Source organism: Somniosus microcephalus, chromosome 6 (genome assembly GCF_052327205.1).
Source record: "Somniosus microcephalus isolate GS21.2 chromosome 6, FLI_Smic_1.0, whole genome shotgun sequence".
Lineage (NCBI taxonomy): Eukaryota > Metazoa > Chordata > Chondrichthyes > Squaliformes > Somniosidae > Somniosus > Somniosus microcephalus.
In genome coordinates, this window is record NC_140992.1 from 40,945,116 (window position 1) to 41,017,204 (window position 72,089).

The 72,089-nt window shown below is 48.4% G+C and overlaps 1 long non-coding RNA gene across 1 annotated transcript; it reads right to left on the reverse strand.

Moving 5' to 3' along the window:
• Positions 1–15,140: 15,140 nt before the first annotated feature.
• LOC147115640 (uncharacterized) lies at positions 15,141–59,764 on the reverse strand. The gene is made up of 4 exons (XR_015078582.1): positions 59,615–59,764; positions 50,577–50,702; positions 38,753–38,875; positions 15,141–15,273 (listed from the first exon to the last, which is right to left on the reverse strand). It is a non-coding gene; the product is annotated as an uncharacterized LOC147115640 (long non-coding RNA).
• Between the last annotated feature and the right edge of the window lie 12,325 nt (positions 59,765–72,089).

Here is a 72,089-nt window from a genome sequence, read left to right on the forward strand (position 1 = left end):
ATTTGGTTCACTCTCCCCCAGAACTCACTGAGCACAGGAGAACTCAATGTCACGTGAACAATATTCACGACATCATTTTTCATGTCCAACCTTTGTCCATTTATTTTCAGAATCAGGAATAACTATTTATACATATCTAATATGGGATAATTTTCTGACAGTGCTCACAGCAGGGAACCTTGCATGCCAGGAGTACATATTGAAAATTAGGGCGTTTACCACACAATCGAATTTCCATATGCTCTGGGAGCGTGAATTCAGAAAATTATCACTGTAATGTCAACAAATTGACTGCAATCATTGATTACATAGGATTGCACAGGATATACAGCACAGAAACAGGCCATTCGGCCCAACCAGTCCATGCCGGCATTTATGCTCCACACGAACCTCCTCCTGTCTTTCCTCATCTAAATCTATCAGCATAACCCTCTATTTACTTTGCCCTCATATACTTGTCTAGCCTCCCCTTAAATGCATCTATACTATTCGCTTCAACCACTCCCTGTGGTAACGAGTTCCACATTCTCACCACTCTTTGGGTAAAGGAGTTTCTTCTGAATTCCCTATTGGATTTCTTGATGATTATCTTATATTGATGGTCTCTAGTTATGCTCTTCCCCACAAGTGGAAACATTCTCTCTGTATCCACTCTATCAAAACCTTTCATAATTATAAAGACCTCTATTAGGTCACCCCTCAGCCTTTTTTCAAGCCTGTTCATCCTTTCCTGATATGTATACCCTCGCATCCTTGTAAATCTTCTCTGCACCCTCTCCAGTGCCTCTATATTCTTTTTATAATATGGTGACCTGAACTGTACGCAGGACTCTTAGTGTGGCCTAACCAAGGTTCGATACAGGTTTAGCATAACTTCCCTACTTTTCAATTCTATACCTCTAGAAATAAACCCTAGTGCTGTGTTTGCTTTTTTTATGGCCTTGCTAACCTGTGTCGCAACTTTTAGTGATTTGTGTATTTGTACTCGGATCCCTTTGTTCCTCTACCCCACCCAGACTCGCACCCTCCAAGTGATAAGTGATCTCCCTATTCTCCCTACCAAAATGTAATACCTCACATTTACCTGTGTTGAACTTCATTTGCCAATTATATTACAGCCTTTATGAATGGATGTAGCAATGTTATAGAAAATACTTTTTAAAATACAATTTGCATAGACAATCAGAAACATTTACTTAGGCCTTGAATTTAAACTGTGCAAATATTTGCAGGCGAATGCTTAATGCCTTTGTCCACTTTTCTAGCAGAGGCCACAGCACCTTCAACAAGATAGTAGAGAAAAAGAAATAACCACAGAAAAAGCTGGAAAAACTCAGCAGGCCAGGGCAGCATCCGTGGAGAGAGAAACAGAGTTAACGTTTCAGGTCGATGACCTTTCGTCAAAACTGGAAAAAAGCAGGAAATGGAAAGCAGGTTTAGGGGCTGGGAAAAGGGGGAGGGGATGAAAGAACAAAAGGGAAAGTCAGTGCTAGGATAGAAAGCAGGAGAGATTAAGAGACATTGAGAGACATTAAGAGATATTCAAGGCAAGAGGAGGTGGTAATGGGACAGGTTAAGGAACAAAGGATGGCTCTAGATGGGGTGTGAATTGCGCTGGCAGAATGAGGGACAGCTGCCATGTGGGAGGGTAGAAGAGAAAAAAAAGGGCCAAACAAAAATTGTGGATAAAAAAAGAAGAAAATATATCTTATATATATAAAGCGATGCTTCTGTCTGTCTGTCCTTCTGTCCTTCTGCCTGTCTATCCTCACGTGTGCGTCTGTCGGGCTATGCGCTCGAAAGTTACAGAGCGTACCTACGCGTGCGTTACGTCGAAAGAAAGCTTACCTTTCCAAAACGGTCTTAAGCGTATTTACGTTTCGGCCGGGCTAAAATCGCGCCCGCGGTATCCGAAAAACCTTCAACATTCCGCTCTTTAGCATCTCATTATCTGCTCATTAGCAACAGAGTGACCTCGAGGTCGACCAGCGTGCGGCCGGGCCCTCCTACGGTCGAGTGACGGGACGATTGACCAATCCTACGCTTTGGTCACCTGACGGTCGACCAATCGGTGCGTGTGTGGGCGGGCCTTATCGTTCTGAACTGAGGTGAGTCGCCGCCATCTTGATTCCAAACTTTTCCTTTCTTTTTCCCGCTTTCTGCGTCTTTAAAAAAAACGTTGCTTTTAAAACACATATTGTTTTCAAAAAAAAAGATTTACAAAGTAATTAACTTATCTAATCTCATTAATTTTCCTACCTTTCCCCATTTTTCCAGGTAGGCTGGCGGGGCTGCGCTCTCGGGAGTGCTGATCTCGGGCGGGGCTTGGAGAGCGGGAAGGGTTACCCCGGCAACCGGGCCCGCCGGCTGTCTCTCAGCCGCAATTGGCGCTCTTCAAGCCAGCTCGGGAGGGCGGGGCCATGTCAGTGCGTGGGGGGGGGCACGGAGCTCCGTGGAGACATCGCGGGCGCTGGGCTCGGGTGCTTTGTGGGCTGCGGATGAACAGCGGCTGCGGACCTCCAGCTGACCGGGGCGCTGGACTCGGCTGGGCCATGTCTTTGCCTCACGGCCAACGGCATCAGGGTGACGGCCGAGGGAACGCGTTCATCCAGGTGCCGAGGCCCGGGCCCCGGGGCGGAAAGAGGGATTGGAGCGGGGGATGAGGGCTCGGGCAGGGGAGGGGGAGGAAGGGGGTAGGGGGGGGAGGAGAGGGAGGAGGAGGGGGTAGGGAGGTGGTGAGAGGGAGGAGAGGAGGGGAGAGGGAGGAGAGGAGGGGAGGGGGAGGAGAGAGAGGAGGGGAGGGGGAGGAGCAAGAGAGGGTGGGGGGAGCGAGAGAGGGTGGGGGGAGTGAGAGAGGGTGGGGGGGAGCGAGAGAGGGTGGGGGGAGCGAGAGAGGGTGGGGGGAGCGAGAGAGGGTGGGGAGAGGGGGGGACCGAGAGAGGGTGGGGAGAGGGGGGGAGCGAGAGAGGGTGGGGAGAGGGGGGGAGTGAGAGAGGGTGGGGAGAGGGGGGAGGAGAGGGAGAGGGAGAGAAGGGAGGGGAGAGGGAGAGAGCGTAAAGCAGGGAGAGACAGGGGGGAGGGAGAGAGAGAGGGTGAGGGAGAGAGTGAAGGGGTGGGACAGGGAGGGAAAGAGTGAGGGGGTGGGAGAGCTTACCTTCTTCCTTCCTTCGCAGGGGTCCATCGGGCCACCTTCCACCCCCGTCGCGCTCTCTCTCTTTCCCCCCCCCCCAGTCGCGCTCTCTCTCTTTCCCCCCCCAGTCGCGCTCTCTTCCCTCCCCCCCAGTCGCGCTCTCTCTTCCCCCCCCAGTCGCGCTCTCTCTTCCCCTCACCCAGTCGCGCTCTCTCTTCCCCCCCCACCAGTCGCTCTCTCTCTTCCCCCCCCGCCAGTCGCTCTCTCTCTTCCCCCCCCGCCAGTCGCTCTCTCTCTTCCAACAACAACATGCCCTCGAAAAAGCCTCGGCACCGCCGGGCACTTTAGCTAGTATTATATATATGTGCTGGGGGCTTGAAAGATGAGGTGCTGTTTCTCGAGCTTACGTTGAGCTTCTGTGGAACAATGCAAGAGGCCGAGGACGGTGAGGTCTGAGTGGGAATGGAGCGGAGAATTAAAGTGACAGGCCACCAGGTGCTCGGGGTCCCCCTTACGGACTGAATGGAGGTGTTCTGCTGTGAGGGAATAAACCATATTTCAGAAAGATACACCATAATATGAACAGAATGCTGATATTATTAATACATGATATACTGGGTTTAAAAATCTAAAGCCTCGGAGACACAGGCTGTAAACAGAAAACAGGCTTCTGAGATAACGATCAGTTGATAACACAAGTTGTAAAAACCAAACAAGCTTTGAAATGGGAATTTGTTAAATATACTAAAACTATTACCCTATTGAAATGGCAGTTTGGCAGTTCCGAAAGGTCTGGAGTTTGGGAATAACACAATGAGAAGACCCAGTTTAAGGTGTTATAAGCTAATACGTTGAACAGAAACACAGACATTAAAAGAGGCATGTGCCTTTGAAAAGATGACATCAAGTAAAAGAATCACCTGCTGGTCAAATAGTTTTTATGTTAAACTTGGAAGACAGGAAACACGATTAAATATGCAACCAATTGAGATAGCTAGAAATGCATGAACCACCCTAGTTGAAGTGTCTTTAATTTATACATAATAAATATGATACCAACAAGAACACTTTCAAGATATGACTTCAATAGATACGCCAAGCAATTACATTGGGCTCGAATTTCATAGGGCCGTGGAGGCGGGAATGGAGGCGTGTAAGGTGTTAAAATTGCAAAAAGTGGCGGGCGGGCCCAACCCTGCCTCCATCCCGCCTCCAAGCAATTTTCAAGAAATCGTGTTTACTGCTCCCGTCTCCGTCCCGCCTCCAAGAGGCGGGATAGGCCCTTAAGGCCCTTAACAAGTACTAAATTGCCTCTCTTATCCCATTTTGAAAGGCCTTGGTGATTTTAACCCTTTTCCCATGTGAAGCGCGCCTGCTCTGAAACACGACGGTGAAACCTGGCAGGAGCACAATTGGATTGCTGACTATTAGCTGCAACTCCACCTTTAAATAGGACATTTGATCAGCCATCATTTGCAGGTGGCAGGACTTTGTTGTCTCAGGTCTGGGGGAACTTTTAAAAGGCATAACCAAAGCTGTGGAAGTCTGGAGCCTGACACCCATCTCCAGTGTGACCTCCTGGGAAACCTCTCCACCTTCACTGAGCGCTTCCTCAACTGAGGCATATACCAAGTAATCCTAAGCCCTCAATGTGGAAGCCCCATTAGCGAAATGACACACGCCACAACTGCAGCAGTAGCCATCAGATTTTTTATTTACAGTAACCATCTGAAGGCTTTTTAATATTAAACATCAAATTTCACCCAAGTGACTACCCTTGTGACTATTTGTGCAGTATCTTTCTCTTACGCGTGCTCCTACGTGGTGCTTCCCCTGTGGCTTTAGCAGATGTGGAGGCCCCTTGCTCTCTTTCTTGCTGCTCCTGTCTCGACACCTTTGACGGGCGTCCTCTGGGGTTTCGAAGCTGTGAGGGCTTGCCAACAGTCTGCTGCTGCTGTGCAGGGGTTGAGACGCCGATCTCAGTTGGGTGTGGACTCTGGTGGGGCTCTGACCAAGGGCTCTGCAGTGGCATGGAAGTGTAAGAGCTTGGAGAGGAGACCCCACTTCCTTGATGTCTGCCACCAACTTCCCTCTCATGGGTAAAGTCCCCCTCAGCGCCTGCAAGTGGCTTGAGAGCACCTTGCTGCAAATCAGGGGGGCCAATGGGGACCCGTATCTGCACTGGCAGTCCTACTTAGAAGACATCCATGAAAGTCTGGTTTCCCTGTTCAATAGATGACCATCACTCCTCCAGAGATGTCTTTCGATACAGAACACTCACCATGTTTTCTGCACTCTGGCGACTTATCACCTCCATGGAGGTTGCCATCCTTTCCATGGTGATGTGTTCATGGGCCAATCACTCCACAAAGGCTCTGTTCATGTTCGCAATGCACTCCTCCATTCGCTCCACACTCACAGCGACCCTGGAGACAAAACCTGCCAGAGACTCCTGCATCTGTTCCTGGAGTTCCAGCACCGCTGATCTTGTGGATGGACCCAGAGGCAGAGGGTCGACATGCAGCTGAGCTGAGCTGGCAGAGTCCTGCGCCCTCCGACGAGGACTCTCCACTGCTGTCCCTGTCTCCACAATCTGCTGATGCTCACTTCTGAGCTGTGATACACCAGGTGACAACCCTACTCTATCTCGCGAAGGTCCCACCGAGGTGTGAGTGTCTGCGCTGGTGCTGGGTGCGCTGAATTATGCTGACACTGCGCCCTCAGAGTTTGCAGCTTCCTCTGAGGAGTCTGGATGCTCAGGCTCTTCCTCCTGGCTAGTGGGGATGGGTGCTGTCGATGGTCCTGTGGGGGAGTTAAGGAAAGAGTCAGAGATGTGATGTCAAGGTTACATGCACATTGCATATTGCAGATGATCATAAGTCCATCTGTTAGAGCTTCAGAATCATTATCAGCAACTCATGCAATGTCAATGAGATGGAAAACTATTCTGTCACCTGCTTGCTGTGATGCTCCCGTCTGTCCATCCCCCACTTGCGCATCGTCCTCCACTGCCACGATCTCCAGGACCGCCCCCTCCCAGGGGGTAGGCTGGGCTACTGAGGGTGGCCCTCCTCCTGTCCTCACTCTTTCCCTCTTATTGTGAGCTCTCTTTTCCTGCAATGAGGGAGACAAGTGGAGTTTGAGTGAGAATGAAGGAGTGAGTGTAGAGAATCCATAGCATAGATGATTAGAAGGAGACAAAGAAGGAGTGAGGTGGCAAGACCAAGGGCCCTCCCTGTGTTTTGTAAGTTGCTTTCATAGCATCACAGTGATAGGGAATGTGAGGGCTGCATAGTCGAATAGTTAGGTGAATGTGACCATAGAGAGAGAGGGAATGGGTAAGGGTGCATGGATGTCAGTGTCAAGTGAGATGTGGAGAAATAGATTGCTAAAGCTGAGTGCTGGTGAGGAGAGGCAATGGGGATCAGATTGAGGGTGATGTGAAAGTCATACTCACTTTTCCAGTGCACAGAAGGTCATGAAACCTCTTCCTGCACTGAAGCCAGGTTCTGCGGGTTATCGACAAAGAGTTGACCTCCTGGGCCACCTGGATCCACACAGCCTTGGTCTGCTGGGGAGGCTTCTTCCTCCCTGAAGAAGGGAAGAGCACCTCTTTATTGGCTCTTGCTCCCTCCGCTAAAGCTTGCAGGGCGACGTCATCAAACCTGGGAGCAGACTTAGGTCTCTCGCTGGTCATTCTGCCTCCAGGTCCCTCTAACATGAAAGGGCAAAAGGTTGGCAGTCTGCAGAAGAAGCAAAGCTTGTTGCAGACCTTAAATGCAGCAGCAATGATGACGCCATCGGAGGCGAGTTTCAGACTGAAAAAACTAATTGGGCCATGGGTTCCCACACGCGGGCACTCAATGGCCCACTTAAGTTAAAATCGCTTCATTCTCCCACATCGATTTAGAATCGGGTGGCTAACATGAAAAGCGGATTACACGACCCCAGCCCGCCCCAGTAACAAAATCGAGCCCATTGTGTTTGTATTGAACTTAGAGCAGTAAGGAGACTCAACGTCTGCTAAAAACCAGTTAAGCCAATATTAAGAATTGAATGAAAGAATTTTGTAAGAATGGCATCAAACAGAAACATTGCTGTCATATTTTTATGACAGTTTTTGAAACACCTATAGGTAGAGACATAATTAAGCATGCAATAGTTGAATTGACAGTAAGATAGAAAGCATTCAAAAGAGAGAATGAATATAGACAATTAGCTGACATCAACAGAGAAATTCAAAGAATAAACCACTGCAAAAAGGGTATAAATATAAGAGCTTTTCAAATAGAAAGTCAGAACTTGCTGAACGGGCAAGCGTTTCTCAACTTCACGGGCACGCTCTGTAAGTTTTTAACTTTGAGTCTTGGGTAATCAAAGTAATTGATTTTGGTGGATGTTCTGGTTTTAGAAATAAGTAAGAAATGTAATGTAACAAAGTAAAGATTTGAAAATAAGGATCTCTGAGAAATAAGAAAAGTAAGCTATTTGTATTTTGAATTGTTAATGTTGCGACTGAATGTCGGCTCTTAAATAAAACTACATATTTTTAGAATTGTCTCAAAGAGTATTTCTGTATAAACTCGCAAACCCAATTTCTGTACACTCTTTTGTAAGGAGTTGCAGAATTCTGGGAGGTATTCCGGACCCTCATAATATCCGAAAGGTTACAGTCTAGTTAAACTTATTACAAGTGCTATCTGGAGGATGGTAAAATCTTCAGTCGTTCCTTTCCTTTAGGGAGAGATAGCCTGAACCTTTAGACCCATTTAAGCGTCTTATAGAATTCGGCTATCTCTAACTTAAGTTGAAGGTGAACGTCTGGGGAATACGCCTGATCTGGGGTGGCCTGAGACAGGGCTAGGACCTGTAATTATCCCTTCACCACAAAGCGGTCACCCAATCTGCGTTTGGTCTCCCCATTGTAGTAGAGAATAGGAATTTTGTAAGAATTCATTAAGCATTTCTCGCTGTCATTGCCTAAATTAATACCACTTTAAATTCCTATTGTATAATCTCAGCAGGTAGATTTTCAACTTGCTGCCCGTGCGTATATCTGTGTTGCAGATTGGCTGGGTTCAATGGAAATGGAAATGAAGTGGTTTCTCATTAAATGCAGTGGCAGTTTCACACCCAGGCAGCAAGTTAAAAATCTACCTCCAGGTCTTTCTGAGTAACTGCTAAAATTGTTTGGAGTCGCCTTTCAAAAATTCTAGAACTAGTTTTGTGTAATTTGAAAGTGTGCCAGTTTTATATACCTAACTTGTGGAAACATCAATCTACCCATTATAATAAAATTTCCATTCATATTGATAAATTAACGATTATACAATTAGAATATAGGTAGTATAGGTCAGAGGTAAGGAGTCCAACATAAAGTTAATATTAAATTAAACTGTACAACAATGAGGCATTCTTGTTCCACTTTAAGAATAATGAAGGTCACACACTGTTATTCAGGTTAAGACGTAAAGTGCAATGGGCTAGATTTTCAGTATAGACAGTTTTGGGGCGCTAACCTTAGCGCCCGCCCGAAGTTAGCGCCCGCCCCAAAGTAGCGCCCCGTTGCCGGAAATTCAGTGGCTTCGCCCTAAGAGATTGGTGGAGCGCTAAAAGAGGCGTTCCACTCCTATCTTTAGGCGCTAAGCCGGCGGTCCAGAGGGATAGCGCCCAGGCGGGGCGCAGCGCGGGTGCGGTCATTTTTGGACTGACAGCAGACCCCGTGGCGCCGACCAGCTCTTAAAGGGGGAAGGGACGAATTGGTCTGCTGCCACGCCCTGCACACTGCAGCCTTGCAAAGAGGCCTCAACACTGCTGCTCAGCCCCAGGGAGTCATGGCAACGCCAGAGAAGGCCCGTCAGCGTGCCCTGCGCTTCTCAGAGGGTGATCTGGACATAATGGTCACAGCTCTGGAGGTGAGGCGCAAGATCTTGTTCCCAGAGAGTGGGAGGAATCCAACCCACCACGACTACACCAAAGCCTGGAAGCAGATCGCCCAGAGGGTGACGTTCACCGGCGATGCCCCCAGGACCCACAAACAATGTCGTAAAAAATACAACGATCTGACCAGGATTGTGAAGGTGAGTAGCCTTTCCAGACTCCTCCTCATTCTTGCATGTACACCTGACATGATGGGCAAAGGGAGCTGAAAGTCCTATTGGCCAGCCCTCAGCCAGCAGCATTGGGACAGTCATGAGCATCACATGGCCATTCGGCACTCTACACTTTGTCCAAGCTATTCCACCATGGGAGGCAGTGCACACTACATCAGGGCTTCACTCTGTCCACGCTATTCCACCATGGGAGGCAGTGCACACTACATCAGGGCTTCACTGCGCACTTACAGCCCGTCCTTTCTCTTGCAGGCTAAAGTAGCGTTTAATCGCCAGGCGCGTGCCAGGGGTGGCCGCGCCAAGCTGCAGAAGCTCACTCGGCTGGAGGAGCGCGTGTGTGTGCTCATGGGAGCCCGTGTGATTGTCCCCACAGCGTGCGGAGTATCCGACCCTCCACTGCCCGGCAATGGTAAGGACCTCGCCTTTTGGCCCTCTCGCGTCGCACTGGCCCATCCGAGCTACCTCCTTTGCCACTGTCCCACCAATGCGCTGAATGCCACCAGTCCTAACTCCCTCGCTGACGCCGTCTCCTAACTCTGAAGCTACTCTTGTGCATTCCTGCTTTCAGCTGGTGACGACCAGGACCCTGAAGCTGCCAGTGACAGCACCTCCGACCAGGAGGAGGAGGAGGAGCAAGCCGGACCTTCGGGGGAACAGTCACATCCCGCAGGAGAGGAGGAAATGCTTGACACCTCCTCACTGGACGAGTGCCTGGAGGAACTGTCGCAGGGCAATGCAGCTTCTGGGACCAGAGGCGTCCAGCCACCCAGGAGCCGTGCGCGTGGCCCGCAGCCTTCCCCCCAAAGGGGGGAAGGATCAGAGGGGAGTGCTGCTGTTCGGCACACTCGCCGCCACCAACGCGGCAAGGGTCCCCTAGTTCAGCCCCCTCCTCCCCAGCGGGAGAGTCACGACTCCAGTCCGGACACCTTCGCCTCGGAGGAGGTGAGGAAGCTGGATAAGATGGCCGAGGATTCGGACCGGCGCCACACGGAGCTCATGAGCGTGGTGGGGCGCATGCCTGAGGCCATCGAGTCGCTGGCGACCAGTGTGCGCGAGTTCGGGGCAGCAACTGCCGCGAGTGGCCGCATGCTGACTGATGCCGTCAAGACCCTGGCGGCTGTGATGCGCGCGCACAGCAGGACCACAGGGGCACTCACTGCTGCCACACGCGCTGTCTCAGGCAGGCATCGCCAGGGCAGCCGCCGCGCTGGACCATCCCAGCAAGCCGCTCCTCGGCTGATTGTTGCGGATCCTGCAGTGCGGGCCCGGCCGAGTGCCACCGCGCCACAGCACCAGCCAGCGCATCCCAGACGCCAGCTGGCCCACATTGCGCCATCCGTCGCCGCCATTCCCCCACTGGGGCGTCAAGGGCAAGCGGCTGCAGCTGATGGTGGCCAGGCTCAGGTGCGCCACTCAGCAGACGGCCCCTCGAGGCCCAAACGCCGTGTAGGCCGCCCCCCAGCGGCATCTGGCGGAATGGCATCTGAGCCTCAGGCGCCTTCCCCCAGCCTCGCAGCAGCCACTGGGCAGAGCTTGCGAAGGAGCAGCAGGCCGGGCAGGGGAGGCAAAAGGCTGGGCAAGGTCTCGCTCTCGCGGGCCACTCAGTAGAGGGTGTGGGCAGCTTTCCTTTTATATGGCGGTGGCCATCTTTATTTTGCCCATGGTTGTGTTGTTGGAGGGCTTATTTTTTGCGTTAGGCCGACGTTGAGGCCCGGTTTGAAGAAAGGTGGAGTGACTCCTCCCCAGTTTGTGGGAGTGAGTCGTTTGTTGGGCTTTTTGTGGGGCCCGTTTATTGTTTTTGGGGATTCATGTGGGAAGGGCTTTTCATTTTTGTGTAATAAAAAATTATCTTTATTCATGCAGTCTCCATGGTTGTTCTTCTTAGTGTTTGTTGGCTTCGCCGGCTGAGGGCTTGCGGAGCGGCTGCATTCATCTTCCCTCATGGCCCCTGGCCATTCCCTGACAGGGGGCTTAGAAGTACCGTGTAATAAGGTGGCGTCGTGCGGCCCTTGGCCCTGGTCGCTCCCTCCTGGGAACGTACTCCTGCTCCTCCTCCTCCTCATGCTCCTCCTCCTGAGGTGCTGGTCCAACGTCAGGTGGCAGTGCCTGAGTCCTGCGGATAGCCAGGTTGTGTAGCATGCAGCAAACCACCACAAATTGGGAGACCCGGTCCGGCGAATACTGGAGAGCTCCTCCGGAGTGATCAAGGCAGCGGAACCGCTGCTTGAGGACCCCAATAGTTAGCTCGATGATGTTGCGGGTGGTTTGATGGCTCTCGTTGTAGGCCTCTTCAGCAGCGGTCCTGGGCGCGCGGAGCGGGGTCATGAGCCAGGTGCACAAAGGATAGCCTTTGTCCCCGAGTAGCCATCCTCTTGGGGGAGGCTGTGCCTGGAACATGTCATGCACAGTACTCTGCCGCAGGATAAAGGCATCGTGGCTGCTGCCTGGGAAGCTGGCATTGACTGCCATGATGCGCTGCTTGTGGTCACAGACCAGCTGCACATTCAGAGAATGGTAGCCCTTCCTGTTGCGATACTGCTCGCCATGCTCCAGAGGGGCCCGCAAAGCCACATGCGTACAGTCAATGGCGCCCTGCACCAAGGGGAATTCCCCGAGTCTGGAAAATCCCAATGCGCGCTGATGCTGGCTCTCCAGGGCCATGGGGAAGGAGATGAATTGGCTTCTCCTTCTGAACAGTGCTTCGGTCACCTGGCGGATGCAGCGATGCACGCCGTACTGGGAGATGTTTGCTATGTCCCCAGCAGCGTATTGGAAGGAGCCGGTGGCATAGAAGTTCAATGCCACCGTCACCTTCACTTCCACCGACAGAGACGTCCTGCACCTGAGCTTTGGCCGCAGGTCTCGGCGAAGCAGGTGGCAGATCTCTGCAATCACCTCCTTTCGGAATCGGAGCCTTTTAACACATCGCGCGGCACTCATGTTTAGGTAGGAGCGCTGCTGGCGGTATAGCCTGACTGGGTAAGGCCTACGTGGCCGACGCCTGTAGCCCCCTCTGCCTCTAGCCAGGGCTGCCCCTCTCACAATGCGTCTGCGAGCCCTACGGGCATGGAGCTGCAGCTCCGCGTTGGCACCCCATGCAACCCCCATCAAATCCTGGCAAACACTCTAATTTCCAAAAGGCCACTTGCAGCGCTCTGGCCTGAGTCCAAAAATACCTGGCTCTTGCTGCTTGAAACCAGTTAGCTATCCTCCTTGTTGTGTCTCCAGAAATGCGTTGCACAAGAGTGTTTTCTGAAAAAAGGCTGGCCTTTATACTGGAGAGTACGTCCCCTTTAATTTGCGCCCCCCGGGGCCCGCGCTGGTTGTGTTGCGTTCCTTTTTCCAAACGCTCCGGCCGCCAGCCGCACAATGGGGCGGTCCGACTGAAGTTTGGAATCGGGGCGGCCAAAGGGCGTTGCACGAGGATGTGACGTCATTTTCTGCGCGCGCATCCGGGCGGGCGCTAAACTTTGCGCCGGCGCTAACGGGCAACTTAATTTGGGGCGGGGCGCAAACTGTGCTGCGCCCGGGCGCTACACGCATAGCGCCCGAAAATCACTTCTCTTAAGGCGCTAACTGCTGGCGCAAGCGACTGAAAATCTAGCCCAATATTTATTGTATATATTAGAGATTTCTCTTAGCTGAAATTCTCTCCTTGTCCAATGTTCCTTCTGTTTACAAGATTCAGTATCACAACGTTACTACAATACAGTAGACTGAGTGTAGTTTACAAAAAGTGATGTTTATACTTAAGAACAGATTAAATTTCTATTACGAATATTAACTGAAATATATACCTTTATAGTATTAATTTAGTATCTAGTGGCCCTGCTTCTATAGTTTATACAAAAATGTATAGCAAACAATATTATTTTAATATTCTTCTTCAGAGAGGCAGGGTCTGGTAAATGAAATGATTCAAACAGATTGGGCACGATCTTGCCAGCTCTGGGGAGGCGGGTATGGAGCCAGGACTGCTGGGAAAATGGCAGAATCCGGGGGCAGGTGCCCATCCTGCCCACAACTCGCCTCCGTACCATCTTGCCAGGAGGCGGGTAGCCGACCCGCACCGGGTCCCGTCTCCTGGTGGCGGGAAGGAGATTACAGCCACTTAACTTCCTATTAACTACCTGTTAACAGGCAGTTAAGAGGATTATCCCCATTTTTCCAACAGAGGCGCGGGCTTCCCAACGTTGGGAAACCCCGCCAGGGTCACCGAGGCGAGCAGTGGGTCTGCGGGGTGCAAAAGTGCACTGTGAAGGTAAGTGATGGGTGCAAGTGTGGAGAGGTAAGTATGTGAGGTGAGTGGAAAGTGATAGATAATGCTTACTTACCTTTGTTTCTTCCTGCAGGCTTCAACATTTGGGGATGCGGAGAGTCTCGCATCTTACCGGCAGAGATGACAGATGGCTGCTGCATACTCCGATGCAACAACCATCTAATTTCTGCTAAAGAAAGAGGTTTGATGAGCCTTGAATACAAGGACTCATCAAACAACATAGAATGTCAATGTTTGACAGCTTCACAGAGCTGTCAAATGATGACAATCCATCTGTCAAATATTTTGACAGATGAAACGTCATGATGCTGACGTTCTCTGTAATCGGCTTCCCCTTAATTGGCCTGCTAAGCCCGCTGGGACAAGGTCAATCAAGGGAAAATGGCGTGAGTTGGTCACAAGTTGATGGAGGTGCGACAATGACCCGCCAAGCAGCAGTCTCGCCTCCAACGCGCCCCCATTGGCAAAATCGCCCCATTGTGTCTCGTGAAGTATCATCTCAAGTGTATTGTTGGGACAAACTGTGCCTGCATTTGGGAGTCACTAGCTTCTAGTACAATATTGGGCTAATAATCACCAGCTCAGACACAATTGGCCTAGAAATTCACTTGGGCGCGGGCAGCTCGCTCGCGCCCAAAAGTTAGCGCTGGGCGGGGAGGCATTAGCGCACGCCATATATTCGTCTTCTGCGCCCCAATTCGGAAGTGGGCGCTATACCAGGGTGTGCCCGCCTCCGTTTGGGGCGCTGCAACTGAATATCGACGCGCTAGTTGCCGCAGCGCCACCCGATGCGGTGCGGCAGGCTGTGGTACTGCAGGCCTCCTCCTTCTCTTAAGGGGGAGGTGCCTGCAACGGCCGGAGCCCCGATCGCGAGTGCCGGCAAAAGAGCCCGGCACAACGGAGAAGTGCCGGGCTCCACGGAAACCAGCCGGCAATGCCGCGGGGGGGGGTGGAGGAGGCCGGGGAAGGAGGTGCAGGCAGGCGGCCGCCGAAAAAGCGGCCGGCCGCACCTTCAGCTTTAAAGCGCCCCACTATGGCAGCAGGACGGCCCCGTTTTCTGTTCGCTGTTTGCGCCCGCTTTGGAGGAGGCGGGCGCAAATAAATATGGGGATCGGCGCGGTTTCGGGCCACCGCGCACACCGATGACATCATCGGTCCCGGCGCAGCGCTAACGGCTACCGCCGCCAATACCGCTGCACTCAATTTCCGCGCTACCACCCCGCCGGCGCAAAAGACCTCTTTAGGCGCTAAGTGGGCGCAAGGCCCACTGAATTTCTAGGCCAATAGGTATAATGGAATTTTTCTGTGCCATTTCTATTTTTCTATGATAATTGCTGTTAAATTATATGTAAAGCCAAAAAGGCACTTTCTTCATCTTAATAATTACCCTTTACTAAATCTATATGGTGCCTTTATAATGAAAGTATTCTGCTTGAATGTTGTGGTTGATCTCAGTTGTTCCCAGTACTTAGCATTGAGTTTAGGCAGAAAACCATTCACAAAATAAGGTGAGGTCAAACATTTTTTCACAAAGCACTCAGCCATTCAGTTGTGGGAGGGTCAGTTAATAACATAGCATGTACACATTTGATGGTTATTTTCCACAACATACCTGTCATGAACCAGAAGACTGCTAAGAAGTTGAACTTGATGATTTTGAATAGTTTGCAAAACTTTCTCTCTTATTCGTTGATCAGTCAAATTCAGATCCTCACTTGTGACAGTATACCTTAGGATAACTTTGCGTTGTGCTGCACATAATGTAAAGAAGGGATTAATGATTGAAGCAAGTTGTAGCCAGGATGTTCATTAAATATTTTATTTCTCTGACTATGGATAATTGTATAGATATAGAGACAAGATAACCAAATGCTCTATCAAACATGATGGTAATCTGGTTAATTGACTGGTGAGTGTAAAACTGGAGATCATGCATATAAATGTCAACGGAAAGAAAAAGAATACTGCACATGCTGGAATCCTGTAATAAAAACAGAAAATGCTAGAAATACACAATGCCATCTGTAAAGAGAAATGATAGGTTATTCACATTTGAGGTGTATAACCCTTCATAAAATCATAGAATTATAGAATGATACAGCACAAAAGGAGGTCATTCGGCCCATCGTGCCTGTGCCGGCTCTTTGGTAGAGCTAACCAATTAGTCCCACTCCCCTGCTCTTTCCCCGTAGCCCTGCAAAATTTTCCACTTCAAGTATTTATCTAATTCCCTTCTGAAAATTATTATTACATCTGCTTCCACCACCTTTTCAGGCAGTGCATCCCAGATTACAACAACACGCTGCGTACATTTTTTCCCCTCATGTCACCTCTGTTTTTTTTGCCAATCATTTTAAATCTGTGTCATCTGGTTACCGACCCAAAAGCTGGCTGGGAATGCAAGTTGTGAGGAGGATGCAAGGAGGCTTCAAGGGGATATAGACAGGCTAAGTGAGTGGGCAAGAACATGGCAAATGGAATATAATGTGGAGAAATGTGAAGTTATCCACTTTGGTAGGAAAAATAGAAAAGCAGAGTATTTTTTAAATGGTGAGAGATTGGGAAATGTTGGTGTTCAGAGGGACCTGGGTTGTCCTTGTACACGAATCACTGAAAGTTAACATGCAGGTACAGCAAGCAATTAGGAAAGCAAATGGTATGTTGGCCTTTATTACAAAAGGATTTGAGTATAAGAGTAAAGATGTCTTACTGCAATTATATAGGGCCCTGGTGAGACCACACCTGAAGTATTTTGTACAGTTTTGGTCTCCTTACCTAAGAAAGGATTTACTTGCCATAGAGGGAGTACAACAAAAGTTCATCAGACTGGTTCCTGGGGTGGGGGGATTGTCCCATGAGGAGAGATTGAGCAGACTAGGCCTAAACATTCAGTATCGCCCCGTTTGGGGCGCCATTATCGGCCGTGCACAAAGTTTAGCGCCTGGCACTAATTATCGCCTCCGACAGCAAACTTGGCTTTTATTGCCCCTGGACGTGATTGGAGCGCTAAATCAGGTGCTTCGCACTTGTCTTAAGGTGCAAAGGCTGAGGAGCGAGGCGCTACCTCAGAGCCCTGGCGAAGCAAGGAAGGGCAAATCAAAATGAACCTGCAAAGTGCTGCTCAGTACCCAAAACTCCTTCACACAGCGTTGAATCTCTCCAGAATTCTCTCTCTCTCAGAATGCATGGTGCAAAAATGTCACCAACAAAAAAAGGCAGGAAGCAGTCGCCTTTAAATAGCGCTCCCCCAGTCCCTTTCTGACTGTAAAACACTCCCCTCAACCTGTCGTTGCTAGCGGCAGGCAGTAAGGCAGGGGGCGCCACTCAATATCCAGTCTGGGGTGCTACTGGGGCGTTGCGCACTTGACTGATGTCACAATCTGCCGGCGCAGGGGATCGTGGCGGTAGTATTTAGCGCCGCCGTAAAATATCTAGTTAATTTCGCGAATGGCGCAAACATCGCCGCGCCCGGGCGCTAGTTGCTTTGCGCCCCATTAGCGCCCTCTTAAGGCGCTAACGGGAGGCACAAACAACTGAATTTTTCACCCATATTCTATAAAGTTTAGAAGAATGAGATGTGATCTCATTCAAACACACAAAATTCTTACAGGGCTTGACAGGGTAGAGGCAGGGAGGATGTTTCCCCTGGCTGGGGAATCTAGAACCAGGGGTCACAGTCTCAGAATAAGGGGTCAGCCATTTAGGACTGAGATAAGGAGACATTTCTTCACTCAGAGGGTGGTGAATCTTTGGAATTCTTTGCCCCAGAGGGCTGTGGAGGCTCAGTCGTTGAGTATATTCAAGACAGAGATCGATAGATTACTGAATATTAATGAAATCAAGGGATATGGGGATAGTGCAGGAAAGTGGAGATGAGGTAGAAAATCAGCCATGATCTTATTGAATGGCGGAGCTGGCTCGAAGGGCCAAATGGCCTACTCCTGCTCCTATTTCTTATGTTCTTATGACCCTTCTGCCACTGGAAACAGTTTCTCCTTATTTACTCTATCAAAACCCTTCATGATTTTGAACACCTCTATTAAATCACCCCTTAACCTTCTCTGCTCTAATGAGAACAACCCCAGCTTCTCTAGTCTCTCTACATCACTGAAGTCCCGCATCCCTAATACCATTCTAGTTAGTCTCCTCTGCACCCTCTCTAAGGCCTTAACATCCTTCCTAAAGTGTGGTGCCCAGAATTGGCCACAATACTGAAGTTATTGTCAAGTTTTGCGTTTGCTATCTCTGGCGGCAGGAACATTTTTGAAGAACACTGGTTCCAGTCCCAGAACGAACAGGTTGTACCTGGTTTGTGGAACGAATGTCCTTTAAAGCAAACTACCTTTTCTCATTCCATGCTTTGATAGATTGTTATGGTCCTGGATATTAGGAGAAGTACGGAAATACAGGAATAGCTGACTCGGATATATATTTACTGTTTGCTTGTCATCTGATGCCAATCTTATTACAGGTGTCCTAATTTAAACATACATACTGTAAATAATATAAGCTGTGAAACAGCAATCTCCAAGAGTAGGCAATGTGTGTGAATATTTTATCATAATCTTTTAATGTGTTAGCTGGTGTCAAGTGTTTGCCATGGCTCAGTGCTCTCGCCTATGAGTCAGCAGGTTGTGGGTGCAAGTCCCACTCCAGAGACTTGAGCAAAAAATCTAGGCTGACTTTCCAGTGCAGTGCTGAGGGAGTGCTGAACTGTCAGAGGTGCTGGCTTTCAGAAGAGATGTTAAACCAAGGCCCTGTCTGCTCTCTCAGGTGGACGTAAAAGATCCCATGGCACAATTTCAAAGAGGGGCAAGGAAAATCGCCCTGGTGTCCTGGACAATATTTATCCCTCAACCAACAGCACTGAAAGCAGATTATCTGGTCATTAATACATTGCTGTTTGTGGGACCATGCTGTGTACAAATTGGCTGCCGCACTTCCTACATTACAATACTTCAAAAGTGCTTCATTGGTGCTATATGAATGTGAGTCTTTCTTTTAATTTTATTTTATTAATATTAATATTGTCACTTTTTTGATTATTGAAGAAATTTCCTTTTTATACTGTTGCATGTTACCCAGGCTTAGGCTGTTAAGAAGCAGTTGATCTTACATGAATGGAAGCATGTCATATTATCAGGCAAGATTGTTGAAATAGCAAGTAGAATTTTGCAATAGCTACCTGAGGTGCAGGTGCACGGAAACTAGGAATGTTTGACCATAGAGAGAAAAGTTCAAGTGGACTGGAAACCAGTAAATGAGCAATGGCAGGCCTTCAAGGTGGAGATACTTCGGGTACAAACCAAGCATATTCCTATAAGGAGGAAAGATGGGGCATCCAAAGCTAGAGCTCCTGGATGACAAAGGAAATAGAGGTTAAAATAAAACAGAGAAAAAGTAGCTTAATGACAAATTTCAGATTCAGAATATAATAGAAAACCAGGCAGAATACGGAGAGTGCAGGGGGAAATTGAAAAAGGATACATGAAGGGCAAAGAGAGAGTATGAGAAAAGATTAGTGGGTAACTTAACGATCATTTTGTTTTTTATATGTTTATAAGAGCAATGGCAGGTATTCAAGGCAGAGATACATATAAACATATTCACAGAAATCACAGAAATCACAGAAACCCCACAGTGCAGATAGAGGCCATTTCGGCCCATCGAGCCTGCACCGACACATATCCCACCCGATCCCCGTAACCCCTACACCAACACATATCCCCGTAACCCCACGTATTTAATCCCCCTAACACTAAGGGTCAATTTATCACAGCCAATCAACCTAACCCGCACATCTTTGAAATTCAGGTCGGAGGCTTCCCGCGGGTGCAAGCCCCCGACCTGCACTTACCTTGCGCACCGGCCGTTGTGCGGTGGGCCTGCATGGTATTCCTATCCTGGGCCTCCTCCAACTGCCACCGCGCAGTGCTTGCGTATCCCAGGGGCGCAGTTAGTTCGATGCGTCCTCTGGGATCACGTGGGCCATGGAGAGCCAATGGTAGCAGGGAATGCTTCATTCATAAGTTTGACAGGAAGAGCAGTCAAACCTATAAATACTATAACCCCGAGAACATCACTAAAACATCAAATAAACTTTTAAAAAAATCACATTTTTAAAATAACTATTTTAAAAAATAATTTAAATTTTTGAAAAAATTAATTACATTTTCTAACAGGGCTAAAAATAAACTTACCTTTCTTTAAAGTATTTAAAAATAATAAACCTGTGGAAAAAATGTTTTAATTTTAATTAATTCACCACTTACCTTGTTAAAAGCAGGCCTTGCGCCTGCTTTTTAAAAGTGTAACTGCTGGAGACTTACCCTCCCGGAGAACCCTGCAAAAAAAACGTAAGTTTGATGCGCACGCGCTGCCTCTCCGGCGCACGCATTCCAACTGTCAACCCCTTCTTTCAAGGGAATGGAAGTTCCGGTTTCCCGCGCATGCACAAAACCGGCACTTTTGTTGGGCCTACGCGTGAGTACCCAATGCGTACTCACGCGTGGGGACCCGAATTTCTGGGCCATTATAAACATATAAAAAACAAAATGACAGTTAAAGGAATGGTGGGGCCAATTATGGACAAAAAACAGGAAAACTTGTGGAAACAGAGGGCATGACCGAGGTGCTGAATGAGTACTTTGCATCTGTCTTTGCAAAAGAAGAGAATGAAGTTAATGTTGCAGTAGAGGAGGGGGAATAGAAATATTAGATAAGATAAAAATAGATAGAAAGGAGGTGCTAAATAAGTGGGCATCACTCAAAGTTAACAAGTCACCCGGTCCAACTGGGATGCATCCTTGGTTGGTGAAGGAAGCTCGGGTGGAGATAGCAGAATCTCTAGCCAAAATCTTTCAATCCTCTTTGGATATGGGAGTTATGCTAGAGGATTGGAGGATGGCAAATGTTACCCCTGTTCAAAAAAGGGGAGAAGGATAAACCTGGTAACTACAGGCCAATCAGGCTAGCGTCAGTGGTGGAAAAACTACTAGAGACTTGGAGAAACATGGGTCAATAAGGGATAGCCAGCACGGATTTGTTAAAGGCAAATCGTGTCTGACTAACCTGATTGAGTTTTTTGATGAAATACCAGAGAGGGTTGCTGAAGGTAGTGCAGTAGATGTTGTATATATGGACTTTCAAAAGGCATTTGATAAAGTACCTCACAACAGACTTATTCGGAAAATAGAAGCACATGGGATTAAAGGGACTGTGGTAACTTGGGTATGTAATTAGCTAAGGGATAGGAGGCAGAGAGTAGTGGTGAACGGATGTTTTTCTGACTAAAGAGAAGTATGTAGTGGGGTACCCCAGGGGCTGGTATTACGACGATTGCTTTTCTTGTGTATATATAAGTGACCTGGACTTGGGTACAGGAAGTACAATTTCGAAACTTGCAGATGATATAAAACTTGGTAACGTAATAAATAGTGAGCAGGATAGTAGCAGATTCAGGAGGATCTAGACAGACTGGTGAAATGGGCAGACACATGGCAGATGCAATTTAATGTGGATAAGTGTGAAGTGATGCACTTTGGGAGAAACAACATGAAGAGGGAGTATGATCTAAATGGCGCTATTTTGAGCAGGGTGCAAGAGCAGAGGGAGCTGGGGGTGCATATTCACAAATCCTTGAAGGTGGCAGGGCAAGTTGATAAGGCAGTTAAGAAGACATATGGTGTACTGGGCTTTGTAAATAGGGGCATTGAATACGAAAACAAGAAAGTCATGCTAAACCTTTACAAATCACTGGTTAGGCCTCAGCTGGAGTAATAAGTACAATTCTGGGCACCACACTTTAGGAAGGATATCAAGGCCTTAGAGAGGGTACAGAGGAGGTTGACCAGGATGATACCAGGGATGAGGGACTTCAGTTATGTAGAGATGCTGGAGAAGCGGGGATTGTTCTCCTTAGAGCAGGGAAGGTTAAGGGGAAACCTAATAAGAGATATTCAAAATTACATGGGGTGTTGATAGAGCTAGTATGGAAAAACTGTTTCCTTTGGCAAGTGGATCAGTAACTAGAGGACTGTTATGATCTAGAAAGCACTATCTACTCTACTATTACCATCAAGCCAGGGGACCAACCCTGGTTCAATAAGGAGTGTAGAAGAGCATGCCAGGAGCAGCACCAGGTGTACCTAAAAATGCGGTGCTAACCTGGGGAAGCTGCAACACAGGACTACATGCATGCTAAAAAGCGTAAGCAGCATGCTATAGACAGAGCTAAGCGATCCCACAATCAATGGATCAGATCAAAGCTCTGCAGTCCTGCCACATCCAGTCGTGAATGGTGGTGGACCATTAAACAACTAACGGGAGGAGGAGGCTCCATGAATATCCCCATCCTTAATGATGGTGGAGCCCAGCACGTGAGTGCAAAAGACAAGGCTGAAGCGTTTTCAACCATCTTCAGCCAGAAGTGCCAAGTGGATGATGCATATCAGCCTCCTCCTGAGGTCCCCACCACCACAGAAGCCAGTCTTCAGCCAATTCGATTCACTCCACGTGATATCAAGAAACGGCTGAGTGCACTGGATACAGCAAAGGCTGTGGGCCCCAACAACATCCTGGCTGTCATGCTGAAGACTTGTGCTGCAGAACTAGCCGTGCCTCTAGCCAAGCTGTTTCAGTACAGCTATAACATTGACATCTATCCGACAATGTGGAAAACTATCCTAGGTATGTCCTATCCACAAAAAGCAGGACAAATCCAATCCGGCCAATTACCGCCCCATCAGTCTACTCTCAATCATCAGCAAAGTGATGGAAGGTGTCATCGACAGTGCTATCAAGCAGCACTTACTCACCAATAACCTGCTCACTGATGCCCAGTTTGGGTTCCGCCAGGACCACTCAACTCCCGACCTCATTACAGCCTTGGTCCAAACATGGACAAAGGAGCTGAATTCCAGAGGTGAGCTGAGAGTGACTGCCCTTGACATCAAGGCAGCATTTGACTGAGTGTGGTATCAAGGAGCCCTAGTAAAACTGAAGTCAATGGGAATCGGGGGGGGGGGAAACTCTCCACTGGCTGGAGTCATACCTAGCACAAAGGAAGATGGTTGTGGTGGTTGGAGGTCAATCATCACAGCCCCAGGACATCGCTGCAGGAGTTCCTCAGGGCAGTGTCCTGGGCCCAACCATCTTTAGCTGCTTCATCAATGACCTTCCCTCCATCATAAGGTCAGAAGTGGGGATATTCTCTGATGACTGCACAGTGTTCAGTGCCATTCGCAACTTTTCAGATAATGAAGCAGTCCATGCCCGCATGCAGCAAGACCTGGACGACATTTAGACTTGGGCTGATAAGTGACAGGTAATAGTCGCGCCCCAGAAGTGCCAGGCAATGACTATCTGCAACAAGCGAGCATCTAACCACCGCCCCTTGACATTCAACGACATTACCATCGCCAAATCCATCACCATCAATATCCTGGGGGTCACCATTGCCCAGAAACTTAACTGGACCAGCCACATAAATACTGTGGCAACAAGAGCAGGTTAGAGGCTAGGTATTCTGCAGCGAGTGTCTCACCTCCTGACTCCTCAAAGCCTTTCCACCATCTACAAGGCACAAGCCAGGAGTGTGATGGAATACTCTCCACTTGCCTGGATGATTACAGCTGCAACAGCACTCAAGAAGCTCAACACCATCCAAGACAAAGCAGCCCGCTTAATTGGCACCCCATCCACCACCTGAAACATTCACTTCCTCCACCATTGGCATACCGTGGCTGCAATGTTTATCATCGACAAAATGCACTGCAGCAACTCGCCAAGGCTTCTTCGGCAGCAATTCCCAAACCCGCGACCTCTACTACTTAGAAGGACAAGGGCAGCAGGTGCATGGGAACACCATCACCTTCAAGATCCCCTCCAAGTCACACACCATCCTGACTTGGAAGTATATCGTCATTCCTTCATCGTCACTTGGTCAAAACCCTGGAACTCCCTACCGAACAGCACTGTGGGAGTACCTTCACCACAAGGACTGCAGCGGTTCAAGAAGGCAGCTCACCACCACCTTCACAAGGGCAATTACAGATGGGCAATAAATACTGGCCTTGCCAGCGACGTCCAAATCCCAGGAACGAATAAAAACAAAATGTCTCTTTTATACTACTTTTGGACTATGTTTTTCATGGCAAATCTTGAATTTTCTCTGAAAACACCCTCCATCATGTTATGTGGCACTACCACCGTTAAAATTTTGATGTCAAACCTCACCATGGCAGTTTGTGAATTTGAATTCAGTTAATTAAATACATCTGGAATAAAAAGCTCGTATCAGTAATAGTGGCCATGCAGCTATTGGATTGTCATAAAAACCCAACTGGTTCACTAATGTCCTTTAGGGAAGGAAATCCGCTGTCCTTACCCACTCTGTCCTTACCCCAGCCTAGTCGACCCTGTAAAGCCCTCCTCAATAATACCTGGGGACTTGTGCCAAAATTGGGAGAGATGTCCCACAGACTAGTCAAGCAACAGCCTAATATAGCTATACTCACAGAAACATACCTATCCACCAATGTCTCAGACTCCTCCATCAACATTTCTGAGTATATCCTGTCCCGCCAATAGGACAGACCTACCAGAAGTGGCAACACAGTGGTATACTGTCGAGAGGGAGTGGCGCTGGGAGTTCTCAACATTGACTCCAGACCCCATAAAGTCTCATGGCATCAGGTCAAACATGGTCAAGGAAACCGCCTGCTGATTATCACCTTCCGACCTCCCTCAGCTGATGAATCAGTACTGCTGCATGTTGAACACCACTTGGAAGAAGCACTGAGAGTAGCAAGGGCACAGAATGTACTCTGGTTGGGGGACTTCAATGTCCATCACCAAGAATGGCTCGGTAGCACCACTATTGACCAAGCTGGCCGAGTCCTGAAGGACATAGCTGCCAGACTGGGCATGCGACAGGTGGTGAGAGAACCAACATGAGAGATAAAGCTACTTGACCTCGTCCTCACCAATCTACCTGTTGCAGATGCATCTGTCCATGACAGCATTGGTAGCCATGACCACCGCACAGTCATTGTGGAGACGACGTCCTGTCTTCACACTGAGGACATCCTCCATCGTGTTGTGTGGCACTACCACCGTGCTAAATGAGATAGACTCAGAAAAGATCTAGCAGTTCAAACCTAGGCATCCATGAGGCCCTGTGGGCCATCATCAGCAGCAGATTGTGTATTCCACCACAATCTGTAACCTCATGGCCTGGTATATCCCTCACTCTACGATTACCATCAAACCAGGCAACCAACCCTGGTTCAATGAGGAGTGTCAAAGAGCATGCCAGGAGCAGCACCAGGCGTACCTGAAAATGAGATGCCAACCTGGTGAAGCTACAACAGATGTCTACATGCATGCAAAACAGCAGCAACAGCATGCTACAGTCACAGTTAAGCGATCCCACAATCAACCAATCAGATTAAAATTCTGCAGTCTTGCCACATCCATTCATGAATGGTGATGGACAATTAAACAAATAATGGGAGGAGGAGGCTCCATGAACATCCCCATCCTCTGCGATGGCGGAGCCCAGCACTTGAGTGCAAAAGACAAAGCTGAAGCATTTGCAACCTTCTTCAGGCAGAAGTGACGAGTGGATGATCCATCTTGGGGTCCCCACCATCCCAGATGGCAGTCTTCAGACAATTTTATTCACTCCACATGCTATCAAGAAATGGCTGATCACACTGGTACTGCTGCATGTTGAACACCACTTGGAAGAAGCACTGAGAGTAGCAAGGGCACAGAATGTACTCTGGGTAGGGGACTTCAATGTCCATCACCAAGAGTGGCTCGATAGCACCACTATTGACCAAGCTGGCCGAGTCCTGAAGGATATAGCTGCCAGACTGGGCATGCGACAACAAAATCCCGGCTGTCGTGTTGAAGACTTGTGCTCCAGAACAAGCCGCTGAATTCCAGAGGCAAGGTGACAGTGACTTGTCATCAAGGCAGCATTTGACCGAGTGTGGCACTAAGGAGCCCCAGCAAAATTGACGTCAATTGTGTTCAGGGGGAAAACTCTGTACTGGCTGAAGTCATACCTCACACAAAGGAAAATGGTTCTGGTTGTTGGAGGGCAATCATCTCAGCCCCAGGACATTGCTACAGGAGTTCCTCAGGGCTGTGTCCTAGGCGCAGCCATTTGCAGTTGCTTCATCAATGACCTTCCCTCCATCATAAGGTCAGAAGTGGGCATGTTCATTTCCATTCACAACTGCTCAGATAATGAAGCAGTCCATGCCCGCATGCAACAAGACTTGGACGACATTCAGGCTTGGGCTGATAACTGGCAAGTAACATTCGCGTCGCACAAGTGCCAGGCAATGACAAACTCCATCAAGAGAGAGTCTAATCACCGTCCCTTGACATTCAGCAGCATTACCATTGTCGAATCCCCCATCAACATTCTGAGGATCACCATTGACCAGAAACTTAACTGGACCAGCCACAATGGCTACAAGAGCAGGTCAGATGCTGGTTATTCTGCAGCGAGTGTCTCACCTCCTGACTCTCCAAAGCCTTTCCACCATCTACAAGGCACATGTCAGGAGTGTGATGGAATGCTCTCCACTTGCCTGGATGAGTGCAGCTCCAACAATGCTCAAGAAGCTCGACACCATCCAGGACAAAGCAGCTCACTTGATTGGCACCCCATCCACCACCTTAAACATTCACTCCCTCCACCACTGGTGTACCGTGGCTGCAGTGTGTACCATCTACAGGATGCACTGCAGCAACTCGCCAAGGCTTCTTCGGCAGCACCTCCAAAACGCATGACCTCTATCACCTAGAAGAACAAGGGTAGCAGGCGCATGGGAACACCACCACCGCCAAGTACCCCTCCAAGTCACACACCATCCTGATTTGGAAGTATATCGCCGATCCTTCATCATGAAGCGGTTCAAGAAGGCGGCTCACCACCACCTTCTCAATGGTAATTAAGGATGGGCAATAAATGCTCGCCTCGCCAGCGATGCCCACATCCCGTGAATGAATAAGTTTTAAAAATTCCATAATCATTTGGCGTAAGTGAGCCATTCTGAAAGGCTAGTACTGTGCTGTTCCATTCTTACCATGGTCTGGGACGCTGGTTATGGGGAACAGAGGTCTTTTCTACCTTACGTACACAGTGTCAGCATCAAGCAGATGACGATAAAGTTCCTTCTGCTTTGCCAAACAATGCATCATGAAACCAACTTTAGAGCAGTACCCTTCACTGCACCAGAGCAACATTTTCCATTTCTAACACCAGCCTTGCTGTGACTTTTTTGAGTGACATGGCTAGTATTGAGCTCCTTATCCCAAATTGTGGTTAGTTTTGCACGTTAGGCATACACCCACATAATACTTAGTTGAGTCTATTCAGACTGATTTCAGTAAGACCGTTTAACTGGAGGTCTGCTAATGTTGTACCATTGTTTAAAAAGAGAATAAGGGATAGACTGAGTAATTACAGGCCAGTCAGCCTAACCTCGGTGGTGGGCAAATCATTGGAAAAATTCTGAGGGACAGTATTAATCGTCATTTATAAAGACATGGATTAATCAAGGATAGTCAACATGGATTTGTTAAGGGAAGGTCATGTCTGACTATCTTGACTGAATTTTTGAGGAGGTAACAAGGAGGGTCGATGAGGGTAATGCGTTTGATGGAGTCTACATGGATTTTAGCAAGGCTTTTGACAAGGCCTCACATGGCAGATTGGTCAGAAAAGTAAAATCCCATGGGATCCAAGGGAAAGTGGCAAGTTGAATTCAAAATTGGTTCAGTGGAAGGAAGCAATGGGTAATGGTCGACGGGTGTTTTTGTGACTGGAAGGCTGTTTCCAGTGGGGTTCCGCAAAGCTCAGTACTAGGTCCCTTGCTTTTCGTAGTATATATCAATGATTTAGACTTCAATGTAAGGGGTATGATTAAGAAGTTTGTGGATGACACAAAAATTGGGTGTGTGGTTGATAATGAGGAAGAAAACTGTAGACTGCAGGAAGATATCAATGGACTGATCAGATGGGCAGAAAAGTGGCAAATGGAATTGAATCTGGAGAGGTATGAGGTAACGCATTTGGGGAGGGAAAACAAGTCATGGGAATGCACAATAAATAGTAGGATACTGAGAAGTGTAGAGGAACAGAGGGACCTTGGCATGCATGTCCACAGATCCCTGAAGGTAGCAGGACAGGTAGATAAGGCAGTTAAGAAGGCATACGGGATATTTTCCTTTATTAGCTGAGGCATAGAATAGAAGAGCAGGTAAATTATGCTGGACCTATATAAAACACTAGTTAGGCCACAGCTGGAATACTGCATACAGTTCTGGTTACCACATTATAGAAAGGATGTGATTGCACCAGAGAGGGTACAGAGGAAATTTACGAAGATGTTACCAGGACTAAAGAATTTTAGCTATGAGGAAAGATTGGATAGGCTGTGGTTGTTTTCTTTGGACAGAGGAGGCTGAGGGGAAATTTAATTGAGGTGTATAAAATTATGAGGGGCCGAGATAGAGTGGATCGGAAGGATCTATTTCCCTTAGCAGACAGGTCAATAACCAGGGGGCACAGATTTAAAGTAATTGGTAGAAGGATTAGAGGGGAGTTAAGGAGAATTTCGTTCACCCAGAGGGCGGTGGGGGTCTGGAACTCACTGCCTGAAAGGGTGGTAGAGGCAGAAATTCTCATTGCATTTAAAAAGTACTTGGATATGCACTTGAAGTGTCATAACCTACAAGACTACGGACCAAGTGCTGGATAGTGGGATTAGGCTAGATAGCTCTTTTTTGGCCGGCACAGACACGATGGGCCGAATGGCCTCCTTCTGTGCCATAAATTTCTATGGTTCTACGAGAGGTTCCATAAATATGGGATAGTTTTGGCCACAGTAGCTAGAGGTGAAAGGAAAACTAAAGGATTACAAGGAATGGCTAGGAGGTTGGTTTAAGTACAGAAAACATAATAGTGGCTAATGGATGTTTTTCAGCCTGAAGGGATGTATACAATAGTGCATCCCAAACGTCAGTATTAGGACCATTGCTTTTCTCAATTTACATCTTATTAGAAATGTACATCTGCAAACATTTCCTGTTGTCACTTTTTGTCACACTTTTGTGTTAACTTATTTACATACAAATTCCATTGTCCGCATTTATAATGGAACTGCCTATGTAAATGTGTCACACTGTAGTTGCACCCTCCCACCAGTGGTGACACTGAAACATTTTCATTGCGCAGTTCTGTTTCCAGGGGTGTCTCTGTAACAGTTGTCGCCTTTTCCTAGCTCCTAAATTTGCAGCTTCCCTGGTGACCTAATTTCATTGTACTCCCCTCAATGGTGTAAAAAGCCACCATGCTTTAGTGCCTCGGCGGGGATTCCATCTGCTCCTGAGGCCTTGTTGTTCTTCAGTTGTCGGATGGCCTTTTCAACCTCATGCTGGGCTGGGGTTGTGCTGAGATGGTGGCGGGCAGCATGCTGTGGGATGGAATTGAGGAGACTCGTGTCGAAGACAGAGTCACGGTTAAGGAGATCTTCGAAGTGCTCCTTCCAGCCGGCGCTTCTTCTTCTTATCGTGTCCACGGACAGTCTATACATAGCCCAGCCAGAACTGGAGACATTTTTGCGCCTTGTTGTTGAATTCAGCAAGATCTGCAACAGTGCAGGGTGATGCGCTATCAATTACTCATAAAAGACTGAGAGTTAGAAGAGTAACTAAAGGCTTTTATTAACAAAAGAATGGAGGTCTGCCTCGAGTGGTCGACCGGTCCAGAAATACAAAGGGCTGGGGAGCAGCCACCTTTATACTAGGACTTGTGGGAGGAGTCAGCCGAGGCATGTCCAGGCATGTACACAATGGAATGCAAACAGTATACAAACAGTGGTTTACCACATTCACCCCTTGTTTAAAATTGAGTCCGGCGGGGTGAAGTGTATTAAAAGTTAGTGTATTGGAGTCTCTCCGGAGGTCTTGTCTGCCGCTGTGATCGGCGTGGCGACGGCAGGGGTAGTGAAGCTTCCGGCATCAAGTCCCGCGTAGGCTGTGGTGCTGGCGTGTCGTCCTCGTAGATGTTGAGCGGGTCGCGGGACCCAGGCCTGCCGTCTGCTGGGGCTGGATATCGGATCGTTGGGGGGGGTGGTAGTGGGTAGTGGGTTACTGCAGCCCCCGAGGGTGCAAGGTCTCTTATGGAGACTGTGTCCTCCCGCCCGTCCGGGTACGCAATGTAAGCGTACTGGGGGTTGGCGTGGAGGAGGTCGACCCTCTCGACCAGGGGGTCCGTTTTATGGGTCCTCACGTGTCTTCTCAGTAGGACTGGCCCTGGGGACGTCAGCCATGGCGGTAGCGATGTCCCCGATGTGGACTTCCTTGGGAAGACAAACATTTTCTCATGAGGGGTGGCGTTAGTGGCAGTGCAGAGCAGTGACCGAATAGAGTGGAGCGCATCGGGTAGCACATCCTGCCAGCGGGAGGTTGGAAGGCCCCTAGACTTTAAGGCTAGCAGGGCGGCCTTCCAAACTGTCGCATTTTCTCTTTCCACCTGTCCGTTCCCCCGGGGGTTGTAACTAGTGGTCCTGCTTGTGGCAATGCCCCTAGTTAGCAGGTACTGACGGAGTTCGTCGCTCATAAACGATGAGCCCCGGTCGCTATGGATATAGCTGGGGAAACCGAACAGGGTGAAGAGGTCATTTAGGCATTTAATGACCGTGGCACTGGTCATGTCCGGGCAGGGGATGGCGAACGGGAAACGGGAGTACTCATCAATAATATTGAGGAAGTACACGTTGCGGTCGGAGGAGGGGAGAGGCCCTTTAAAATCGACGCTCAGGCGCTCGAAGGGGCGAGTGGCTTTTATCAGGTGAGCCCTGTCTGGTTTATAAAAGTGCAGTTTGCACTCAGCGCAGACTTGGCAGTTCCTGGTCATGGTCCTGACCTCCTCAATGGAGTAAGGTAGGTTGCGGGCCTTGACGAAGTGGAAGAACCTGGTGACCCCCGGGTGGCAGAGGTCATTGTGGAGGGCCTGCAGTCTATCGATCTGCGCGCTGGCGCAGGTGCCACGCGATAGAGCATCCGGGGGTTCGTTGAGCTTCCCGGGCCGGTACAAGATCTCGTAATTGTAGGTGGAAAGTTCGATTCTCCACCTCAAGATCTTGTCATTTTTGATTTTGCCCCTCTGCTTGTTGTTAAACATGAAAGCGATTGAACGCTGGTCAGTGAGCAGGGTAAATCGTTTTCCGGCCAGGTAGTGCCTCCAATGACGCACAGCCTCCACAATAGCCTGGGCCTCCTTCTGAACAGCGGAGTGTCTGGTCTCCGGGCCCTGGAGGGTTCGTGAAAAGAAGGCCACGGGTCTCCCCGCCTGATTGAGGGTAGCGGCCAGGGCAAAGTCGGACGCGTCGCTTTCCACCTGGAAGGGGATGGATTCGTCCACTGCGTGCATGGTGGCTTTGGCGATGTCCTCCTTGATACGGTGGAAGGCTAAGCGGGCCTCTGCCGTCAAGGGAAAAGAGGTGGACTTGATCAGCGGACGGGCCTTGTCCGCATAGTAGGGGACCCACTGGGCGTAATAGGAGAAAAACCCTAGGCACCTCTTCAGGGCCTTGAGGCAGTGGGGCAGTGGGAGTTCCATAAGGGGACGCATCCGGTCGGGGTCGGGACCGATGACTCCGTGTTCCACAACACAGCCAAGGATGGCGAGGCGGTTTGTGCGGAATATGCACTTCTCCTTGTTATATGTCAGGTTCAGGAGTTGGGCGGTGCGGAGGAATTTTTCGAGGTTTGCGTCATGGTCCTGCAAGTCACGGCCGCAGATGGTCACATTGTCCAGGTATGGGAAAGTGGCCTGCAACGCATTTTGATCTACCATCTGGTCCATCTCCCTTTGGAAGACGGAGACCCCGTTGGTGACGCCAAAGGGAACCCTAAGGAAGTGATAGAGGCGGCCGTTTGCCTCAAAGGCAGTATACTGGCGGTCCTCAGGGCAGATAGGGAGCTGGTGGTACGCTGATTTCAGGTCAATGGTCGAGAAGACGCGGTACTGCGCGATCTGATTGACCATATCAGCTATGCGGGGGAGTGGGTAAGCGTCCAGTAGGGTGTAGCGATTTATTGTCTGGCTGTAGTCGATGACCAGGCGCTGCTTCTCGCCGGTCTTAACGACCACAACCTGGGCTCGCCAGGGGCTGGTGCTGCCCTCAATAATCCCTTCCTTCAGGAGCCGCTCCACTTCGGTTTTAATGAAAACCCTGTCCCCGGCGCTGTATCGCCTGCTCTTTGTGGCGATGGGCTTACAGTCGGGGGTGAGGTTAGCAAACAGTTGGGGGGGGGTGACTCGGAGTGTGGAGAGGTTGCACCTGGTGCGCGGCGGGAAATTTGGAAGCTGCTGGCTGCGGACTGTGAGTGGGGGGAGGGGTCCACCGTACGCCATCGTAACACTTTTAAGGTGGCACTGAAAATCTAACCCCAGTAGAACGGCAGCGCAGAGGTCGGGCAGGACCAGAAGTTTAAAATTATCGTACACAGTCCCGTCTACTATGAGTGTCACCACGCAGTAGCCGCCAATGTCCGCTGACTGGGACTCGGAGGCCATAGAAATCCGCTGGTGCGCAGGCAGGACTGGGAGAGAGCAACGCCGCACCGTGTCAGGGTGGATGAAGCTCTCCGTGCTCCCAGAGTCAAAAAGGCAGATTGTATCGTGACCATTTACCTTAATGTCCATTGTGGAACTGGCCAGTTGGTGCGGTCTCGCTTGGTCCAGTGTAACGGATGCCAGCGTAGGGGTCGGTGTGTCGCTGCGGGTATCAGATGAGGCGGTGTCGGGGGCCTGCTGCGTCCCGGCTGTCGTCCAAGATGGCGGCGTCCATGATCCCCATGTGGCTGGAGGCGTCCAAAATGGCTGCTGTACCGGTGATTCGCACATGGCCGAGGAGGCCCAAGATGGCGGCCCGCATGGCCCACACGCGGCGCTGCTGGGGTTCGGGGTGGCTTTGGCCCTGCAGACGCTAGCGTAGTGTCCCTTCTTCCCGCAGCCCGAGCAGATCGCGTTTTTCGCCGGGCAGCGCGCTCTGGGGTGTTTTGCCCGGCCACAGAAGTAGCATTTCTGGCCTTGCGGCACTGCTGTCTGGCCTTGGGACACTGCTGCGGTAGTTGGGCCGTTGCTGGGGTGTGGCTGGGGTGGCACGGCGCTATGAGGCGGTCCTACCGTGTCCCAGGCTGTCGTTCCCCGCGGCGTCCACGGTGCAGAGGAGTAGGCATCCATGCCCTGGTAGGCTGCATCCAATGATAGTGCGAGTTCAGAGGCCTTGTTGAGGTTGAGGTCACTCTGCTCCAACAGTCGCTGTCGGGTGTAATTGGATCTGTGGCCCGCTACAAAAGCGTCCCGGATAAGTTCCTCTGTGTACACGGCGGCCTTTACATCCTTACACCCACAGGCCCGGCCAAGCACGGACAGTGCCTGAAGATATTCCACGGTCGATTCCCCAGGTTGTTGTTTACGACTCCCCAGAAGGTGCCTGGCGTACACTTCGTTCACTGGGCGCGTGTACTGGTCCTTGAGGAGCTTGATAGCATCCGCGTACGAGGTCGCGTCTTGGATGACCGAGTACACTCGGTGGTTCACTTTGGAGGTCAGGACATCCAGTTTGTCCTCTTCCGATTTGATTGCTTCGGAGGCGGTCAGGAATTTTTCGAAACACTTAAGCCAGTGAGTAAACTTGGTGGATGAGTCCGCCTCCCGATGATCTAAGTCCAGGCATGCTGGTGTGAGGGTCTTTTCCATTATAAAAATGTTGTTAATAAAATTGATGCGCTATCAATTACTCATAAAAGACTGAGAGTTAGAAGAGTAACTAAAGGCTTTTATTAACAAAAGAATGGAGGTCTGCCTCGAGTGGTCGACCGGTCCAGAAATACAAAGGGCTGGGGAGCAGCCACCTTTATACTAGGACTTGTGGGAGGAGTCAGCCGAGGCATGTCCAGGCATGTACACAATGGAATGCAAACAGTATACAAACAGTGGTTTACCACACAGGGTTCCTCTAACGATGGGCATTGCAGGAGATGTTGCATAGTCTGTGCCTCAGTTCCACATTCACAAGTTGTCGGGCTGGTTGAATATCCCCATTTGCTTAGTGACACCTTTGAGCAACCTACACCGGTCCTAAGTCTGTTAAGGCACTTCCAGGTTACCCAGCTGCAATTAGCTCCTGGGGGAAGGCTTTCGTCAAGTAAAATTTCCATCGCTGGGGGTTGTTCAAGACTGGCGAGCCGGTCTTTCCACAAGGCGATGCGGGCTTCAGATGAGGTTGATTGTAATGGAACAACACTGTTCATGAAGCTCTTTCTTGACTTTAGGCGGCTGGGTGTAGGTGTAGGACAATGCAGAGGGTGTCTCTCATCTGATGTTTGACGGAGTCATTCTTTCTTGCTGGCTACCGTTCTTCTTATATCAGGGGGAGTGATACCCGCCAGGATATATAGGCTGTTGGTGTTTGTTGGTTTTAAGCAACCTGTGATAAATCGGCAGATGGCATTCAGAACGGCATCCATCTTTTGGCATGAGTAGACCTTTCCCATGCAGGGCAGGCGTATTTGGCAGTGGAATAGCAAAGAACAAGTGCACTGGTTCGCAATGTTTTCGGGCTTGTTCCCCATCTTGTGTTAGTGAGCTTATTCAGGATGTTGTTTCGTACGCTCACTTTTGCCTTTGTCTTCTCGATGTGGTTCTTGAAGGTGAGGCATCGGTCAAGGGTGACTCCTAAGTAGATAGGGTGCTCGCAATACGTCAGTGTTGCTCCGCACCAGGTTACTTTCAGCTGGCGTTTGGCTTCACGGTTTCTGAGGTGGAATGCACAAACTTGCGTCTTTGATGGGTTTGCGCGAAGGTGGTTGCAGAAAGCGGGCGCTGACTGCCTCTCTGACCTTGATGAGTACCTCTCCATTCTTGGCCCGCAGTGGGGTAGGGCCTTGGGTGCTTGGGCCGTAGATGGTCTTGACTGCGCTAAAGAATCCACGCACGTCGTGGTTGCCAGCTAGCTGCTGGATCTCCTGCACTTTCTCCACCCACCATCTGTTCTTTAGGTCGCGAGTTTTTTGTTGGACCTCGGCCTTCAGGCTTCTGTAGAGCTGCTTTCTTGCTCTCGAGTTCTGTTGCTGTTTCCAGATCAGGAATGTCTTGCGCTTGCGGCTTATTAGCTCCTGGATCTCCTGGTCATTCTCGTTGAACCAGTCTTGGTGTTTCCTGGTTAATGACTGAGCATCTCTTCACACGTGCTGATTATGGAGGCCTTGAGTGCATACCTCGGGAGCTTACTGTCAACAAGGGCAGACGTCGACGACGAAGTCCAACACCTCCTTCAGTGTGCCAGTGCAGCCTTCGGTCGCCTGAGGAAGAGAGTGTTTGAAGACCAGGACCTCAAACCTGGCACTAAGCTCATGGTCTACAGAGCAGCAGTGATACCCGCCCTGCTGTATGCCTCAGAGACATGGACCATGTACAGCAGGCACCTCAAAGCACTGGAGAGGTACCACCAACACTGCCTCCGCAAGATCCTGCAAATCCATTGGCAGGATAGGCGCACCAATGTCAGTGTTCTTGCTCGGGCCAACATCCCCAGCATCGAAGCTTTGACTACGTTCAATCAGCTCCGATGGACGGGTCACATTGTCCGCATGCCCGATACGAGACTCCCAAAACAAGCGCTCTACTCGGAGCTCCGACATGGCAAGAGAGCCCCAGGTGGGCAGAGGAAACGCTTCAAGGACACCCTCAAAGCCTCCTTCAAAAAGTGTGACATCCCACCAACACCTGGGAATCCCTGGCCCAAGACCGCACCAAGTGGAGGAGAAGCATCCAGGAAGGCGCCGAACACCTCGAGTCTCTTCGCCGGGAGCAAGCTGAAGCCAAGCGCAGGCAGCGCACGTTAACCCAAGCACCCCACCCACCCGCCCCTTCAACCACCGTCTGCCCCACCTGTGACAAAGACTGTAGGTCCCGCATTGGACTCATCAGCCACCTGCAAACTAATTTTTAATGTGGAAGCAGGTCATCCTCGGTTCCGAGGGACTGCCTAAGAAGAAGAAGAAGAAGAAGAAGAAAGAGCCAGTCATACTGCTCCAGGCCCCATTCTGAGAAACACCATTTTCTTGGAATGTTGGCCCCAGCATTCTGGCAGAGCTCTGTGCTCCAAGTTTTAAAAAAAATTATGTTTAAGGGTCAGCCTAATCTTCATGTTACATTTCTCATCACAGTAAGGACCATACCCTTTGTAATTAAATTGCCTACTCTTGACTGTTCTGGCCCACACCCCTGCTTGAAGACCTCCATCTCCTGAAATAGGAATTTCAGCCACTCCATGGCCACAAAGAGCACAATCTCTATTCCAGGTGGCAATCTCTATTCCTGGTGGCAAATCAGCTGAAGAACTGTGGACCAAGACACTAAATACATAGTCCTAGAAATTCAGTTTGGGCCCGCCAGCTGGTTTGCGCCCAAAAGTTAGCGCTGGGCGGGGAGCCATTAGCGACCGTCAGATATTCGGCTTCTGCGCCCCAAGTCGGAACCGGGCGCTATTCCAGGGTGTGGCCGCCCCTGCTTAGGGCGCTGAAACCAAATTTCAGCGCTGTAGGCGCCGCTGCGCCACCCGATGCGGTGCGGCAGGCTGCGGTACTGCAGGCCTCCTCCTTCTCTTAAGGTGGAGGTGCCTGCAACGGGGAGATCGCCACTGGATTGTGCTGGCAAATGAGCCCGGCACCACGGAGAAGTGCCGGGCTCGCGGAAAGCAGCCGGCAATGCCGCGGGGGGGGTGGTGGAGGAGGCCGGGGAAGGAGGTGCGGGCAGGCGGCCGCCGAAAAAGCGGCCGGCCGCACCTCCACCTTTATGCGCCCCACTAAGGCTGCAGTAAGGCCCTGGTCTCCGGATGTAAGTAGCGGCTGCCACGGAGGAGGCGGCGGCAACTGAATATGGGATTCGGGCCGGCATCGGGGCGGAACCGGGGCACTGCACACACCGATGACGTCATCGGTGCCGGCGCAGCACTACCGGCTACCGCCGCCATTACCGCAGCGCTGAATATCAGCGCGAACTCCTCTATTGGCGCAAAAGCCCACTTTGGGCGAAAACTGGGCGCAAAGCCAACCGAATTTCTAGGCCATAGAGTCCAGACTGCCAAGGGAAGAAAACAGGTGAACTCATGAATGAAGAGCGAGAAAAAGCAATGGAAAAATTAAGAGAAATGAGAGAAATCAGGGAAAGAAAGAGTTAAATGGGGAAGATAGAAGGGGAGAGGTTTAGGGAGGGAATTCCAGAGCTTAGGGCCTTGGCAGCTGAAGGCACGGCTGCCAATAGTGGACCGATTAAAATCGGGGATACTCAAGAAGCCAGAATTGGAGGAGCAAAGATATCTTGGAGGATTGTAGGGCTGGAGGAGATTACAGAGATAGGGAGGGGCGAGGCCATGGAGGGAGTTGAAAACAAGGATGAGATCAAATGGATCAAATCAAAGCTCTGCAATCCTCCCGTTAGTTGCTTAATTGTCCATGCATGGTGGTGGACAATTAAGCAACTAACGGGAGGAGGAGACTCCATGAACATTCCCATCCTCGATGATGGAGCCCAGCACATGAATGCAAAAGACAGGGCTGAAGCATTTGCAACCATCTTCAGCCTGAAGTACCGAGTGGATGATCCTTCTCGGCTTTCTCCCGAGGTCTCCACCATCTTCAGGCAGTCTTCAGCCAATTTGCTTCAATCCACATGCCATGAAGAAATGGCTGAGTGCACTGGACACAGCAAAGGCTACAGGCCCAACAACATCCCAGCTGTAGTGCTGAAGACTTGCGCTCCAGAACTAGCCACACCTCTAGCCAAGCTGTTCCAGTGCAGTTGGCATCTACCCGCCAAAGTGGAAAATTGCCCAGGTACGTCCTGTCTACAAAAATCAGGACAAATCCAACCCGACCAATACCACCCTATCAGCCTACTCCCAATCATCAGCAAAGTGATGGAAGGAGTCATCAGTGGTGCTTTCAAGTGGTACTTACTCACAATAACCTGCTCACCAATGCTCAGTTTGGGATCTGCCAGAACCACCTGGCACCAGACCTCAATACAGCCTTGGTCCAAACATGGACACGAGACTTGAATTACAGATGTAATGTGAGAGTGACTGTCCTTGACACCAAGGCAGTATTCGACTGAGTGTAGCACCAAGGAGCCCTAGTAAAATTGAAATCAATGGGAAACTGGGGAAAACTCTTCAATGGCTAAAGTCATACCTGGCACAAAGGAAGATAATTGTGGTTGTTGGAGGCCAATCACCATTGATTGGAAACTCAACTGGACCAGCCTCATAAATGATGTGGCTAATATAGCAGGTTAGATGCTGGGTATTCTGTATCACGTAGCTCACCTCCTGACTTCTCAAAGTTTCTAATCACACCTTCAATGCACATGTCAGGTGTGTAATAAAATGCTCTCCATTTACCTGGATGGGTGCAGCAGCAACAACACTCAAGAAGCCCGACACCATCCCAGACAAAGAAGTTCGCCTGGTCAGCTCCTCATCCAGTGGCCTGAACATCTGCCCACTCCATCACCGGCGTTCCATGGCTACAGTGTGTCCTATCTACATTATATTCTTTAGTCCATGCTAGCAGGGCCTTGCATATTGGACATTGGGGAGAGGGGGGGTTGGGGGAGGGGGCACAGTGGCTGCGATTTTCCAAAATGCGCTGGCTACAGCCAAGATCCTGCAATGCCATATGCACTCATAAAATTTACCCCAAAATGTATGCTTTCAAATGAAAGTGTACAAATTATGTTTGTAATACATTGTTCTCAGTGTCTGCAACTGCAACAAGGGATTTTATTGCAAAAAGAAATCCAATCTGGTAAACTGACAAAGTGGGCAGATTCAGTAGTCAGTTGTGCACTGAAATTACACTGTAGGGGACCAACATGTGACTGCTAATGTACTCATCTGAAACTGCAATATACACTCTTTTAGCAGACATTAAATCATTTACTTTAAACTGAACAATGCCTCAAATAAAAGAGAAAGGAAACTCAAATAACTGCATTAAAGTCACTTCAGAAATTTTGTATTGCAATATCAATGCCGTTCAATTAATGTTAAATAGAACATTATTCACACAGCTGCATTGTGCAACAAATTAAACGTTACAGTTAATAAGTAATGTGCAAATAAACAGTACCATCACAAGATGAATTGTCTTTGCTGATGCTGAAGAAATTATGACAGCTGCAGTGAAAGCCTCCAATTGTATTGTTGCAGATTTGTTGACAGGTTGATGTGTTGTTTGCGCATTCATCGATATCTGGAGAAAAAAGTCCAATTACTCCTCGTTCAGTTTGATTGACCTTTGACCGTACATTGTCATCCTAAATCACATGTTTTCAACACATCATGATGCAATTTATAATGTCAGATTCCTCTTTACATTTAGCAGCAATATCATTAGTGTTGTTTCTCTTTAAAATATAAATTCAGCATTATAAAACCTTACTAAATGTATGGATATTATTAGGCGTGACTTTCGTCACCTGCCCTCACCAAACTATAATGTTCCCGCCCCCATTGATTAATAACGACAGGAACATTGAGTTAATTAGCGAGTCCAGAACTGCAAACACAGCCCATTGATTAGCAACTGTGAAAAGTACTTGAAATTTCTGAGTAACATTGATTTACCATGATAGTTTGGCCATATTCTGCAATCAAAATATCCCAATTGCATAGGGATGTTGAAAATTGTAGTGAGTCTCTGATTGTTTCATTAATATGGAAAATAAAAGACTTTGCTTGAAGCCTCCTCAATTGTGCGGAGCAATGAGAACTGTTAGTTCAGGTATAATTTCAAAATCATAAATGGCAGAGAATCTGTGGCCAGAATCTTTACCTTGTAGTCGGGTTGCGTGCGTGTGGGCCTCGTAGCAGGTCGAGAACCCGAAGGTATGAACAGCCTGTCCTGCAGTGCAAGTTTTACTTAATGGCCCCAATTAAAACTGCCACGTGTTTCCCAGCCCAATTAAATGGAGCGGGCCTGAGGACATCATCGATGACTCGTTTCCAGCGTGGATATTTAAAGCAGCCTTGCACACATCTCAGTTGAAAATTGATGTAGGAGTGCATAAGTTGGTTTCCAGAGGTCTCAATAAAGTGATAAAACTGTGGGTCATGCAGACAAGGCAGAGAGTCGTGCCAAGATTCAATGATGTCTCCCTCGATGTTCTGGTGCAGGCAGTAAGAGCACGCAGGGAGGTCCTCTTCCCTGGCGATCGACGCAAACGACCACCCAAAGACACAAAAAGAGCATGACTGGAGAACGCAGATGAGGTCAGTAGCAGGGATGTGGTCAGGAGGATGTGGATCCACTGCCAGAAAAGATTCAATGATCTCATGAGGTCAGGAAAGGTGAGTGCAATGCCACACTCACCTGCATCCTGATGTACCTGTCACCACTACCCCATCACTCTGGCTTCCCAAGCCTACTCATGCACATCATTCCTCACACCAACCTACCATGCAAGTCCACCTGTAGTGGCGCTTCTTAGTTTCCAAACAGGCAGGCCACTGGGCTGTGGGGCTTTTAACAACGAGTAGACGCGTGTCGAAATAAAACGTTCCCAAACGTAGCTTTGTCTTTTAAACTGTTTACTATAACACTTAACAAACAGAATTACAAAGCAAACACGTATAAACGAACACGGTCAAAAACTGTACTGCTCCAAACCTCACAGCTTCTGCCTCTTTCACCACGTGCAGTTTAAAACTGTAAGATGGCTGCACCCATGTGCGGCTTAGGGACTGTTCCATTGTGGCAAGAATGAAGGGGGTGTCGGACTATACTACTGGAGCAAGAAAATAGGGGGTTTCTTAATACAATAAGTCGTTCAGGTAAATTAACTGTATTATGCCATTTAGCCACTATTTTAAAGTATTTTCTTAAGCTTTTATGGCTCTTACATTCCGGCCCCTAATTGACTAGGCACATGAAGCATATCAATTACTCAAACATTAAGAGTCATAAACTAATGAGTTCAACATATTTACAATACAAGTGTCCACTTTTTTCTTTCGTTCAGGAGCTTTTCACGCTGCTTCTTGTAGCAGGCAGAGCTTTGTGATCGGTCTCTCCAGGGTACTGGTCTTGGTTTGCAAACAGACGCGACGAACGACGCCTCTGGAGTCTGGCATGGTCTTAATTATTTTTCCCATCAACCAAGAATTTCTAGGGGCTGAATCATCCACAATTAAGACAATGTCTCCGACGATGAAGTTCCTCTTTATTTTGGACCATTTTTGACGCTCCTGTAGCAGAGGTAAGTATTCTCTTGTCCATCTGGTCCAGAAGAGGTCTGACATATACTGAACTTGCCTCCACTTCCGACGAAATTAGTGCCATTATCAGAACGCATAATGGACGCCTGTCCTCTTCTACAGACAAAGCGCCACAAGGCGTTAATACAGGAATCAGTGTCAAGCGTGTGTGCCACCTCAATATGAACTGCTCTGATGGTCAAACAAGTGAAAAGCACACCATATCTCTTGACAAGGCTCCGTCCTCGCTTTACCTCGAAAGGCCCGAAATAGTCCACCCCTACGTTTGTAAATGGGGGCTTGTCTGGTAACAAACGGTCTTCAGGCAGGTCTGCCATTTTCTGCTCCCCAGCTCTAGCGTGTAGCCGTCTGCAAACGATACATTCAGAGAGTATTTTTCTTATTACAGAATTAGCTCCTGGAATCCAGTATCTTTGTCTTAGCTTCGCAAGCACGTGATTCCTCCCACTGTGTCCAATACTCTGGTGTATATGCTGAAGAATGAGAGTAGCAACCCGGAGGTCCTTAGAAAGGATAGCAGGATGCTTGGCCTCCTCTGGCATAGCAGATTTGTTTAGTCTCCCTCCCACCCTCAGTACTCCATCTTGCAGTGTAGGGTCCAGCTTGTAGATATGACTACCTTTCTTGATTGGAGTATTTTGCTGTAGAGCTTCGGTTTCTTCTGGGTATCTTTGTCTTTGACTGAAGCAAACTATCTCCTTCTCAGCCTTGGCCAAATCCTCCACGGTCAATGAATTCTTGCTCAATGTGGTCTTGTGCTGATGCATATACTGCTGTAGAAGCATTCTCTGCTTATCAGGGTTACTTTCAGACTGACTGATAGTGGCTCGGTAGTCTTTTCTCTTACCGCTCAGGTGTAGCAGCAACTCTTTCAACCTTAGAAACCATGCAACTGCTTTCCTCAACTGGTGCCATCCTGAGAAATGGTTAACAAGCTTGTTCACTGTGTCAAAGTTCTCTTTCGTAGTTATGAAATTTACTGTGACTGATCTCTTGACTTCGACGTCGTCTTCAGTAATCTGACTTGGCATATCTGGTCTTTCTGGCCATGATCTCTCTGTTTCCAGCAGATAACTTGGGCCTTGTATCCAAGTTTCACACCTCATGAAGTTTTCAGCCTTCAATCCCCGTGAGGCTTGATCTGCTGGGTTTAATGAGGTGTTTACGTACCTCCATTGAGATGGTTGTGTAGCTTCTCTAATGGATGAGATTCTGTTTGCTACGAAGGTCTTGAAGCGTATCTTCTCATTCTCTATATACTTCAGCACCGTCGTGCTATCCGTCCAGAAGACAGATTCTTCTAATGGGAGCTGTAACTCTTTACGCATCACCTGGTCAACTTTAACTGCAACAACCGCTGCCGTCAATTCCAGTCTCGGGATGGTGACCTGCTTCAGCGGAGCCACCCTGGATTTTCCTATGAGGAAGGCACAATGTTTCTGGCCCTGTTGATTTGTCAGCAAGAGGTAGGTAGCCGTGCCATAGCCGTCCTCACTGGCGTCCGAGAAATGATGTAGTTGAGCCGTCTTTGTAACTCCAAAACTCGCGGGCTTGATGCATCTACTGACGTTGAAGCTAGAAAGTTGTTGCAAATCTGTCAGCCATCTGTGCCATCTCTGAGCTTGACCTTCTGGGATATCTTCATCCCATCCTCTCTTGTCTCTACACAGCTCTCGTAGCATCAGCTTCACCGGCAGAATGAGTGGTGCCAGGAATCCGAGAGGGTCGTAGATGGAACTGACCACGGAGAGAATCCCTCGTCTTGTGGATGGTCTTTCGTTCACCATTATCCTGAAGTTGAACGTGTCTGACTCGATGCACCATTGTACACCAAGAGCTCTCTCGATAGGAAGGACATCGTGGCTCAGGTCCAGATCTTTGACTTCAGTGGCTCTTTCCTTTTCTGGGATAGAAGCTAGAACTGCTCTGCTGTTGCTTATCCACTTAGTCAGATGGAATCCTCCATTCGAACACAGAGTTCTAAGGTCTCTTGACAGTGCGATGGCATCGTCTTCTGTTGACACGGACTTCAGACAGTCATCGACATAAAAGTTTCTGAAGATTGTCTCCACAGCCTCGGATGGTGCTTTGCCCTTGCCATCTTCTGCAGTTTTTCTGAGAGCGTAGCTTGCACAGCTGGGAGATGATGTGGCTCCAAACAGGTGTACGGCCATTCTACATTCCACCATCGCTTCACTAACATCGCCATCTGGCCGCCAAAGGAAACGCAGAAGATCAGCATCTTCGTCAGGGATTCTGACTTGGTAGAACATTGATTCTATGTCTGCCATCATGGCAACGAGCTCTTGTCTAAACCTAGTCAAGACGCCAATGAGGGTATTAGTAAGATCAGGACCTTGAAGCAGCTGGTCATTCAATGAAGTTCCTCTGAATGAGGCGGCGCAGTCAAACACTACACGGATCTTTTTCTTCTTTGGGTGATACACCCCGTGATGAGGAATGTACCAGACCCTTCCATCGTCTCTGTTCAACTGTTCTTCGGGCACTTTTACAGCATAGCCTTTCGCTATGATGTTTCTCATGAAGTCTTTGTAGTCTTCGTGAAAGTCGGGGTTCTTGTTCAGCTTTCTCTTTAGATTGATGGCGCGTTGCTCTGCTATGCAGCGATTGTTCGGCATCTTCGCGGTCTGTCTTCTCAGTGGCAAACCAATGTGATAGTGGCCATCAATGAACTGTGTAGATCTTGTCATCAAACCCATGAACTGATGGTCTTCTTGTGACATCTCTGTCTTTTCCTCACAGCTGCGTTCTGAGAAGTCTGCGTTGAACTGCTGTATCAACAGCTCTTCAATGCTTGCGATAGAGATGCGATTAACTGTGACGTTTTGTCGTTCCTCCTTGTTCGACTTGTGGCCATCATCTCTCCTTACCGGTCCATTGATTACCCATCCAAGGGCTGTCCTGACGGCGTAGGGTCCGTCATCCTTGCTGTTTATCACCTGCCATGGCTCCATAGTTTTGTAGGCATTGGTTCCAATTAATAGGCCAATTTCTGCTTCAATGTATGGGAGACGCACCTTTTCTAGGTAGGGCCATCTATCCACATCCTTCTGCAGGGCTAGGTTCCCTATTCTAACAGGAATCTCCCTCTGTGTGAAAACATTAGGCAGGTCTATGAAGTCCTTCTCTTCAAGTCCACACACTTCTAGGTCTGACAGGATATAACTTTGCATTGACTTCTCATGACCCATGGTGCGTAATAGGATTTCTGTTCTTCTGCCTCTAACGTTCAGCTGTCGCATGAGTGATTCTGTGCAGAACGTTGCTGAACTACCTGGATCCATGAAGGCGTAAGTCTCCACAACCTTCTCACTCCTCTTAGACTTGATCCTTACTGGTACGATGGCAAGAATACAGTCACTGTCACCGGCCCCAGTGAGTCCACAAGTCTCTGGTTCTAGCGACACCAGAGCACTTGAAACAACCTTCTCGTCAGTATTGTTTTCTTCACTCTTCTTAGAGGCTTGTTCTTCTTTATGGATATGCAGCAGACTGGGATGTTTCCGAGTGCACTCTCTGCATGTTGTTCTTTGCTTACAGTTTCTACTCAGGTGCCCCTGAGAGAGACATCCAAAACATAGGCCGTTGTACTTCAGGAATTCGATTCTGTCCTTATGTGGCTGTGCTTTGATGTCGCTGCAGAAATCCAATGTATGATTCTTCTGGCAGAATAAGCATGGCTTCTGAAAGGCATTAGCAGGCGTCACTGTGCTGCTCTTTTTGGGAGATGAGTTCTGGGGCCTTTCTTCCTCGGCCTGAGTGACGATAGTTGCAAAGCTGCTTCCCCTGGAACCACCTTTCCTGAGAGTCTTTGATTCAGCAGGCTTGGCTTTCACTCTTCCATCGGTGGTCGGGCTGACATCCTGGATGTTTCCAAACAATGGGTCCCTAGCAATATTAGCCTGTTTGTCTATGAAATTCACTAAGTCTGCAAACCTGGCTCTACTTTTCCGTCTCTCCATTATCTCAAAGGCTGTTCTTCTCCATTGTTCTCTCATCCTGTAAGGAAGCTTAGAGATGACGATTCTCATAGTCGTAGGATTGTCCATCTCTTCCATGAATTCAACATCCTCCATGGTGTTGCGACATCCTATGAGGAAGAGAACATATGCGTTCAATGCCTCTCCGTCTTCCGATCTGATCTGTGGCCACTTGGTAGCCTTTTCGATATATGCAGTGGCTATCTTCAGCTCGTTACCATAGTGCTCCTGCAGCAACTTCCTGGCTTCTATGTATCCCCGGTCCGGTCTCATGTGTTCACAGCTTCTGACCAGGTCTTGTGGTTTACCACTGGTGTACTGTCCCAGGTAGTACAACTTATCACTGCTGCTCTCTGTCTTGGAGTCAATGGCTTGTTCAAAGGATCTGATGAAGGGCTTATACTTGAGTGGGTCACCTTGGAACACTGGTATGTCTCTTTGAGGGAGTCGAAACAGATTCTGTTGTTTTACAAGCATCTCTGTAATTTCGTTCTGACGTTGCATCACTCGGTATAGGCTTCTCCCTGTGTCTTCAGGCCTCTGGTGGTCATCAGCAGGGTCTAGTCTAGACCATCTGATGTCTGGGGTAGCATCACGTGCTCCTGTTAGTGGAGAGGCCGCTCTTCCACGCTGTAATGCCGGGGAATTGCTTTCGGGCTCTGTTGTAACTCTTGAAGGTGCCCTGGATCCAACTCTATGTGGCAACGTTGACTGGCAGTGGCTCCCGCCGTCCCGTGAGCCTTCATAATCTTCGTACGCACTCAACCTGGCATCTGAGACCTCGATAGCTGTTTTCATCTCCAGCCGTTCTTTCTTTGCCTGCACCTGGGCCCGCTGGGCCTGCAGTTGGGCCTGTTGAGCCTGCAGTTGAGCCTGCAGTTGGGCCTGTTGGGCCTGCAGTTGGGCCTGCAGTTGGGCCTCTTGGACCTGCAGTTGGGCCTCTTCCCGTTCAAGAGCTTGCTTCTCATCTAAAGATGCTGCGCGCGCCATCAACGCCGCCCGTTCAGCCTCCGCTCTCATGCGTCGCGCCGAGCTTGTGGTAGAAGCGACTGACCTGCGTCCAGAAACAGAGCTACCTTCTTTTCGATTTTCGCTCGGTCTGGCGGAAGTCTCTGAAATGCTATCGTCTGGTCCGACTTCATCGTCAACCTTATCTTTCTCTGCTGTATCAGCATCTTGACGAATTTTTAACATCCACTGCTCCGTGGCCTTGATATAGTCCTTAATGCTGGTTGATTTAAGGTCAAACCAGTCGTGCTGATCAGTGTTTCCCTCTTCTTCAGACAGAAGTGCTAATACATCTTCATTGAGTATATTAAATTCTTCATGCAGCTTGGAGAAATCGTAATACATCATGTCTTCAGCTTTCTTAATATTAGCATTATCTTCCATGAGACGATCAATTATCTTCATTTTTCCAGTTATCTGAACTAATTTAGCCTTCCTTGCACCTATGCTTCTATGTAACTTCTCTTCCCTTGCCTTTGGGGTGAGCTTTATTTCCCTCTTTTGGCCAGCAATCCTTCTGGCTGGGGGAAGCTCCTGGCTCCGTAAGGCCTCGGCCATTTTACCCGCAGCTCTTATTTAGCTTCTGAACAGAATGAACAAAGCAAGTAACAGTCACTGTACCTTCGCTTTCTTAAATTGTCGTCTGGCTCCGTGACCATTCATGTATACGTTCGCCGACGATTCCGTCCCTTCCTTCTTAGGGAGCTAGTTTTTGACTAATGTAGTGGCGCTTCTTAGTTTCCAAACAGGCAGGCCACTGGGCTGTGGGGCTTTTAACAACGAGTAGACGCGTGTCGAAATAAAACGTTCCCAAACGTAGCTTTGTCTTTTAAACTGTTTACTATAACACTTAACAAACAGAATTACAAAGCAAACACGTATAAACGAACACGGTCAAAAACTGTACTGCTCCAAACCTCACAGCTTCTGCCTCTTTCACCACGTGCAGTTTAAAACTGTAAGATGGCTGCACCCATGTGTGGCTTAGGGACTGTTCCATTGTGGCAAGAATGAAGGGGGTGTCGGACTATACTACTGGAGCAAGAAAATAGGGGGTTTCTTAATACAATAAGTCGTTCAGGTAAATTAACTGTATTATGCCATTTAGCCACTATTTTAAAGTATTTTCTTAAGCTTTTATGGCTCTTACACCACCCATCCCTCTCTCTCTATGTACATACTCACATCTCCATCTGGCTAACCACCACTGACACTCACCCTCATCCAAATGCAATTATAGCAAGTAACACCACAGAAAGAGGCCATTTGGCAGTGTAACGCCACTCCCTCATAGTCACCCTCTACAGATGTAGCCCATCCATTCCTTACACTCATTCCATCACTTCTTTCCCTCCTTGCAGAAGAGAGTCCACAACAATAGAGAGAGGCAGAGAACCGGAGGTAGCCCTCCAGTCTTCAGTCAATTGACTCCAGCAGAGGTGGCAGCCCTGGAGTCTCTGGAGTTGTAGAGCTGCTAGTGGTGGGAGACAGAGAGAGGGGGACATCCCAGCAACCTGGTGACAGAATACATCTCATACAGCCACATGGCATACAGCAGGCACTCATATGGTGACTGACGTCAACAGCCAGTGAAATTATAACACTTCTAATTCATCTCTTTACTCTCCCACAGATGCATCAAGTGCCCCCTGCCTCCCCGACCACACTGTCCAGCCGGAGGAGGAAGATGACTCCTCAGAGGAACCTCCAGCCTCTGAGGGTGCACCATCAGCAGACTCAAGCGCACCCAGCACCAGCGCAGATATGCACACCTCGGTGGGTCCTGTGAAAGATAGAGTAGTGTTGTCACCTGGTGTCTCTCATATCACAAGTGAGCAAGAGCAGATGGTGACAGGGACAGCAGTGGAGACTCCTCACTGGAGGGCACAGGACACTCCAAGCTCTGCTGAGCTGCATGCAGATGCTGAACCTCGGGGGCCAGCGAGAAAGAGGGTGATCTTGGAGGGGCAGCAACAATTGCATGAGATTCTGGCAGCTTTTGCAGCCATGATGTCTGCAAATGTGCAGAGAATGGAGGAGTCCATCTCCAACATGAGCACCACCATGTCACAGGTGATGGCGACGATGTGCTGTTCCATGGAAGATATGGCCACCTGCATGGAGCAACAAATGCGTCAGTCAAACAAGAACATGCTTGCTGTGGACAACAGATTGCAGACACTCATTGACCTCATCTCGAGCAGGGGTATAAACGTAGACTTGGGCGTTCATCATCCTACTGATGTGCAGCAAGGTGCTCTCCAGCTCCTTGCTAGCAGGGAAGTACGGGTGGCCCATGAGAGTGTTGATGGTGAGAGGGGACATGGAAGTGGGGGCTCTTCTCAAAGTGCTCACACTTCTCCCCTGTTGCCTCCCCCTCAATCAGGGTCCCACATGCTTCCTCGGATCCCGATGGCCGAGTCTGCCCCTGCACAGTCGCAGGAGGAGCTGTCTTTGGCAGGCCCCTCACAGGTTCCAAAACCCAGAACCAAAAGTGTCAAAGCAGTCGCAGCAGGAAAGTGAACAGCCTGCCTCTACCACTGCTGAAGCCATAGGAGTTACAGCTCGTAGAAGTACTCGGAAAAGAAAAAAGACACAATCCTAGATGCACAAGAGTATGCACATGGGTGCATGTACAAATGTTAGTAATAAGTTTCAGTTATATTTACGACACAGATAAATTTATTTCCCGTATAGTCCATTTTTGCCTGCTACCTGGGAAGTGGCCTTGTCACTTGGAGTGAATGGTGAGACATTACTTAACCTTGAGCAATGGGGGTTTGGGTGAGAGGAATGGCTTGGTCATTGTAGGGCTGCTTTGTGGTGTTGTTGTGAGGTTGGGGGTGGGGGGACTTAGTATAGCATGTGGCAGCCATATGGGTGCATTGGGGCAAGTAAATCTGGCCATTATGAGGACATCCCAGGCCTCCCAGGCCGCAATGTGCGCTGCTGCTGGTGCCATCTCTACCTCAGGTTCCTCCTCCTCCTCGTCTTCCACCTGTTCCTCCTTCTCCTCCTCCTTCTCTGAAGAGGCTGTGCGCTCTGCGCCTTGCTCCTCTTGTAGGTCCAATCCTCGCTGCTGTGCTATGTTGTGCAGCTCGCAGCAAATGACTATGATTCTGGAGGCTCTGACTGGTGCGTACTGAAGGGCTCCTCCAGTTCTATCAAGGCATCTGAAGCGCCTCTTCAGCATGCCTATTGTTTGCTCTATGATACATGTGGTGGACATGTGGCTCTCATTATAATGCTCCTGGGCCTCAGTACTTGGCCTCCTCAAGGGTGTCATGAGCCACATCTTTAGTGGATAACTCCTGTCTCCAAGCAGCCAGCCGGTAAGTCTGTTCGGAGATGCAAAGAGCTGAGGGAGGGTGGACTGGCTCAGCACGAAAGAGTCATGACAGCTGCCAGGAAATCTGGTGCACACATGCATGATGATCTTTTTATTGTTGCAGACGAACTGCACATTGAGGGAGTGGAAGCCCTTGCAGTTCACAAACACTCCTGGGTGATGAAGGGATTCCTTGATGGCCACATGTGTGCAATCGATGACGCCCTGCATCTGTGGGAAGCCAGCCAGAGCCACATAGCCAAGTGCCCGCTCAGTAACACTGGCTTCATCAGTGGCAAAGTTTACATAATTGGCTGCCTTGTCAAACATGGCATCGGACACTTGGGTGATGCATCTGTGGGCAGCCGACTGTGAGATCCTGCAAATGTCTGCTGCAGATCCCTGGAATGAGCCTGAGGCGAAGAAGCTGAGGGTGGTGGTAACTTTGACAGCATGTCCACCAAGTCCTCTGGGCAGCAGGTCTTGTTCCAGCAAGCTACAAAAGTCTGTAATGACCTGACGTGATAGCCTGAGCCTCCTGAAGCACTGCTGCTCAGTCATATCCAGGAAACTCATCCTCTGTCTGTATACCCTGTGTTGGGGGTATCGCCTCCAGCGCCATGCAGCCCTGTGTTGACCCCTTATCTCTTGTGGAGCATCAGGTCGTTGAGGAGAAGGCTGCTATTGTGGCTGCTGCTGCTGCTGGTGATGGGGCTTATCTTGGTCCGATTCTGAAGTCCAAGGTGAGACAGCATAAGCGGCACCCATGCTGATGTAATAGATGGCAGGTAAAGTGGAGATCAGAGGCCCAATCCCTCAATGTTGTTATAGTGACTAGTGAATGTGGCGAGAGCTGCTTCCGAGGTTGTAGAAATGACCGGCAAACTGCTGACAGCTAAATCTGTGCACAAAATGGAGTCAGCAAGAGCCTTTCCAGTAGCCAAGTAAGCAGGTGTAATGTGGAAGCACTTATGTGTTTTTCGCAGCTGTCAATTAATGGACTCGCACAATGTCCAGTGAGCTTCAGCCTCCCCTTCACAGGCGAGGTTCCTATGGTGCGTGAATCCCGTGCTCAAGAAGTTAAAGCCAAAAGCTGCTGTTAAAAAGCCTGTAAAGTGTCTCTCAACAATCATTTAAGTACTTCAATGAGGTCACCCCCCTCTGCAGGGCGGGTCCGTGGTGCGCTGGGAAACGCGCCCGAGTTAAATGCAGAAGTCGGCGGGATGACGGCGGGTTCCCGACGCGCTGGCAATTTCGACAATTTTTACTGCTGACCCACCCCCAAACCCGCATGCTTGGAACTGGGAAAATTCCGGCCTCTTTGTTTGAAGGTTTCCTACCATCACAAAGAGAAGTGTTGTTCCTGTTGATGCTGAAGCCAGGACGGCAACTGCAGGGGTAGTTTCCAATTGTACTGTTGCAGATTTGTTGACAGGTTGATGTGTTGGCTGCGCATTCATCGATATCTGGAGAAAAAAGTTCAACTCTTTAGTAAGTTACATCATTCCTTCGGCATATTGTGTCAAATTAAATGATATGTTTTCAACAGATCCTGAAGCACGATAATTTGCCAGATTGCTATCTACATTCAATAGTAATGGCCCAGAAATTCAGGTCTCCACGGGTGAGTACGCACGGGGTACTCACCCGTAGGCCCAGTGGAAGTGCCGGTTTCCTGCATGCACTGTGCATGCGCGGGAAACCGGCACTTCCGTTCCTCTGAAAGCAGGGGTTCAGAGGTCGAACGCATGTGCCGGGGAGGCAGCGCGTGCGCATCAAACTTAGTTTTTTTTTTAACAGGTTTTCATGCGAGGGTAAGCCTGCAGAATTTAGAAATATAAAAAGCAGGCATAAGGCTGCTTTTTACAAGGTAAGTAGTCAATTAATTAAAATTAAAACATTTTTTCCACAGGTTTATTATTTTTAAATACTTTAAAGCAAGGTAAGTTTATTTTTAGCCCTGTTAGAATATAAAATTATTTTTTCCAAAAATTTAAATTATGGTTTATGCAGTTTATGCAATTTATAGTTTATTTAAAAAATGTGATTTAAAAAAAAATGTATTTGAAGGTTTAGTGCTATTTTGGGGCCGTAGTATTTATAAGCCTTGACAGCACTTCCTGTCAAGACTTATGAATGGGTTTTTCCCTGCTCCGATTGGCTCCCCATGGCCCACATGATCCCGGGGATGCATCGAACTAACTGCGCCCCTGGGATACGTAAGCACTGCACACCAGCAGTTGGAGCAGGCCCAGGATCGGAATTCCACGGGGGCCCACAGCTCAATGGCCGGCGCGCTAGGTAAGTGCAGGTCGGGGGCTTGCACCCGCGGGAAGCCCCCGACCCAAATTTCTGGGTTTTTCTTCAAAATATAAAATTGCGATCAAAGAACTTGCTGAAATTATGTATACAATGTGGGTAAATTTTAAGATCTGCAGACACATAAAATGAGTGGTAGTGCATCAGCCATCCATTGTGCACCCAGCCTCATTTTCCTTTACATTGACTTGGTTGGAAAGGAAGTTCGAGCAGGTGTATAACAGGCGACTGATCCACTATCGCCTACTTTACAGCCCTCCTGAAGTTTCATGTTATAGCCAGGTTGGCAAAAGCATGTGTAGCCGCCAATTATTTTGTTGCAGATTTGTTAACAGGTCGATATGTTGGTTTCACTTTCAGCGATATCTGGAGGCACAAGTTAAATCACTCCTCAGACAATTTTTTACAGAAGTTACAGGGCATGTTGTAAACCTTAATTGGCCTCTATCATTGGAACTACTGCAATGAACTATTATAATGCTCACTATTTTCTTTTCAAGGCATGGTGCCGGAGGACAGCTAACGTTATACCGTTGTTTAAAAAGGGAGAAAGGGATAGACCGAGTAATTACAGGCCAGTCAGCCTAATTTCAGTGGTGGAGAAATTATTGGAAAAAATTCTGAGGGACAGTTTTAATCATCATTTAGAAAGGCACGGATTAATCAAGGACAGTCAACATGGTTTTGTTAAGGGAAGGTCGTGTCTGACAAACTTGATTGAATTTTTTGGGGTGGTAATGAGGAGGGTCGATGAGGGTAGCATGTTTGATGTAGTCTACATGGATTTTAGCAAGGCTTTTGACAAGGTCCCACATGGCAGACTGGTCAGAAAAGTGGCAATTTGGATCAGAAAAGTGGCAATTTGGATCCAAAGGTGCCTCAGTGGCAGGAAGCAAAGGGTAATGGTTGGCAGGTGTTTTTGTGACTGGAAGGCTGTTTCCAGTGGGGCTCCGCAGGGCTCAGTACTAGGTCCGTTGCTTTTTGTGGTATATATCAACGATTTAGACTTCAATGTAGGGGGCATGATTAAGAAGTTTGCAGATGATATGAAAATTGGTCGTGTGGTTGATAGTGAGGAAGAACACTGTAGACTGCAGGATTGGTCAGGTGGGCAGAAAAGTGGCAAATGGAATTCAATCCAGAGAAATGTGAGGTAATGTATTTGGGAGGGCTAACAGGGCAAGTGAATACACAATAAATAGTAGGATACTGAGAACTGTAGAAGAACAGAGGGATCTTGGAGTGCATGTCCACAGATCCCAAAAGGTAGCAGGACAGGTAGATAAAGTGGTTAAGAGGGCATACGGGATACTTTTCTTTATTAGCCGAGGCATAGAATATAAGAGCAGGGAGGTTATGCTAGAACTGTATAAAACATTAGTTAGGCCACAGCTAGTGTACTGCGTACAGTTCTGGTCACCACATTATAGCAAAGATGTGATGGCACTGGAGATTTACAAGGATGTTGCCAGGACTGGAGAATTTTAGCTATGAGAACATAAGAAATAGAAGCAGGAGTCGACCATTTGGACCTTCGAGCCTGCTCCGCCATTCAATAAGATCATGGCTGATCTTCTACCTCATCTCCACTTTCATGCACTATCCCCATATCCCTTGATTGCCTTAATATTCAAAAATCTATCGATCTCTGTCTTGAATATACTCAACGACTGAGTCTCCACAGCCCTCGGGGGTAGAGAATTCCAAAGATTCGCCACCCTCTGAGTGAAGAAATTTCTCCTCATCTCAGTCCTAAATGGCCAACCCCTTATTCTGAGACTGTGACCCCTGGTTCTAGACTCCCCAGCCAAGGGAAACATTCTCCCTGCATCTACCCTGTCAAGCCCTGTAAGAATTTTGTTTGTTTCAATGAGATCACCTCTCATTCTTCTAAACTCTAGAGAATATAGGCCTAGTCTACTCAATCTCTCCTCATAGGACAATCACCCCATCTCAGGAACCAGTCTGGTGAACCTTTATGGCAATCCTATCCTTCCTTAAGTAAGGAGACCAAAACTGTAAACAATACTCCAGGTGTGGTCTCACCAGAGTCCTATATAATTGCAGTAAGACATCTTTATTCTTATACTCAAATCCTCTTGTAATAAAGGCCAACATACCATTTGCTTTCCTATTTGCTTGGTGTATATGCATGTTAACTTTCAGTGATTCGTGTACAAGGACACCCAGGTCCCTCTGAACACCAACATTTCCCAATCTCTCACCATTTAAAAAATACTCTGCTCTTCTATTTTTCTTACCAAAGTGGATAACTTCACATTTCTCCACATTATATTCCATTTGCCATGTTCTTGCCCACTCACTTAGCCTGTCTATATCCCCTTGAAGCCTCCTTGTATCCTCCTCACAACTTACATTCCCACCCAGCTTGTTGGAATGAGGAGTGATTGGATAGGCTGGGGTTGTTTTCTTAGAGGAGGCTGAGGGGAGCCTTAATTGAGGTGTATAAAATTATGAGGGGCCTAGATAGAGTAGAAAGGAAGGACCTATTTCCCTTAGCAGAGAGGTATATAACCAGGGGGCATAGATTTAAAGTAATTGGTAGAAGGATTAGAGGGGAGTTGAGGAGAATTTTTTTCACCCAGAGGGTGGTGAGGGGTCTGGAACTCACTGCGTGAAAGGATGGTAGAGGCAGAAAACTTCATCGCATTTAAAAAGTACTTGGATATGCACTTGAAGTGCCGTAACCTACAGGGCTACGGACCAAGAGCTGGAAAGTGGGATTAGGCTAGATAGCTCTTTTTCGGACAGCACAGATTCGTGCCATAAATTTCTATGATTCTATGATTCTAGATATTAGATTTTGCATTTTGTTTGATATACAAATATGGCACTCGATAAATTGTCAAAGAATCTAAGCACAAAGCATTTTACCATCACAAAGGGAAGTGTTGGTAAGTTTGATCCTGTAGCCACTGTGACACCTGCAGTTAAAGCTTCCAATTGTATTGTTGCAGATTTACTGACAGGATGATGAGGTAACTTTGAACTTTGACAGGGTCGAAAAACATGCCATAGCAGATCGGCCGCCTGTTATACACCCACCCATTTTCCTTTCCATTGGCTTGAATGGAAAAGAATCTCAGGTGGGTCGACTGCTCGAAACTGCCAGTTTTCCTCCCCCGCCATAGTTGAAAATTGCACCCAATGTGTTTGCCGCACATTCATCAGTATCTGAAGTTAAATGATTCCTCAATCAGTTGTGACAGAAAGTTTTGTAAATCCAACTGATATGATTTATTCTGACCAAAGCCAATGATATTTTGTCCAGCAATCCATTTCCTATTAAACTGTTAATTTAAATTTGGATATATTGAACTGGCACTAGAAAAATATTAAATTTTCAGCTCACAAGATTGAAAACAATCAACTTTACTTGAAACACACCAATATGTTTAAATGATTTGTAACAATGACCAGTTTGTAATCATATAGATAAATAATGTCTCCAATTATATATGTTCTGAGTGCAAAAAAGATTCCAGTTTTGGAAAAGTGGCAACGACTGGGGAATTTCTCAATTCATTTCTAGCAATAATTTGAAATGCACACTAATTAGCATTCTACATCCAGGCGAAGGATGGATTATAAATTGGTAAATGTTCAACAGTATAAATATTGCAATCATTACTTTTTGTCTAATTCCAAAATATTAAACTTAAAATTGCGATAAAGCCTGTATAACAGAAATCGCAAGATCTTTGGTAGTAATGTATAATTACAAACTTCTGACTTTTGTCCAGAAAGAAATGAAAGAAAGAACTTGCATTTATATAGCACCTTTTACATCCTATAATTATTCACTCAACTCATTCTGGATCATTCTACAGTATTTGTTACCCTTGGATTACTGCATTCTTTAGATTAATTGATTCAAGGGTCTATAGACTAATATCTTTAGACTATAGACTATTATCTATAGACTATAGACTGCTTCATAAATGTGTGTCATTATAAGCCCTTTTTGAAGGATATGGGGGTTCTGCACAGGTATCAACAGCTGCTTGCATTCTGCTTTCACCTCCAACTGGTTGGAGAATGGTTAATTGTATTACAATTGGTAGGCATGAACATTCGCAGGTAAACGAGCATTAACTTGCATATATTTTACTGGTTGCCACATACCATCTAGACCTTAATGGAGCAATGAACCTTCCTGTTGATTAAAGAGAGACCATTGCTTACAGGCACACACGGTGACATGATTGCAATAAATGCACCCTGTACCTGCAAATCAGAAAATTGGGTCTGCCTGCCCGGGTACTGTTGAATACTAGTGTAGAACTTTGTGTGTGCAGGTGCCTCTGTGGGGCAGCACTGAATTGTATTCTGGTTGATTTAACTGATGTCTCCTGTTGTTGCTGTAGAAGTTTAGTTCAGTGGTAACTTTCACTTCCACTGAGAATGTCAACCAGATGTTCCTTGTTGTCTGCAGGTCTTCTTTCAGGAATAGACACGTGATTGATTGTTCTCTTATGAGGCGCTGCCTCGGTAAAACTGTTCCTCTGTCTGATGCAGGCGATTGAGCATATATTTTACTCACATTGCATTGGGAGTAATAAATCATTATTATCTGCTCCCTGTGCTTGTAAAAATGACAACAAGTCCTCTCCTTTTGTTTTTGCTCCTCCTCCTCCAGCATGTTCACGAACGACAGACTTGTCGCTGTGCCTATATTGCTGTGCATATTTTAGAACTCCTCCTTATCTATTTCTGTAGGCTATCTACTATTCTACTTCCCTCTTGAACTCTGCGGGCTTCCTTTTGTGCTTTTATGCCAGCTTCAATTGTGGGAATTTAAGGCAATGTGAGAATGACATAAACCTTGAGCAAATGCTCACATTTCCCTTTAATTCTTATTAATAAGAACTTAACATGGAAAACAAACTTTTAATACCAATTTGATTCCACGAGGTCCATTCTCCCACTGAACATTGATAACCAGAATCCTGTTGCCTGTAGCAGTGGAGAAGCCTGTGTGCGTGCCTCAGAGGCTACTTCCCCTAATAGCAGCATCACTCCATCAGCTCCTTGCTGCAGCTCTTTTAATATGCATCTGAACACATCTTTGCAGGACTAGGCTGCCAAGGAGCCTGTGACAAAGAGTCAACCTGTCCTGTGTCCATCCCAGGACTTGGGGGCCTTAAAAGGGCTACCTTCATCACATGAGATTCATGCTACTTTTCAGCAGCCATCTACATCTTAGAAGCCAGGTCATAAGGTGGCACGTAGATGAAATGTTACAATAGGGCAGAGAAAAACCCATGTGATCACAGCGGGTGTGCATAGTAACAGAACCAACTAATGTCTTTGTAAGTAGTTATAATAAATGATTGTGATATTTGATGCAAGGGTTGCTTGATGTTTGATTTACTGTTATGACATTGGGGAACAGGTAATATGTTGATGTTGGGGCTCAGGATTAGAATATGATGGCTAGCGATGAGGATCAAGGATTCTACATAGACTATGGAGTGTTTAATGAGAGGAGGCAGATCTCTGATGGGCTGAGACTTTTAGAAAGTAGTGCTCTATTCATCTGTGAAGGTGAGCTGAATGAGCCTGTCTCTTGGGTGTCTAGCAGCTGCTGCCACTGCATCTGCTTCCTGTACTTCATAGGCCAGGTTCTACAGCATCAGCATCATCAGCTTTGTGGCATCCTCTGGGACAGTCCTTTCCTAATTGCAAACTTGTGACGCACACAACTTGCTACCACAATTTACAGGATAGTGCTGGGAGTATCCTGCAAGGCATCCCTGGACTTATCCAGACACCAGACACTCCCTTTGAGCATCCCAGTTGATTATTTAATTCTCATTCTTGCCTTTATGTGTGCAGCATTGTTGTGCTCCTCTACTGCACTAGTGGTCCTACAAAGAGTTGTTATGAGCCAGGGTACAAAGTATCCCTTGTCAGTCAGCAGCCATCCTAACTCTTGCTCCTGCTGTTGAATTAGACCCAAGACACAGGTCTGATAAGTATAAAAGCATCATGGCAGCTCTAGGATGTTGAGAACTCACGTACAAGAAGCTGTGCCTGTCGTCACAAATGAGCTGCACATTTAGAAAATAGAAGCCTTTGCAGTTCATGGCCCGGAAATTCGGGTCGGGGGCTTCCCGCGGGTGTAAGCCCCGACCTGCACTTACCTTGCGCGCCGGCCGTTGAGCTCCGGGCCCCTGTGGAATTCCGATCCAGGGCCTGGTCCAGCTGCCGGCGCGCAGTGCTTGAGTATCCCAGGGGCGCAGTTAGTTCGATGCGTCTCCTGGGATCACGTGGGCCATGGGCAGGGAATGCTCCATTCATAGGTCTGACAGGAAGTGCTGTCAAGACTTATAAATACTACGGCCCCGAAATAGCACTAAATCTTCAAATAAATTTTTAAAAAACATCACATTTTTTAAATAAACTATAAATTACATGAAATAACTATTTTAAACAATAATTTACATTTTTGAAAAAAATAATTTTATTATCTAACGGGGCTAAAAATAAACTTACCTTGCTTTAAAGTATTTAAAAATAATAAAACTGTGGAAAAAATGTTTTAATTTTAATTAATTCACCATTTACCTTGTAAAAAGCAGGCCTTACGCCTGCTTTTTACATTTCTAACTTCTGAAGACTTACACTCCCGGGAAAACCTGTAAAAAAAAAATGAAGTTCAATGCGCATGCGCAGCCTCTCCCGCGCACGCGTTCGACCTCTGAACCTCTTCGTTCAGAGGAACGGAAGTGCCAGTTTCCCGCGCATGCGCAGTGCATGCAGGAAACCGGCACTTCCATTGGGCCTACGGGTGAGTACCCCGTGCGTACTCACTCGTGGAGACCCGAATTTCTGGGCCCATATAAATATGGCAGTTGCATTTGGGGCGCACAATGCCACACGATTGCAATCAATAACCCTGGGGAATCTAGCAATTCTAACAAATCTGATGGTTCTTCAGAGCATCTGTGTTGGGAGCATTGTCAAATTGTAAAAAATGAACTGCCTTGGCAAAAAGGGCATTGGCGATTTGCCATAGAGGGGAGTAGAGAGCAAATTGGCTGATCTGACAAAAGTTCTTCATGGCTCTCTGGAATGAGCCTGTGGCATAAAAGTTTCTCTGCAACAGTGGGAGTCGTGCGTGCTGTGGATCTTGGTTCCAGATACGGCTGCAGCAGCAATCAGAGCTCTTCTAAAGCTTCATGACTGAAGCCTCCTGAGAAATGTCTTGGGCAGAGGACCTGGGTCTATACATCCTGCTGAGTAGGTAGTGCTGGGATGCCCTGGCTCTCCACTGGTGCTGCCTGACTAATCTGGCTTCCTTTACAGCCTCCTGCAGTTCCTTCTCCCCCAGTATTTGGTCATGTAAAGTGGGATTCCTATTGGTAAGTCCATTGAGCAGCCTTCAGTTCCTAGCTCAGTAATTCTCTTGAAATAAAATGCTCTCGTAAGTGAACGCTACCTCAACTTATGAGAGCACTTTTTTCCCAATTCATGTGGTGAGTTCCAAGATATGGCCAAAAGTCCGTATAAACAGTTTCAGTTCAGCAGTGTCCCTTTAACCAAGCACTTCCGTCAGGATAAAAAGGTCCTGGAAAATGTCACATTTTCAGCAGTGGAGCACATTCTCAGTAGCACATAGGAAGTTGGAATGCATGAAATTTACGATAGGTGATGTCACCCCATCCTATCTTTTCCATTTGCCTGTTGCTGCCACTGTGGACAGGGGCTCCTTCAGCCTGCCCTGAAAACTGAAACTGAATTTAAGTCAGGGCGCTTCTGCAGTAGAACCACGGCGTGACTCGGCCCTGTCACAATTTCCCGACCCTCAAAGATGGAAATTGTGACTTACACCCTGCCACAACTTCTTCACCAGGAACTGTTTTTACCTTTAAGAGGTTCCAGGGACTATTGCTTTGATTACCCTACCCTTCAGCATGTTTTGGCACACCAGGATGACAGGTTTGAAATTGCTCATCTATCCTGCATGAGTTACATTATTTTCAACATCATCAGTACAAGAGAGCTGGTAAAGGTAAGATCTGATGATTACTACCTTTTGTTGTTGAGGAACTGAGTGGTGTTGGTGAGATTGTTCCCTCTGTAGATGTGCTTGTTGCCCATTCAGTAGAGGTAGGGCTCGATGTTGCACACGTCAGTTCTACAGATACAAAAGGTGTCTCTGCAGTACCTGTTGTAGTAGTTGACGCATCTGTGTAAATGAAAAGGAAAATTAGCATAAGGGCTTGACATGACACTCAATATTACTTATAAAAGGTACTGTATATCAGTGAAATTCTGAGAAATACAAAGTTGTATTGCTCAACAAGGAACTCTTTATGAATTAATGTTGCAAATTGTAGCAGCTACAGTTCTAATTATAAACAATATAAAATTACAGGTTTTGATATTGCTCAGAAATGTAACTTCAGTATCATTATTTTCAGCACCATTAGTACAAAATCGCTGTTAAAGAGAAAGTCTGATCCTTACTACTTCCTGTTGTGGGACTGACAGCGGTTGTTGAGATTGTTGTGGTTTGGGTTGTCAATGGGTGAGTGCTGCTCTCTGTAGCTGTTGGTACTGTTGTCCCTGAGGTGGGTGAAGAGGCCCTATTGCTTAACATCTGAGAAATATAATATTGCAATGTCCAACCATGACATCTTTCTATACTTAGTCATAGAGTTATACAGCACAGAAAGAGGCCCTTCGGCCCATCGTGTCTGCACCGACCATCAATCCCTGTCCAGTCTAATCCCATTTTCCAGCATTTGGTCCATAGCCTTGTATGCAATGGCATTTCAAGTGCTCATCCAAATGCTTCTTGAATGTTATGAGGGTTCCTGCCTCTACCGCCCTTTCAGGCAGTGAGTTCCAGATTCCAACCACCCTCTGGGTGAAAAAGTTCCTCCTCAAATCCCCTCCAAACCTCCTGCCCCTTACCTTGAATCTATGCCCCCTTGTTATTGACCCCCCTACTAAGGGGAAAAGTTCCTCTTTATCTACCCTATCTATGCCCCTCATCATTTTGTACACCTCAATCAGGTCCCCCCTCAGCCTTCTTTGCTCCAAGGAAAACAATCCCAGCCTGTTTAGTCTTTCTTCATAGCTGAGGCGCTCCATCCCAGGTAACATCCTGGTGAATCTTCTCTGCACCCTCTCCAAAGCAATCACATCCTTCCTATAGTGAGGCGACCAGAACTGCACACAGTGCTCCAGCTGTGGCCTCACCAGCGTTTTGTACAGCTCCATCATAACCTCCCTGCTCTTATATTCTATGCCTCGGCTAATGAAGGCAAGTATCCCATATGCCTTTTTAACCACCTTATCTACCTGTTCCGCTGCCTTCAGGGATCTATGTACATGTACACCAAGGTCCCTCTGACCCTCTGTACTTCCTAGGGTCCTACCACTCATTGTGTATTCCCTTGCCTTATTTGTCCGTCCAAAATGCATCACCTCGCACTTTTCAGGGTTAAATTCCATTTGCCACTTTTCCGCCCATCTGACCAACCTGTTTATATCGTCCTGTAGCCTGAGGCTTTCCTCCTCGCAATTTACCACCCCACCAATTTTCGTGTCATCTGCAAACTTACTGATCATACCTTTTACATTCTCATCCAAATCATTTATGTAGATCACAAACAGCAAGGGTCCCAGCACCGATCCCTGAGGTACCCCACTGGACACAGGCTTCCAGTCACAAAAGCAACCTTCGACCATCACCCTCTGCCTCCTGCCACTCAGCCAGTTTAGGATCCAACGCGCCAAGGCACCCTGGATCCCATGGGTTCTTACCTTCTTGACCAGTCTCCTATGCGGGACTTTGTCAAAAGCTTTACTGAAATCCATGTAAACCACATCCACAGCATTTCCCTCATCCACACACCTAGTCACCCCCTCGAAAAATTCAATCAGATTGGTCAGACATGATTTACCCTTGACAAAGCCATGCTGACTATCCCCGATTAATCCTTGCCTCTCCAAGTGGAGACTAATTTTGTCCCTCAGAATTTTTTCCAATAATTTCCCTACCACAGATGTTAGGCTCACTGGCCTGTAATTCCCTGGTTTATCCCTGCTACCCTTCTTGAATAATGGTACTACGTTAGCTGTTCTCCAGTCCTCTGGTACATCCCCTGTGGCCAGAGAGGTTCTGAAAATTTGTGTTGTTAAATGTTGTCACTCCAACTGTGATTATAGGGCAAGAAATGTTAACAGGTTTTTCATTCTGGCATTGGGAGTGAGCCTTTGGCACAGTGGCAGCATTCCCGCCTCTGGGCCACAAGGTGCAGGGTGCAGACAGTCCTGGCGAGTGGAGTCTGAGATCTGACTTTGAATTCTGGGTTGACATCCAGTGGGATACTAGCGTCCGGTGGGTGTGGGTGGCTCCCATCATCGTATGGGTTGTGGGAGCCCATAAAACCCTCCCGCCGCATCGGACTAAACACCCTATCGGCTGGTATAAAGATGGTTATGGCCATGGAAGCAGCATTAATGCGGCCAGTCAGAATGTTATTCAACCTGCCAACCCTTTCACTACTTCACACTGTTCCCCAAAGCAAACAGCAAGACAACATGAAAAGACGCAGAATAATTCTGTCATGCGATTCAGTCTTTTCAGCAGCATTAGTACGAATTAGCTTTAAAAGAGGTCTGATCCTTACTACTTCCTGTTGCGGGACTGACAGCGGTTGTTGAGATTGTTGTGGTTTGGGTTGTCAATGGGTGAGTGCTGCTCTCTGTAGTTGTTGGTACTGTTGTCCCTGAGGTGGGTGAAGAGGTCTGTGATATAGTTGACAGTACGGAGGAAGAAGAGGTTTCAGTTGTTGTTGCAGTGCTTGATGTAGCTGCTTGAACAAAACAGTAAAATCAGTGTGGGATACTATAATCAGTGCATTACGGACTGCGCTGCCTTTTCTGATTCAGTAGAACTTTAGTATGTGAGAACAATTTAACATCTATCTATATATATATAAAACGGTATGTCTCTCTGTCTGTCTTTCTGTCTCTCTGTCCGGCTATACAATCAAGCTATAGAGCGTACCTACACGTGTGTTACATCAAAAGAAAGCTTACGATTCCAGAACGGTTGTAAGCGTATTTACGTTTCGGTGAGACAAAAATTGTGCCCGCGGTATCCAAAAAACTTTCAAAATTTCGCTCATTATCTGCTCATTAGCATTGAGTGACGTTGAGGTCGACCAATCGTACGGTCGAGCGACCCGACGGTCGACCAATCGCTGCGTGGCAGGGGCGGGTTCCTGGCGCGTGCGGGCGGGCCCTCCTAGAGTCAAGTGACGGGACGATTGACCAATCCTACGCTTCAGTGACCTGATGGTCGACCAATCGGTGTGTGTATGGGCGGGCCTTATCGTTCTGAACCGAGGTGAGTCGCCGCCATCTTGATTCCAAACTTTTCATTTCTTTTTCCCACTTTCTGCGTCTTTAAAAAAAAAGTTGCTTTTAAAACACATATTGTTTTTAAAAAAAGTTAATTACTTTCTAAATCTTTTATCTAATCTCATTAATTTTTCTACCTTTCCCCGTTTTTGCAGGTAGGCCTCGAAGCCTGGGCATCTGTTGCCAGCCATGCTGGACCCTAGGCAATTGTTTTGTGGCAAGCTCCTCCCACCCCTCACCCCCCACCCCCCCGCTGGGCCCGATTCCGAACCAGCGGCCAGCCATCTTGGTAAAGGCAGGCTGGGCTCACTGCAAGCTCCTCGCGCTTGCGCTGCATGGCGCATGCGCACCTCCACACAGAGCGCGGCCAGAGGGAAGCAAGCAGGTTAGCGGGGGGGGGGCGGGGCTCGGGAGGGGAGGGGGAGCGGAGAAGGTTACCCCGGCAACCGGGCTCGCCAGCCGCAATCGGCCGTCTCAAGCCGCTCAGGCACAGGCCCGGTCCCGGACATCGGGAGGCGGAGAGGGGAGGAGGGTTACCAAGGCAACCGGGCCCGGCCAGCCGCAATCGGCCGTTTCAAGCCGCCTCAGGCCCGGCCTCAGGAGGGCGGGGCTCGGGCTGACCAGGGCACTGCGCTCGGCATGTCAGTGCGTGGGGCAGCACAGAGCTCAGCGGAGCCATCGCCGGCAGAGGGGAGAGGGTCTGCTGGCTCCCCCCTCCCTTTCTCCCCGCCTCCTTCCCCCAGCTCCCCCACCCCTCCCCTCCTCTCTCCCCCTCCCCTCCCCCCTCCTCCCCCCCTCCCCCCTCTCTCCCCCCTCCCTCTTCCCTCCCTCCCCCTCCCTCTTCCCTCCCTCCCCCTCCCCCCTCCTACCCCTCCCCCCTCCTGCCCCCTCCCCTCCTCTCCTCCCCTCCCCCCTCCCCCACCCCTCCCTCCCCCATCCCCCCTCCCCCACCCCTCCCTCATCCCCCCTCCCCCCACCCCTCCCTCCCCCTCCCCCTCCCTCCCCCTCCCCTTTCCCCCTCCCCTCCCCTCCGCTTTCCCCCCCTTTCCCCCCTTCCCCCCTCGCGCTCTCTCTTCCCCCCAGTCGCGCTCTCTCTTCCCCCCAGTCGCGCTCTCTCTTCCCCCTAGTTGCTCTCTCTCTTCCCCCCAGTCGCTCTCACTTCCCCCCAGTCGCTCTCTCTCTTCCCCCCAGTCGTGCTCTCTCTTCCCCCCATTCGCGCTCTCTCTTCCCCCCAGTCACGCTCTCTCTCTCTCTTTTCCAAAAACAACATGCCCTCAAAAATCCCTCGGCACCGCCGGGCACTTCAGCTAGTATTATATCGGCAGGTTCAACAATAATTTCCTCACACAGTAATGTTGCAGCCTCACCCTCATCAAATATGTGCATGGGTATATACCAAAAAACAGAAGTTTCTTTTTATTATCTGATATCTGGCATAAATACACAAAAATTACAGTAGACCCACATCACGCCTCACTTACCCTGGTGGGGTTCCCCGATGTCGGGAAGCCCGCAGCAGCACTGGAAAAATAGGAAAAAGCCTCTTAACTGCCTGTTAAATCCCGAGAAGATTGATTGGAGGCAGGATAGTAGCAGGTTTGGGACCCGCTCCCATTTTTTGAGATTTTCCCAGCAGTCCCGCCTCCTCAGGGCTGGTAAAATCCAGCCCTCAATCTCACTTGTTCTATTTAAATTACATTACATAAGAACATAAGAGCATAAGAATTAGGAGCAGGAGTAGGCCATTCAGCCCCTCGAGCCTGCTCCGCCATTCAATAAGGTCATGGCTGATCTGATCTTGGCCTCAACTCCACTTTTCTGCCTGTTCCCCATAACCCTTGACTCACCTGTAGTTCAAAAATCTCTCTATCTCAGCCTTGAATATATTCAATGACTGAGCCTCCACAGCTCTCTGGGGTGGAGAATTCCAAAGATTCATGACCCTCTGAGAGAAGAAATCCTCTCCGTCTTGAATGGGCGACCCCTTATTCTGAAACTATGCCCCCTAGTTTTAGATTCCCCACAAGGGGAAACATCCTCTCAGCATCTACCCTGTCAAGCCCCCTCAGAATCTTCTATCTTTCAATAAGATCACCTCTCATTCTTCTAAACACCAATGAGTATAGGACCAATCTGCTCAACCTTTCCTCATAAGACAACCCCTTCATCCCAGGAATCAATCTAGTGAACCTTCTCTGAACTGCCTCCAATGCAAATATATCCCTCCTTAAATAAGGAGACCGAAACTGTACGCAGTACTCCAGGTGTGGTCTCACCAACGCCCTTTACAGGTGTAGAAAGACTTCCCTACTTTTATACTCCATCCCCCTTGCAATAAAGGCCAACATTCCATTTGCCTTCCTAATTACTTGCTGTACCTGCATGCTAACGTTTTGTGTTTCATGTACGAGGACACCCACACCCCTCTGTACTGCAGCATTCTGTAACCTCTCCCCATTTAAATTATATTTTGCTTTTCTATTCTTCCTACCAAAGTGGATAACCTCACATTTTCCCACATTATACTCCATCTGCCAAATTTTTCCCACTCACTTAACCTATCTATATCCCTTTGCAGACGCTTTGGGCTGGATTTTGTCAGTGTGGGCGGGCTGGAACGTGTCAGGTGGAAACCATGCCAGGACCCCAACTCCTAATTGAAGTGCTGAAAAAGTGGGATTTTCCCCTAATTGGCCAATTGATTTCCTGCGTGTGGGAGCCCCTGGCCCAATGAGTCTTTTCAGACAGAAAGTCGCCTCTGATGATGTCATCAATGCTGCTGGATTTAAGGCCTGCAAGCAGCCTTGCTTCTTCTGGAGACTGCAACCTTTATGGCCATTGCTGTCTTCAGCTTCTTCATCAACTATGTCCAGCAGTAGGCCAAAGTGTGCTCCATGCTTCGATGAGCCCTCCCTGCAAGCTCTGGTGGAGGGAGCGAAATCCAGGAAGGAGGTGCTGTTCCCTTCCTCAGGGAGAAAAAAGCCACCCCAGCAGACAAAAGCTGTGTGGCTGCAAGTGGCCCAGGAGGTGAGCTCCATCTCGCTGAGTCGCAGAACCTGGCTGCAATGCAGGAAGAGGTTTCATGATCTTCTCTGAACAGGAAAAGTGATTATGACTTTCCCATCACCCTCAAACTGATCCCCATCGCATCTCCTCACCAGCACTCCGCTTTGCCAACCTCTTCCTCCACATTCCACTTGACACTTACATCCCTGCACCCTTACCCATTCCCTCTCTCTCTATGGTCACATTCACTTAACTATTCGACCATGCAGCCCTCACACTCCCTATCACTGTGATGCCATGACAACAACAACTTTCAGCAGACAGGGAGGGTCCTTTGTATCCTTCTAAGCATCTATGCTATGGATTCTCTACACTCACTCCTTCATTCTCACTCAAACTCCACTTGTGTCACTCATTGCAGGAAAAGAGACCCCACAATAAGAGGGAAAGAGCCATGACCGGAGGACGGCCACCCTCAATAGCTCAGCTCACCCCCTGGGAGGAGGCGGCCCTGGAGATCGCCGGAATCGAGGCCGATTCCCAAGTGGGTGACGGACAGATGGGAGCATCGCAGCAAGCTGGTGACAGAATAGTTTGGCATCTCTCTCATTGACATTGCATGAGTCACTGATAATGAATCTGATGCTCTAACAGATTGACTTATGATCATCTGCACTTTTCAATGTTCATGTAACCTTGGCCTCACATCTCTAACTCTTTCCTTTACTCCCCCACAGGACCATCGAGAGCCCCCGACCCACTGTCCAGGAGGAACAGCCTGAGCTTCTAGACTCCTCAGAGGAAGCTGCAACCTCTGAGGGCGCAGTGTCAGCAGAATTCAGAGCACCCAGCACCAGCGCAGACAGTCACACCTCGGTGGGACCTTCGCGAGATAGAGTAGTGTTGTCACCTGGTGTATCACAGCTCACAAGTGAGCATCACCAGATGGTGGAGACAGGGACAGCAATGGAGAGTCCTTGTCGGAGGGCGCAGGAATCTGCCAGCTTGGCTCAGCTGCATGTCGACCCTGTGCCTCCGGGTCCATCCAGAAGGAGAGCGGTGCTTGAACTCCAGGAACAGGTGCAGGAGTCTCTGGCAGGTTTTGTCTCCAGGGATGCTGCGAGTGTGGAGCGAATGGAGGAGTCCATCGCGAACATGAGCAGAGCCTTTGTGGAGGCATTGGCGCATGAACGCATCACCACGGAAAGGATGGCAACCTCCATGGTAAGGCTGGCTACCGTAGAGTAGAGGATGGCTACGGTAGAGGAGAGGATGGCTATGTTCATGGAGGAGCTTAGTCCCCAGGGTGTGGAAAACATGGTAATTGTTCAGAATAGACTGACATCTCTTGAGGAGCGATGGTCAGTGATGTAAAAAGACTACTGAGCACTTGGTTTGAGTATAAAACAAGGCTTTAATCAACTGTTTCAAAACCATGAGATTTCTAGTTACATCACTAGCTCCTGGTTACAGAAACATGCTGAGCAAGCTGGGCCCACGCCCGACTATTTATACTCCTTGGACGGCGCCACCAGCTGGCCGCCCAGTGTTACTTCATGAGTCACGATAAGATTCATGACAGTCAGCTATTGAGCAACAACCAGACCTTCATGCAAGTCCTCTGGAGTAGGGCTTCCAGTGCAGAAATGGGTCCTCATGGCCCCCCTGCAGTGTAGCAAGGTGCTGTCCAGCCACTTGCTGGCCCTGAAGGGCTGACCCATGAAAGGGATGTTGGTGGCATACAACAAGGAAGTGGGAGCACCTCTCCAAGCGCTCATACAACCATGCTACTGCAGAGCCTTCGGTCAGAGTCCCACCAGATTCCCCACCCAACTGAGATCAGCGTCTCAGCCCCTGCACAGCCGCAGGAGCAGCAGACTGTTACTGAGCCCTCACAGGTTCGCAACCCCAGAGGATGCCCGCCAAAGGTGTCGAGACAGGAGCAGCAAGAAAGTGAGCAAGGGGCCTCCACATTTGCTGAAGCCACAGGGGGAGCACCACGTAGGAGCACGCGTAAGAGGAAGATAATGCACAAATAGTCACAAGGGTTATCGCTTGAGTGTAATGTAGTGTTTAATTTCGAGAAGCCATCAGTTGCTTATTGTCATCAAAAATTCTGATGGCAAACTGTTGCAGTTGTGGCATGTGTCATTTCGCTAATGGGACTTCCACATTGAGGGCTTAGGGTGACTTGCAATTGTCAGTATGGTGGTCAGAGTGAGAGGAATCCGCAGGTTCTTGTCCATTGTTGATGCTCTGGTAAGAAGGTGCAAGGCTAAACTGTTTGATTGTGCAGGCTAAGCAAATGTGACCAACATGAGTGCGTCTCTTGCATCCCGGGCAGCAATATACTGGCGCTCTGGCGCCTTCTGGCCTGTGCATCTTCAGGTGGGTGAGCAGCAGCTTGGCGCTCTTGATGTTCCTGCTGTTGGTGCTGCTGTTGCTCATGGTTCTGCTGCTGCCGCAGCTGGTCTTCATCCGAATCTGATGTCCAGGAGGAAAGGAATTAAATGGTCGCCATGATTCTTGTATATGCCTCAGTTGAGGAAGTGCTTAGTCAAGGTGGAGAGAGGGGTTTCCTAGAAGGTCACACTGGAGATGGGTGTCAGGCTCCAAATTTCTACAACACTGAGTATGCCTGCTAAAAGTTCCCCCAGACCTGAAACAACAAAGTTCTGCCACCTGCAAATGATCATTGGTGAAAACTCCTTTGTAATGGTGGAGCTGCAGCTGTTCGTAAGCAATCCACTAGTGAGGCCGCCAGGATTACCTGGTGTGTTCCAGAGGAGGCGTGTAGGATGGGGGGAAAAGTGTTAAAATTGGAAAGTGTTGTGTATGTAATATGTATGCTACTTTAACCCTATGGCCAGGGCAGCACTACTTTGTAGGGCGTAGTGATACCGTAGTACCACTCCTGGCCATAGGGGTATAAATAGTACTGCGGGTACTGATCTCCCCTCAGTTCCCGCCTGTGGGTATGAAGTAAAGACCTAAGTTAAACCCTTCCAAGCTGTCTCTTCCTTTTTGTATCAAGTATATGTGCATACTTTACACTGGCGACTAGGAACGTTCGAACTCACCAGTACAAGGTGCAACAAAGGATCGGTAGCAGTACGGGGAGAGAAGCTTCTTACCAGCCTGCAGAGTCCAGCGTCGACCGAAGGAGGCCACCCAGTTCAGGAGGAGCGGCAGCAACGGAGCGAGAGAGAGAGGTTCCAGTGAAGGCTGCGGCAGCTGAGAGAAGAGGCTGAACGGGCGTTCCAGCCACGGGGCAAAAGTCCACCCAGGGTCAGGTAAACTGCAATCCTTCCCGGGGAACGCGAGCTGCAAGGGCCAGAACGGGCAGGCGATCTGGGGAACAAACGGAGCCACGAGGACTAGCGGGCCACGAGAGGGGAAGGTCGTTGTAATAGCGGCGGTGGCAATAACGGGAGCTGCAAGAAAAAAAAATAACGAACCTGGAGAGACCTCGTTGACAGCAGAGGGAGAAAAGGCGGGAAAAGCGCCATCTAGTGGACAAAGGGGAAAAGTTTTTCTCTTCAGCAGTTTAAAATGAACAGCGCCATCTAGTGGACAAAAGGGGGAAAGTTTTTCTCTTAGAAAAAAAATAACAGCGCCATCTAGTGGACAAAGGGGAAAAGTTTTTCTCTTCAGCAGTTTAAAATGAACAGCGCCATCTAGTGGACAAAAGGGGGAAAGTTTTTCTCTTAGAAAAAAAATAACAGCGCCATCTAGTGGAAAAAGGCGGGAAAACCTCTTCAGTAGTTTTAAAAATGGCTAAAGAAGCTCGGTTGTCAGAATTTGTTGCCGACATAGAAGATTGGGACGCATATGTAGAAAGGCATGAACTTTATTGCATAGTAAACAAGGTGAAAGATGACGAAAAGGCAGCAACCTTATTAAATTCTATGGGGGCAAAAACATACGGTCTGCTGAGGAATCTTCTTACTCCAGAAAAGCCAGCAGACAAAACGTATGCCCAAATTGTTGATACGTTAAAGGAACATTTAAACCCTAAGCCACCATTTATAGCGGAAAGGTACCGCTTTTACAGACGCGACCAAAGGAATGATGAGTCGCAGGCAGCCTATTTGGCTGAGCTCAGACGGTTGTCCAAACATTGCCAGCTTGGAGCCTTTTTGGCGGAAGCGATCAGAGACAGATTTGTCTGTGGCATGTTAAATGAGAGTACACGAAAACGGTTGCTGGCCAAGAAACAGCTCAGCCTAGATCAGGCGATAGAAATAGCATTGGCACATGAAGCAGCAGCACAGGGTGCTGCCCAAATACGACAAAATACAACCGGCTATGACACCCATGAGGTGACATTTCACAAAGGTAAATGCTACCGTTGTGGCAAAACCACCCACGACCAAAGTAATTGTTGGTTTCGTGATAAAATATGCCGGCAGTGTGGGAAAAAGGGGCATATAGCGAAAGTTTGTCGGTCGGGTACGAAACCCAATAGTGGGGGCAATCCGAGCAGTACCAAGGCAAGGACAAAAATACATAAGATATCTGACAGTAGCTCAGACGAGTCACAGGAAGGCACAAAAGCAGAGCCTAAAGATCTGGGATGTCTCAAGTTATATGGTGTAGACAAAACGGAGGACCACAGCACAATGTGGGTTAAAATGAAGGTAGCAGGCGTCGAAGTTAATATGGAGCTGGACACGGGTTCAGCCCTATCAGTAATTAATGAACAAGATTATAACAGGCTGTTCAAACGCATTCCCTTAAAGGATACCGAAATCAAATTAAAAACATATACGGGACAAAAAGTTTACCCGAAGGGAAAAATGCAAGTAACAGTTAAATACAATGGCAGAAAAGTGCCAGGACTTTATTTATACATCCTACCAAACGGCGGACCACCACTTTTGGGTAGGGAATGGATAAGAAAAATCCATTTCGACTGGAAGTCGATACACGAGATAAAAGTAGAGACCACCAAGGATGATACAACCATTACAAGCAGGCTGTCGAAACTATTGGCAAAAACGCCAGAGGTGTTCCAACAAGGGCTGGGGACCTTAAAGGACATTAGAGCAAAAATAACTATTGCTCAAGACGCAAACCCCAAGTTTTGTAAGGCCAGACCGGTGCCTTACGCCATCCGGCCAGCTGTGGAAGCAGAACTGGATGCCTTAGAGAGTGCAGGTGTCCTTACAAAGATTGAGTGGAGCGAGTGGGCCACGCCCATCATCCCAGTTATAAAGAAATCTGCAAATAACACGCCGGGGGAACCAAAGAAGGTTCGCATTTGCGGGGATTTTAAAATAACTATTAACCCAGTCCTGCACACGGTACAGTATCCGCTGCCGCGGATAGAGGACATATTCGCATCGTTAGCTGGGGGTAGACACTTTACGAAGATTGACCTTTGTCAAGCTTATTTACAGATGGAGGTGGAGCAGGACTCGAAAAAGCTCCTAACGATTAACACCCACAAGGGATTGTACCAGTACAATCGCCTGGTATTTGGTGTGGCGTCCGCCCCAGCCATATGGCAGAGGACCATGGAACAGGTCCTACAGGGCATTCCAGGAACGCAGTGCTACCTGGATGACATCCTGGTGACAGGACAAATGGATAACGACCACCTCGCTAACCTGGAGCGAGTACTTCTGCGGTTGCAACAATACGGACTCAGGGCGAACAAGCAGAAATGTGAGTTTTTCCAGGAATGTATCTCATACTGTGGTCACATTATAGATAAGGAAGGCCTGCATAAGTCCCCAGAAAAGATCGAGGCAGTAGTGAAGGCCCCGCCCCCTGAGAATGTATCTCAGTTACGATCATTCTTAGGCCTTATAAACTATTACCATAAGTTCCTCCCGAACTTATCGTCCATTTTACATCCACTAAATTCATTGCTGCAAAAGGGAGTCTCCTGGAATTGGGACGAAGCGTGTGAGGCTGCTTTTAAAAAGGGTAAACAACTCATTACATCAAAGGAAGTGCTCGCACACTTTGACCCAAAAATGCCAATGAGGTTGGCATGTGACGCCTCCCCGTATGGTATAGGGGCAGTGTTGTCACACAAATTTCCCAATGGGACGGAGAGGCCAATAGCATTTGCCTCAAGGTCGTTAACTACAGCCGAAAGAAACTATGCGCAA